The sequence below is a fragment of the Symsagittifera roscoffensis genome, chromosome 10, assembly GCF_963678635.1.
Source record: "Symsagittifera roscoffensis chromosome 10, txSymRosc1.1, whole genome shotgun sequence".
NCBI lineage: Eukaryota > Metazoa > Xenacoelomorpha > Acoela > Convolutidae > Symsagittifera > Symsagittifera roscoffensis.
The window spans coordinates 41,696,871-41,768,959 of record NC_087071.1 but is presented as its reverse complement, the minus strand read 5'-3'; the positions used below and the strand labels follow the sequence as shown (position 1 = coordinate 41,768,959).

Sequence of the window (72,089 nt, the reverse complement as noted above, 5' to 3'; positions counted from 1 at the left end):
TAGCATTTTACCCCCCCCCCCCCCCAACTGAAGGGGTAGGGTAAAATGGGGGGGGGGGCATAACCGGGGGGATGGGTAAATAAATGGGGGGGGGATAAAGTGGTAAACTGGGGGGAGGGTAAATAGTGGGAGTGGCGTAAAATGGGGTGGGGGGGGGGGTAGTAAACTGGTGGGGGTAGTGAACTGGGGGCTTAACTGAGGGTGGGGGTGTTTAAACTGGGGGGGGGGGGGGAGCTTGTGGTAAAAAAAAACAGTAAAATGAAGTGTTAAACTGCGATGAATTTAAAAACAGAGACCAAAAAGTATAGAAATTTTGTTCTGAAATGTAACATTTTATGAAACGTAATACGTAGCAACTGCACTAAGCAGGAAATAGGATAATTTTAAATAAATTGTAATTTTCATGAATAACCCCTCAAAAAAATCCATTATAATGGATTAAAATTGATTATAATGGATTATATTGACAAAAAAATATTAGGATTATAATCCATTTTTAAAGGATTATAATCGATTATTTTGTCATTTTATTGCAAACCATATTATGACAATATAATCGATTATGATCCATGGGCGCTCGGTGCGGGAATCTTTTATAATCTATTATAATTCCAATATAATCGACATAAAATTAAAGTTTTTTTATGAATTTTTTTCTCCATATAATCGATTTTTCTGTTCTGCGACCACAAAATCATCAGATAATTGATTATTAAAAGAACAATTTTTTGTTCGACCACAAAATCGCCAGATAATAGATAATAATCAGAGAAACTTCGGTGCGGGGTGGTTATGATTTGTGTCTGCAACTTTATGATGACTAAATCTGATGACTTTTGAGAGGCAACCACAGAAGACTTTGACAACAGAAAACAAACCAGATCAACAACAACAAATTAGTCAGCAAAATTTTACTTCGTTTTTTTCCTTGAGGTGCCTTATTGCCAGCAAACTCCTGTTCATTTGCCATAACAAGCAAAAAAAAAGTGCCAACACTTCGCAAAGTGACAGACAAATTCAGACAAATTGAGTCAATTCTTTTTGAATTAATTTTGAGAAACAAAATGAGTTATAATTGGAAAAAAGGTAGTTTTTTCAGTAAACATTTTGTTCAGGTGTTCATTTTTTTTTTTTTTTTTTAAGATCATTTATCCACGCGGGATAGGACCAACATACGAGCTGTACAGCTCATCACGGCGAACCGCTGTTGTGCCCCTGCTTAAGAACTACATGCAATTTTTTTGGTTATTTTTCTAACCTACGCTATGAACTACAATATTTACCTCCACGCTACAAAAAAGGCCCTTTAAGAAAACAATTCACATAAACAACAGTTAGAATGACAACAATGAAATTAAATGCAAGGTTTTATTATGCCGGAAAGCGACGAAGCCTTGCAAAAAAAAACAAGAAAAACGGATACAAAAATGTATCAAACTTTGTTCAAGCAGTGCAGTTGGCTTCACTACAAAGTCAGGAGCATTGAGTACCATTTCAGTTCTAATTCATAGCTGTATTTCACAATGAGTGCTGAAAGGTTTCAAAAAATGTAGTCAGCGTTGTATAGAAGAATCTACAAAAAAAAACCTTAAGACATTAGAATCTGCTATCGCATGCGGTTCTGAGCTCAAGAAGAGGTTGACAGAGGTGAAGAATCATGCGTTTATTCCAAAGAAAATTTCGCAGCATCAACCGAGTTCCTGAAAGTGCATAGGGGCAACAGGCGTGATATAATGCTATCACTTGTAGCAGACTCCACTTCAAAGATCCTGCTCGACAAGAAGTGGAGTTGCCAATCGATAATTACATACTGGAACGACCAAGCATAATGGAGCGGAGATACAAAGAGAAGGATGCGCCTACAAAAGCTTGCAAAAGAAAGACCACTATGAGATAATCAAGACAAAATAATGAACAAAAAGTAATTGATTTTGAGCGTTTTAAATTACATGAAACGTTTGCTTAACAAATGAAAACTGAGAAAGATAAAAACAAACAATTCCCTGTACAAAGGAAATGGCCTAGAAACTTTAAATAATTTATAGACTGCAGAGGCAAACAGAAAAAAGTATTGGCGTGGGTCGGTAATTCTTCCCTGAAACCAAATTTGTTGGTTCGGAACTCCGCTTAGAAATCTTTTTTTTTTACCACATTACTCATTATAACTGTGAAACTCCCTGTTCATCTTTTTTTTTCAACTACACTTTGAAGAACCGAAATAATTTCAACTATTTCTCTTATTAAATACAACAAAGAAATTCAGTTTCGATCACAGCAGCCAGCCATATTCAGATATGATCTTCCAGCTTTCTTTCTTTTTTGGCTAACTACCCTGCCTCAAATTTTCAGCGCATTTTGTGTAATTTACATAAATTATTGAAATTCACAAAACCGATAACTACTTTTTTTGAACAAAAAAAAATGATAAGAATTTCCAGAACAACGAAATTTTTTATAAGGATCTTCATCTCTATTAATTTTCAACAATAACCACTACTCGAATAGAAAATTACATTCTCGCAGTCTAATTAAAATGTCCATTTTTTTGCCTTCGAAGGTTTCGTCTCCTTCGAGTACTTTCTTTTCAATATGTCAATCAGACTTTCCACTAACACATAGCGAGGTTAATGAAGCTAAAACTGCTAAAAATGCAGTGATGTTAATTAAAATGCTAAAATAAACTTTAAGTTTCATTGTGTTCCATTCAATAAAGTGGAAGTTATAAAATCCAATCAAGATCGTTGATAATATTTTCCCACTTCAGTCAATATCTTAAGAGTTTCATGTGACTATTAATTAGAAGACAACATTCGCTCCTCTTTTTTTCTGAAGGGTTGTTTTTTATCCAAGCGTCCGTGGCGGATTTTTGTAATAATCTTATAAGATTACGTATTTAGAAGACGTGTCAGAAGTTCGAAACCCAAATAGTTTTTACATATTTTGCTGGCCTTTTTAGCTTTTGACCCCGAAAAGGACAATCTTGCAAAGCTAACGCTATTTTTGCTCGCGTGTTTTCATTGTGATTTGCTTCCCAAGCTAGGAAAAATACAAAACTGGAAGTTTATTTTCCGTTCACTTCCCTGGGAGTTTTCCACTTTTTTTAAGGAGAACCAGGATTCAAAAGAAAAATTATTTGCTTTTTGAAAAGTTGCAACGTTTGCACTTACCTTTACCATTACCGAGTGTATATGTGTGGGTCCCATGTGCCGGTTGACTACGTTCAAATCCCAATCGTGCTTATTATCTAGAAGTGGAATATTTCATAAAGTGTTCTTTTCCTCTAATCAGTTAGCCAATTCGTCGAGTGTAGCGGACACGAACTCTTTATCTGCGTAAGCATGTTCAAAAATCTATCCGAAAAAAGAAAATTTTGATTTTTAACTACTTCTAAACAACAAATATATCGTTAAATTTGACGTTTTTATGTCTCCTAAATTTAAAAATTTAAAGACAGTTAACTCATCTGTGTTTTTTTGAATAAAACAAAGTCAAGGCTGCTTAAATTTTTTTTGCAAAAATAAAACTTTCTTCATTTGTTCATTTCATCAGTTGAAGGATTATGTATCGTAACAGTTTCACTTTCTCATTGTTTTATGTGGTGTGCTGTTGAGTGAGTCTGTACCCGAATGCTTAGTGAAATAATGAAGTTTTCAACGAAGTTACTGAATACATTCAAACAAAAGTGTCTGCAAAGTTTTTCAGACAACTGAATAAGCACACATATTTCAGACTGCTTTGCGTCCACTCAAGGGCTACCCGCACCGGAGTTCCATGGATAATAATCGATTATATTGGAAAAATGTTGTCTGAAATGTTGTCATTATAATCCATTATAATCCATTATAATCCATTATTGTGGCAAATTTAGACCACGTAATCGATTATGTGGTCATTATAATCGATTTTTTTGAAAAATAAAAATCCATTATAATCCATTATAATCCATTATAATCCATTTTTTTCTTCAATATAATCGATTATTTTGTCAAGAAAATCCATTATAATCCATTTTAATTCGTTAATTAAGGCTATTCTATTTTTAGTTCTTTCTATGTCTGGAAGAAAAAGCAAGTTTAAAAATGTAAAATTCCAAAATTTTTCTAAAATCATGCAGTTAAAGCAAAGAATCATTTAAGACATAGAATCATACATTTAAAACGAATCAGAAAAACAGGTTAAATGTGTTCATCTTAATGTTCTCCCATTTGTTCATATTCATGTTCTCCTAAACTTCTCCAGAACCAGTGACCTCTGCGGGCATCGGGTAGGAGGCCCAGTGACCTCTGCAGGCATCGGGTACGAGGCCCAGTGACCTCTGCGGGCATCGGGTAGGAGGCCCAGTGACCTCTGCGGGCATCGGGTAGGAGGCCCAGTGACCTCTGCGGGCATCGGGTAGGAGATCCAGTGAGGGCAACTCTGTTCCAACCTGCGAATCTTCGACGGAATCATTGCTGAAATAACTATGAAAAATCGCAGCTTTATCTATGCAACAAACTCTGAATTATACATGAATCAGAGTCTTACTATGATAGAGTGGTCCCTCGAAAAAGCAACGATGATAGGCAGGTCCCGCATGCATTTCGCATGTTTTAATTATAAAACTAGTTTGTGTATAAAATATTCATTTCAAAAATTGCGCGAAAAATAATGATTCAGAAACTTCATAAAAAGTGTAATCACTACAGTATTTATATTGGCTCTTTTTCCTTTTTCCCCCACTTGCAGATTTTTATATTTGAAATTACTGTTCTTTTTGTCCGATTTTCGTAAAAATTGACATGCAGACTAAGTAGGCCATAATAAGCATATTTGGTCTTATATGTAACCTTGTAAAACACTCATTAGACACTCAAAAAATCTATGTTTGAGTGAGGTGGGGGGGGGGGGCTTTTTAATTAAGAAATATGCACGCTTCAACTAATTGTACGGTTGAAAAACCATATTTGTTTTAACTTATTTGTCTTATTTCCTCAGCGGGCATGGGGTAGGAGAACCAGTGACCTCAGCGGGCATCGGGTAGGAGAACCAGTGACCTCAGCGGTCATGGGGTAGGAGAACCAGTGACCTCAGCGGGCATCAGGTAGGAGAACCAGTGACCTCAGCGGGCATGGGGTAGGAGAACCAGTGACCTCAGCGGGCATCAGGTAGGAGGCCCAGTTACCTCAGCGGGCATCGGGTAGGAGAACCAGTGACCTCAGCGGGCATCGGATAGGAGAGCCAGTGACCTCAGCGGGCAGGAGAACCAGTGACCTCAGCGTGCATCGGGTAGGAGTACCAGTGTCCTCAGCGGGCATCGGATAGAAGAACCAGTGACCTCAGCGGGCATCGGGAAGGAGAACCAGTGACCTCAGCGGGCATCGGGTAGGAGATCCAGTGAGGGCAACTCTGTTCCAACCTGCGAATGATTAAACAATCAGGGAAAAAGAAAAAACTGACACATAGGGGCAGACATACAGACGCACGCAGGGGCACACATACAGACACACGTAGGGGCGCACAAACAGACACACACAGGGGCACACAAACAGACACACATAGGGGCAGACATACAGACGCACGCAGGGGCACACATACAGACACACATGGTGTCCATATACAGACACACATAGGGGCACACATACACAGACACACAGGGGCACACAAACAGACACACACAGGGGCAGACATACAGACACACGCAGGGGCACACATACAGACACACGTAGGGGCGCACAAACAGACACACACAGGGGCACACAAACAGACACACATAGGGGCAGACATACAGACGCACGCAGGGGCACACATACAGACACACATGGTGTCCATATACAGACACACATAGGGGCACACATACAGACACACACAGGGGCACACAAACAGACACACACAGGGGCAGACATACAGACGCACGCAGGGGCACACATACAGACACACATGGTGTCCATATACAGACACACATAGGGGCACACATACAGACACACATACGGGCACATGTAGAGACACGATGTGGGGCACACATACAGACACAAACAGGGGCATATGTACCGACACACATAGGGGCACACATTCAGACATCCATAGGGGCATACATACAGCCACATTGAGGGGTACAAATCAGACACATGTAGTGCCACACATACAGACAGACACCTATGGGGTCTACATACAGACAAACATAGGGCACACATACAGACACACGTAGAGGAACATATACAGATACAAGTAGGGGCACCCATACAGACATCCATAGGGGCACACATAGAGACACATTGAGGCGTACAAATCAGACACATGTAGTGCCACACATACAGACACACATGGGGGCCACATACAGACACACGTGGGGACTACATACAGACACACATAGGGCACACATACAGACACACGTAACGTAGAGGAACATAAGCAGATAAACATAGGGGCACATGTACTGACACTCATGGGGGCCACATGCATTCACATCTAGGGGCAGACACACAAACACTCGTAGGGGCACACATGTTGGCCTCATACAGACACACTGAGGGGCACACATACAGACACACACAGGGGCACAAGTACCGACACACATACGGGCACATGTAGAGACACACATGGGGGCACACATACAGACACACATAAGAGGCAGACATACAGACACAGACAGCGGCACACGAACAAACACACATAGGGGCACACATTCAGACATCCATAGGGACACACATACAGACACAGGTAGGGCCACACATACAGACACACATGGGGGCCACATACAGACACACATGGGGGCCACATACAGACACACGTAGAGGCACATATACAGATACACAGCGGCACATGTACAGACCCACAGTGAGGCACCGGTACTGACACACGTGGGGGCCATATACATACACACATAGAGGCACAGGTACAGACACACGTAGGGGCACATATACAGACACACGTAGGGTACACATACAGACACGTAGAGCAGACGTAAACACACGTAGGGGCACACATACAGACACACGTAGAGGCACATATACAGATACACGTAGGGGCACCCATACAGACCAACAGCGGAACATGTACAGACACACATAGGGGCACATGTACCGACACACATGGGGGCCACATACATACACACATGGGGGCACAGATACACACACACGTAGGGGCACATATACAGACAGACGCAGGGGCACACATTCATACATCCATAGGGGCACACAAATAGACACATATAGGGGCACACATTCAGACATCCATAGGGGCACAACTACACACACGCAAGTGCACATATACAGATAAACGTAGGGACTCACATTCAGACATCCATAGGGGCACACAAACAGACACATAGGGGCACATATTCAGTTATCTTTAGGGGCACAAGTAGTGACACACAAAGAGGCACACATACAGACACAGATATGGGCGCATACAGACACACTTAGGGGTACACATATAGACACAGGTAGAGGCACAGATACAGATACACGTAGGGGCACCCATACAGACACACACAGGGGCATATGTACAAACACACATAGGGGCACATGTACTGACATATATGATGGCCAAATACATACACACATAGGGTCAAAGAGACAGACACACGTAGGGGCACATGGACAGACACATGTAGGGGCACACAATCAGGCATCGATAGGGGTACACATACAGACACACATAAGGGCACATGTACAGACACACGTAGGGGCACACAAAAAGACACACATAGGGGTACAAATACAGACGTACGTAGGGGCACATATACAGACAGGCATAGGGGCACACATTCAGACATCCATAGGGGCACACAAACAGACACGCATATGGGCACATCTACAGACAAACATAGGGGCACTTATACAGACACAGGTAGGGGTTCACATATAGACACACGTAGGGGCACACATACAGACACACATAGGGGCACACATACTGACACACGAAGAGGCACATATACAGATACACGTAGGGGCACCCATACAGACACACACAGGGGCATATGTACAAACACACATAGGGGCACATGTACTGACATATATGATGGCCAAATACATACACACATAGGGTCAAAGAGACAGACACACGTAGGGGCACATGGACAGACACATGTAGGGGCACACAATCAGGCATCGATAGGGGTACACAAACAGACACACATAGAGGCACACATTCTGACATCCTTAGGGGCACAAGCAGACACACGTAGGGGCACACATACAAACATCCTTAGGGGCACACATAAAAACAAATATAGGGAAACACATACAGACACACGTAGGGGCATATATACAGGCACACATAGAGGCACACATTCAGACATCCATAGGGGCACACAAACAGACATGCATATGGGCACACATACAGACACACATAAGGGCACGTGTACAGACACACATGGGGACACATATACAGACACGCATAGGGGCACACATTCAGACATCCAGGGGCTTACAAACAGACACGCATATGGGCACAAGTACAGACACACATATGGGCACACCTACAGACACAGGTAGGGGTACACATACAGACACATAGGCGCACACATACAGACACACGTAGAGGTACACATACAGACTTACATATGGGCACACGTAGAGGCACATATACAGATACACAGGGGCACACATGCAGTCACACACAGGGGTACATGTACAGACACACAATGGGGCACATGTACTGACACATATGGTGGCCAAATAGAAACACACATAGGTTTACAGATACAGACACATGTAGGGGCACATAAACAGACACACGTAGGGTCACACATTCAGGCATCCATAGGGACACACAAATAGACACACATAGGGGCACTTATTCAGACATCCATGGGAGCACAAGTAGAGACACACGTATGGGCACACATGCAGACACACGTACGGGGCACACAGAGATACACATAGGGGTACACAAACAGACATACATAGGGGCACACAATCAGACATCCCAAGGGGCAAAAGTAGAGACACACGTAGGGGCACACATGCACACACACACAGAGGTAAATGTACAGACACACATAGGGGTACACATTCAGACATCCAGGGGCTTACAAACAGACACACACATGGGCACAAGTACAGACAAACATATGGGCACACCTACAGACACAGGTAGGGGTACACATACAGACACACATAGGCGCACACATACAGACACACGTAGAGGCACACATACAGACTTACATATGGGCACACGTTGAGGCACATATACAGATACACGGGGGCACACATGCAGTCACACACAGGGGTACATGTACAGACACACATAGGGGCACATGTACTGACACGTATGGGGGCCACTTACATACACACATAGGTTCACAGATACAGACACACGTAGGGGCATATAAACAGACACGTAGTAGCACACATTCAGACATCCATAGGTGCACACAAACAGACACACGTAGGGACACACAATCAGACATCCATAGGGGCACACAAACACACACATAGGGGCACACATCCCGCCATCCATAGAGGCACAAGTAGTAACACACAAAGGGGCACACAGAGACATCCTTAGGGCACACAAAGACACACATAGGGGTACACATACAGACACACGTAGGGGCATATATAAAGACACGCATAGTAACACACAAACAGACACGCATATGGGCACATGTACAGACACACATAGGGGCACACATACAGACACAGGTAGGGGTACACATACAGACACACGTAGGGGCACACATACAGACACACGTAGGGGCACACATACAGACGCATAGGGGCACACATACGGACAAACGTAGAGGCACATATACAGATACACATAGGGGCACCGATAGACACACAGGGGCACATGCAGACGCACATAGGGGTATAGACAAACATAGGGGCACATGCATTGACACATATGGTGGTCAAATACATACACACATAGGGTCACAGATATAGACACACGTAGCGGCACATATACAGACACACGTACATTCAGGCATCAATAGGGGCACACAAACAAACACACATAGGAGCACACATTCAGACATCCATAGGAGCACAAGTAGAGACACACATGCAGACACACGTAGGGGCACACATACAGACACACACACGGGCACACATACAGACAAAGGTAGAGGCACATATACAGATACACGTAGGGGCACCCATACAGACACACAGGGGCACCCATGCAGACACACACAGGGGCACACATGCAGACACACACAGGGGCACATGTACAGACACACACATTGGGGCACATGTACTGACACATACAGGGTCACAGATACAGACACACGTGGAGGCACAAATACAGACACACGTAGGGTCACAAATTCAGATATCCATAGGGGCACACAAACAGACATACGTAGAGAAACACATTCAGACATTCATAGGGGCACACAAACACACATAGGGGCACACATACAGACACACTTAGGGGTACACATACAGATACAGGTAGGGCACACAAACAGACACGTAGAGACATACATTTAGACATCCATAGGGGCACACAAACGCACACAAAGGGCACACATACAGACACACTTAGGAGTACACATACAGACACAGGTAGTGGCAGACATACACACATGGGGCCACAAACAGACATTCATAGGGGCACACATTCAGACACACATAAGGGCACATGTACAGACACACGTAGGGGCACACATAAAGACACACTTAGGGGTACACAACCAGACAGAGGTAGGGGCACAATAAGAAACACATGGGGCCACATACAGACATCCATAGGGGCACAAATTCAGACACACATAAGGGCACATGTACAGAAACACGTAGGGGCACACATGAAGACACACATAGGGGTACACATTCAGACTTCATAGGGGCACACAAACAGACACATATGGGCACATGAACAGACACACATTGGGGCACACATACAGACGAAGGTAGGGGTGCACATGCAGACACATATAGGGGTAGACATAACGACACACACGAGGCCACATACAGACACACATGGGGACCGCATACATACACATAGGGGAACACACACAGACACACATAGGGGCACACGTACAGACACACGTAGGGGCACATACAGATACAGGTAGGGGCACCCACACAGACACACGTAGTAGCACACATTCAGAAACACCTGTGGGCAACATACAGACACACATACAGACACGCGTAGGAACACATATATAGATACACATAGGGGCACCCAGACAGACACACGTAGGGGCACACATACAGAAACACCTGTGGGCAACATACAGACACACATACAGACACGCGTAGGAACACATATATAGATACACGTAGGGGCACCCAGACAGACACACGTAGGGGCACATTTTCAGACATCCATAGGGACACACATACAGACACACATAGGAGCACATGTACAGACACACATAGGGGCACATTTTACACACATTTAGATGCACATAAACAGACACAGGTAGGGGCACACATACAGACACACATGGGGGCCACATACAGACATCCATAGAGGCACACATACAGACGCACATAATGGCACATGTACAGACACACGTAAGGGCGGACAAAGACACGTGGGGGTACACATGCCGACACACGTAGGGGCACACATGCCGACACACATAGGGGCACATGTACAGACAAACATAGGGGCACACACACAGACACACATGGGGGCACAGAGAGACACACAGCGGCACACATACAGACACACACAGGGGCACCTTTACAGACACACATAGGGAAACATAGGGATACAGGGGCTTATAAAGAGACACATTGGGGAACACAAACACAAATAATGACAAACACAGACAAACTAAATTACTTAGGCTAGTGCAATGGGTTCCAGATTGCAAATACAGCTAACACGAGATGTCCAGAGCCAACAGACCAACGGAGAGTACTTGATCGCAAAATTAAGGTATCTGTCGTCTCGAAACACCAGTTTCTAACTTCAACATTTAGTTTGATTAGGAGTTAGATAGTTATAACTAAAACTTCAAGCAGCAGGCAAATTACACAAATCACGTCAAAGACGAACAGAAAGATTTCAATAGAAGTACAAAACAAAATATATCAGCAAAATATAGCATTGCAACTACTTTATTGGCAACTCTTTCATTTAGGTCACTTGCAAAGAAATTTGATCTTGGAAAAAAGACTTTTGTTATTTGGACTATGATAAATTGTATTAACATTATATTAAACTAGCGTGTATCGCACCTCCGGTGCTTCGGATTTGTGAGAACTAATAAAAACTGCAAATATTGGAAACGATATTTACATACTTTGATTGTACTCCGATAGCGCCCAAAATCAGGGTTAGGAATTCCAAATTTTGCAAAAGTTTAAGCAAGAAAAACTTTGAAAGGAAAACTCGCAACTCTTAGAAGTGCCCTGACAGAGCATCACTAAAGAGAAAGAAACTTCTATTATTCAGAAAGTTTTTATATATAGGTTTTCTGAACATTTGAAAAAAAGACATCACAAACATCCCATCTCGGAAAGTGAAAGCATTCGAGAACGCAAAGTTCGAAAATGAAACTTTGAGAGTACCTTAAAAAACATCAGAATTTACAAACCATTTAAAAATTACAGAGTTTCAAATCTTTTGAACTCTAAATTTTAAGTTTTCTGAAAAACTAAAAAGAACTCATAAAACACGTCATATTTCGAAAACTACAAGGCTTTGGGCAGTCACATTTAGAGGAAAGATTTCCAGATACTAAGAGTACCCTCACAGCTTACAAGTACATAATTGAGATTTCAAAACTTTCAGTTTTTTAAATCTAAGTTTTGTGAAGTTTCTCGAAAAAATTATCAGAAACGTCATATCTCAAAAATTACAAGGATTTGAGAGTGAGGTTTCGAGTCAAAATTCGCAACCCTTAAGAGTGACCCCGGCAGCATAGAACTACAGGGTTGAGAAACTCATTTTTTGTGAAGTTATTCAAATTTAAGTTTTTTAATTGTTTTAAAAACCTGGTTATTCATAATGAAGGCCAAAATCGCAAAACCTGGGGAAGACCTGAGAACATCCCAAATTTCTGTTGACTGGTTTAAATGAACACTAAAATCAAACTGAAAAATTGTTGAAAACTTAACCATTGCAAATTATGATATAGCTTATACTTGGAAAACTCTTTTGTTAAACATGCAAAACTGATACCTTGAAAAATACTATGCTTAAACAATGCGAGATAGTGAATCCCGCATTTGAATTCATAATAGATTAAATCACATTATTCTAACTGTTGTCTTCTGAATGGCTTGTACCAAACAATTGAAGAGAAAAATAGCCTTCTGAATGTTTTCTAGTAAAAAGTTGAAGAAAAAAATGGAGCACAGAATCAATTCCAAAAACGGAAACGAGAACCGATGAATTATGTACAATCAGCGCATTAACAGCTTGCACCACTTATAAACAAAGTGCGCCATGTGCTTTTGGCCCAGATCATTTAGGTGGCATTTATCATCAGTTTTAAAATCTTCAAATTTGAACTTTCCCGGCGATGCATAACTTTTTGGGAAAGCCGAACGTAGTTTGTTGTTGATCCTGGTTACGGGATTTTCCCATAATCTTTTTTCTGCATTATACTCCCATGGGTGATCACGCCTCGGTAGGAAGCCGCAAATTTTAAGTTTAATGTGATGCTTCAACGCCCCTTCAAATTGTTTCAAATTATGAATTATTTGCTGATCAGTTTTGCTGTTCAAATCGTTGTTGCCGACTATAACTACGACACAGTCAAAACTGTTTGCCTTTTCGACCAAGAAGCGCAGCTTCATGGTAGTGCGCCCACCTTCTGCATCAATTTCCCGGCTGTAACAATGATAGAAAAATAATCAGTCAAGAAATCATGCTACATTTTTTTTACAAAAATCGAGCAAAACTGAGGACTGTATACTAACTTGAATTTATTGATAGCAGGGTTATCAATATAGGAGATTGATCTCCTCAAATTAGAATCTCCAATGAATAAGATTTTTTTCATCTAAAAAACTTATCTAATGAAACCAGAATTAAAATCAACTTTCAAAATTTCAGACAACTAGCCTAGCAACTTTTATCGAAACAGTATAAGTCATATCACAATTGAAGATCTTCTGGATCGCGACTGGTGAGATACAAATAGAGGGAAGCTGCTAAAATATTTTACAAATAGTTCTCCAAATTCAAGCATAGCAAATGGGGGGACTCGCAAAAAATAAATATCAACAACTTAATTTTTTTACTTATGATCAATGAACTTTGGCACGAATGCCAGCCATTTCTCAGTTTTATTTTCCAAAAGTGCAAGTTTTTTCAGTTGGTTTACGGGTAGCCACATTGTCTGGTTCGATCGCACGACCTGAACAAAATTTCGAAACTTAAGGTCGATATCATCTGACAAACTAGTTCGGATAGTTTCGTACAGGGTTACGTATGCATACTGATCAACGCTATCTTCGAATGTAATAAAGTACTCGATTTGACCGAAAATTAATGATTCTTTTAATTGACAATACACGTGACTATTCGGGCCCTTTAAATTTCGCTTGTAACAGAGGGAATCAAAAAAGTAACGACCTAAACGACAGCGCGATACAATTTGTGCGTTTGGATGAAGACGACGAGCAGTAGAAACTTGGATAGTTTCATGGAGTTCCTTCTGCAAAATTTTTTCACGTTGAGAAACTTCCTCTTGGTTCGTCCATGCTCGTGCCAATAGAGTTAAGTCATCTCTTTCAACACTAGCTTTTAGCAATTCATGATACTCCAGATATCTCCTACTAATTATTTGACAAAATCCGTGAGAGCCGGTGGCAAAATGAGCTAGAAAAGAATGGGCTGATTCGAATGCCATAGCCGACATAACAAAAAGAGGTCCGAATCGTCTGACTTGGTCAGGGAGGTGCTGTAAGCAGTGAACATTGATGGTTTCACATTTTTTGTCCCCAAAAATTTCAACAGCGTCTTCGGAAAATCTCATTAACAGTTTTTCCGCCCTGGTAATATTTGCTTCTTGCTGGGTTTGGAGTAAAATTCTGATGCCAAAAGACAGACGCAGCAGACTTTCATACTGCAAACAACCAGGCTTCAGAAAACTACGAAAAATTACAGGAGCAAGAAAGAACAAATAGTTGAAAAACTCATTTGCTTTAAATTGAGTGAACTCAGAGCTGGGTCTCGGTTTTCGTCCATGCTGACATAATTCAACAGGAAGCGACAAGTTACGGACAAGGTCATCAAATTCGTCTCTTTCTCTCTGCTTCAATAATTTCAGCTGTCTGGAAAGTAAGCTGGAAAACACGCCCAGCAAAACACAATGCATGTAGTCGACTGGTGCAGACAACGGCAATCCTTTGACCAATGAGCTGAATGGACTTTTACCTTTCACTCCCGCCATATTCACTGCTTTATTTCCTTCACGTAGAAAATTTTCGGCTTTCTCGACCAGATGTAAGTGATCAGAGGGTTCTCGTATTTTACGTTTAACTCTATACACCTCATTGTTAACAACTAAATTCAGCGGATAATAACAGTGAGTAGATCCATATGAGACACCCGGATGGTCACAGTACTGGCAGCCATAGTAGCCGTTATGTTGGTACATATTCAGAAGACTTGGCTTGGCAATCAGGTCTGCTACAATGAGGACCACATTGAATTTTAGAAAGTATAAACTTCCATTCGGCATTTGCACAACTACGCTCCTTTGAATTTCTGTTTTCAGCTGTGGTAGTAATTCAGACCATATTGGTTTACCTCTTCCTACAAACAAAGCCGCAAGCGCGATATTCTTCTTTGACATGCGTAGAATAGGCGGCAGCTGTGCTACCGCAAGCCATACTGGATACATTTGATGATTTCCACTCGAACTGACAAATGAAACTCCATCGGTGGAAAGAATCAAATCTATGCAGAACTCATTCGGCTGTTCAGAAATGCTAATCAGATCGAGTGGCATGTCTGGTGCTTCGCCTCGACAACGTTTGATGTTATATTCTAGAAGGCTAATGATATTTCTTTGAACTATATCCTTCAGAAGCTCAGACACCTTCAGAACACAAGTTTCACTATGAGGAGAGCGCAGCACTTTAGCTGTTAAACTTTCAAAGCGAGCTTTTACTTTCTGTATACAAGTATATGCACTTGGAAGCAAGTTAGGTCCTGGTGTGATTGCTTCAATTAGTTTCAAAAGATCTGTCTGGCAAGCATCGGATATTTTGTAAAAATTGGTAAAGGCTCTTATCAGAAGTTGTGTATTGTGGTAACCGACTCGGCAGTTAGGGTAGAGCGGCTCATAACTTTCACAGACAGAATTCTCTTCGTTTTCTTCACTTCTGAACGAAAGGAACTGATTTGAATCAAAATGCTTCCAACTCATTTGCGAAACTGATTCCCCTACCAAGTTAATATTATCAATGGAGTGCTGAAGAATTTGACAATTTTCTGGTGGAAACGGCTGAAAAGCACTTGGAAGAGGTGAACTAGTTCTTGGGGGATCAACCACAGGTTGAAGTTGCTCTTGATAACTTGAAACGCCTTTCATGTGATTATTTTCGAAAGGAGATGTATTATCATCCAAAAAATCGTTTGAACGAGAAGTCTGATCTTTACTATCAACCTGATGCAAATTAAGCTCTTCGGCAGATAAGTTGTTTAAATCTAGCATTTGCTCGGCTTGCCGTTCAGCTATGTCTTTGATGATATTTTCATACAACCGAGATTTGTAAGGCCGGCGCATGCGCATTTTTTTCTTAACAACCTCTGGCGATCTTTCCGTGTTGGTGAATCTCTCAATGTAACTTGAAGTTACATTATTTTCCGTAACAAGATCCGCCAGAACAACTCTGTCATTGTCCATTGGTTGACCTGGAGTATGAGATTGCACGTAGTTACTTATTTGGTCTTGCGTTAGGAGATTATCTATTTCAACATGCTCAGTGTACTCCGACAGTTCTTTTGCTTCTGCCTGTTCAGTCGTTTGGTATTTTTCGGCTAGTTTTCTGTTGCTGGAGCAAGTTTGGCACTCACATTCCATGTTTTCAAAAAAATCGTCGCCGTATTTGACTAAAATTTCTTCGTTCGGCTTAATTTTTCGTAAGGTCCTCACCCGAACGAGAGTCTTGTCAAGAGACGAGAAATCGTACTCACAATTTGGGTTGCAGTCAGAATTAATAAATCTTATAGGTCCAAGCATTATGAATGATTTTTTCTTTTTATCTGAAAATTTGTAAATAACTGACAGATCAGTCGCGTGATGCGGAATGGGCCTTAGAACGCCCTTAGGACCGTTCAATATAACTGTTCGACTCGGTATTGGGTTTTTACCACAGTATAGGAGTTTATAGCCGCCAAAACTGTCGTGTTTGATACTGAACTCGCCTTCTATAGACCCATACAGGTTACGCATGAATTTGTAGCATTCTTCGAACAGCTTTTCTTCAGCCATTGTTTTTTGAAACACTCGTTCCCTTTGCAATCGATTGGCAACTTGAGCAGGCCTACACCCATACTCAATAGTTTGGCGAACAATTTGCCCATCGCATTGTCCCAAGATTGTCCAATCTATATCAGGGTGAAGAGTCCTAGGCACATTTTGTTTTTTCCGTGAAAGTAATTAGAAGAGTAGTTCTACTTCCCATAAATATTTTTTATATTCTATGTTTTTATCTAGAACCTATGAATTTGTTCACGTTTTCAACAACTTACATTTCTATCAACGCATTTTGGCATACACCTGAGTCTCCAGTTGTGTATCCATTTTTGTTAAAATTATTTCTTCATGTGTTTGCTTAAATCTAATTTTTAATGTATTATCATTCTTATCTACATATTTGATATGTAAATGTTCATATATCTGTTCTTTTATCTAGGAAGGCATCTTCGTTGTACATCTATAAGTAAGTGTTTAGTTTAATCTAATTTTTCATGTTCTATTCCTTTATCCGTAAAATATTGTTTATGTGGGGAACGGTCGTCTTAAAACTCTGTAAATTAAATGAAAATCAAAGATGTATGCTCATCGACTTTTCTACAAACGCATTTTTGTCACAACACAATCAAGAATGTATGTTAACTACATTATTTTGAATATGACGTGTGAGCAATCCGTTCTGGCGAAGTAGTGCAAAAATAATGCGAGACGAAAAAATGTTTATCAAGGCTAATTACTGCTTAGTCATTTCATGCTTTAGACGAAACTATTGCTTTTGTTTGATTTTTAAACTGAGTATTTCAGGTAATACAAAAAAACGACAAAGGTTATCGTTTATTCTCGATTTGACAATACAAATACATGCTGAAAGAAACATACACTTGATGATTAAGATTTTTCAAAAATCAAATCCGCTTATTTAAATTAGAATCAACAAAATGGCATTATAACCAATATTTAATTCTGAACACTTTCATAAAAGAAAAGCGGCCACTAAGCATGTGATCACCATCATTTACATAACAAAATACTTAAATGAGACAAATAATACAAAAGACTTCAATCGAAAGCGTTCCAAGAGTTCAATGAGCAGCGTTATTAACAATTGGATGCAAATCAAACTTCAACACGATTTAGATAAACTAAGAACAGCAAAGACCGGTTAATTATTTGAGGTTTTTTAATTTTCATCAGATTACAATGAAAAGCAAACAGTCAGCAATAATTGAGCAACAATTAGAATGCTGAGTTTTCCTGAATTAAGGATTGGAGCAAACAGCAAATAAACGCAACTAGCCTGTAACACACCTCCAAGGCTTCAAATAAATTCATGACAGAAAAAGCTTAAATAAACCGTACGAAACAACAATAAATTTGAAATAACTAACTGAAAACCGTAATATTTATCCTTTTCATCAATTGCATCTACGAATAATCTTTCATCAATTATACTCTGCAGCCTCAGAGAGTACTCGACAGCAACCAAGTACAGGATATAGCTTCAGAATGAAAAAACTTCCTTGTGCCACGTTGAATACCACGTTGAAAAAGCTTCAACATGTCGAGATAATAAAGTCCGCATTTGAATATGAAACAGATTGGAAAAGATATCCATTGAAGCTATTGGAAACGATATTCAACAAGAAAGTAGGACCTTCGAGATAAAAACATACGCAACAATTAGCTCCAAGTTACATCAAAGCGCCGTCTGCAACAATGATTTCAAATAAAAATAGCTCTAATCAGTGTTTTATCTCAAATATTACAACACGTGAGTTTAATAGTTCTTTTCAGTTTCTAATCTTCAATCTAGCTGTTGAGGCGAAATATTTTCTCTATCGAGATAATTTAACGTTTCTTGAGCTTTTGCCAGTGCCTCAGCTGCCGCTATGCGTTTCTTTGCCACAACTTCGGGGCCGAGCCGGTTGAAGCTTTCTTTAGCTTCTTCGTATGCCTCCATTGGATTGTTTGGGTACTTAGTTTTGATGGCACCTAAATTTTATTATTTCCAAACTCCTTCCATTTCAAATTTAAATTGGACTAGGAATCTACTCTATGTCTTGATCAATCAGGTGTTCTGTAGTTTTCAAAAAACTTACGTTCCCATATTTGTTTCTCACTCTCCGGGAACGGAGGTCTGCAATGCGATCCACGAATCTTCTTTGGTGAAACCATATGAGTCATGATTTCAGCATCAGACCAGATCTTACTTCCAACCTTTCGACCAAACTTCCCTACAGAAGACGCAGATATTTCCACCAGGTTGATACCCTGCCATTCAACTTTTTCAGCTGCACTGGTTGTTGCAACAGGTTTCCCAGACGCTGCCTCGCTTCTTACCACCTCGCAAAAATAACAAAAGCTATGCAACAACAGAAAACCCACAATTGTCTTAAAAGAAATGAAACTTACAAGGGATTTCAAGGATTTCTCTATACGGACTGTTTGATCAACATGCGTCTTGATCATGGCGCCTACTCCCTCAGTGAGCATCGAAGTTCCCCTATCAAACTTTTGAGCAATGCCATCAAACCGATCCAGACTCGAGTTAACAAAGTCCTTAAACTCCTATAATAAATGATCTTTAAGTAATCAGGGTTTTTAGGATAAAAAAACACAAAAAAATACCGATGAAAGTTCAATCGTGACAGTTGTGGGTGAACTGGTATTCACATGCATTGGAGTAGTCAAATGGTGACCACTTTGATGATTTTGATCCGAATCCACGTTTATATCTGTCGGATGGAACAAATTTCTCCTCCTTTTTGAAGCTGGATTGACAGTCCTAGCATTTGTGTCCTCACTAGCCTGATTTATCTCCTGAGGAATGAAACTGTCAAACTGACTTGTGGGATTGAAGTTTGAAGCCTAGGAAATTTGAAAAAATGGAGAAAACAGTTGGTTTATTCATAATCAGAGCCAAAAACTATGATTACCGGTGGTTCCAAAAGAGTTTGTGGTAGTCCTACCATTTGGGTTTGAATATCACTGAAGGTCGGCATGAACGGAGATATTTCAACAGCTGAAGCTTGAACACTCGAGGATCTTTGCAGTTGAGGAGACGGATGTAATTCGGTGTACACATTTGGAGGCGGCTGAGAGAAGGCCAAAGGTGACATGGTCACTGCTGGTGCAGCATTTGGCGGATCAAATTCTATCACAGGATGTTCGTTATCGTCTGCATTGCGGCATATAATGGAACTTTTCTTCAAACATTCGTCAATGTATGGCTTTGGACCGATCGCGTCTATTCTCGCTGAGAACATATCCTTACCATACTGAATACAGATTGTTCTACCCGTCTATAAAAAAAAATGAAAGCAAACCTGAGAAAAAAGAACAAAAATCGAAGCTCTATGAATTGAAACCTGGTAGGTTTGACGAATATCAATATGATCCTGTATTTGGTCAGCAAGGGCATGTATCGGCCCAGGTCTTCTGTCTGCAAAGTAATACACAAGTATCCAAGTATTTTGGAGATGCTGTTTTACAGCCATTTCAAGCTCCCTGATTTGGTTGTTCACTACCCGGTTTCCGTGACGAGTACTTGACATCTATTAAAAAGCAGCAAAATATAAACTGGCAGATTACTTGTAATAGTACTGGTAATTCACTTCTGTTCGTATCAAACTACTGATGACTGTTTAGCTTGTATTGAACTGTATTTACGGGTCAATGCGATGTACTTAACTCAAGATCTCAGTTTCAGTTCGCGCTACCATGCCTTTACTCCTGACCTTCCCTGCACTGCCCTCACCTGCATTGCTTCGCGCTCCCCTGCCTCGGCTAGTCTTTCCCAGGCCTTGCTTTCCTTGCCGTGTCAAGCTTGCCCCTACCTTGCCTTTCCTTGCTCCTTCGTGCCTTCTCTTACTCTTCCTTACTTTGTACTACCCTGTTTTGCCCTCATGCTTTGCCTCACCTTATCCTTTTGCCTTGCCCTACCTTGCTTGCAATGCCTTGCATCGCCCTAGCTAATGCTTGACCTCCGCTGCCTTGTCTTAACCTGTCTCGTTTACCTTGCCCTCCCCTCGCTTGCCTTAGTTTTCCATGCCCTCACCTGGCCTGGTCTTCTCTCAACTGGCGTGATTTTCTCTTAACTGACCTGTTTTTCCCCCAACTGACCTAATTTTCCCCAACTGACCTGAAAATAACGCCTTGCCCTCCTGGGTTTTACCTTCCGTCACTTGCGTAGCCTTTCCTCGCCCTCTCCTGCAAGCTTTACCCTTGCACCCTCCTGCCTTGCACTGCGCTCACCTACCTTGCCATGCTCTACAATGCTTCGCCTTGACTTGCCTTGCCATGCCTGTCCCTGCCCTCAGTGTCTTGACTTCAATTGCTTTGCCTGGCCCTGTCCTGCCTTGCCTTACACCAACTGCCTTGCTTTACGCCAACTGCCTTGCCTTACACCACCCTGCCTTGACTTGCCCTCATGTCTTGCCATAACCTACCTTGCCTTACCTTCTGCCTTGCCTCAACCTAACAAACCTCGCCTAGTTCTCCCCTGCCTTGCTTTCTCTTGCTCTTTCCGGCCTTCCCTTGCTACTGCATTTCCTTACTTTCCCCGGCCTTGCCTGAGTTGCAGACAAAATCAAAAAAATATATGATAATGGATTGTGCAAAATTTCCTAAAGATACCTTTAGTTGAGCAGATTGTAGCAAACATTAAACAAGGACCTATAAATGAATGATTTGTGGTTTAATGGGAATTGACTCTTTATTTAAAAAAAATCACCTATTAAGGTATGGATTGTAGTAAAAACTGGGTCTAATAATTGGATTGTATTTAAAGTCACGCAGCTGCCTTGAAATGGATGATTTGTATCAAACATTGGTTCTATTAGAATAGATTGTACCAAACTTCAAAGTTGTACGTAAAGATAAAAGAACATACCCAAATTTCGAAAACACATCTATTCAGGAATGGATTGTACCAAACTTTGAGACTTCGGTTAGATTGTATCAATCAAAGAGGTAGGTGCCTTGAAATGAATGAATTGTATCAAACATTGGTTCTATCAGAATGGATTGTACCAAACTTCAAAAGTGTACGTATAGATGAATGAACCGACCCAAGTTTCAAAAGCTTATCTATTAAGGAATGGATTGTACCAAACTTGGAGACTTCGGTTAGATTGTATCAATCAAAGAGGTAGCTGCCTTGAAATGAATGAATTGTATCAAACATTGGTTCTATTAGAATGGATTGTACCAAACTTCGAAAGTGTACGCATAGATGAATGAACCAGCCCAAGTTTCAAAAGCTTATCTATTAAGGAATGGATTGTACCAAACTTTGAGACTTCGGTTAGGTTGTATTAATCAAAGAGGTAGGTGCCTTGAAATGAATGAATTGTATCAAACATTAGTTCTATTAGAATGGAATGTACCAAGCTTCGAAAGTGTACACATAGATGAATGAACCGACCCAAGTTTCAAAAGCTTATCTATTAAGGAATGGATTGTACCAAACTTTGAGACTTCGGTTAGATTGTATCAATCAAAGAGGTAGGTGCCTTGAAATGAATGAATTGTATCAAACATTGGTTCTATTAGAATGGATTGTACCAAACTTCAAAGTTGTACGTAAAGATAAATGAACATTCCCAAATTTCAAAAACATATCTATTCAGGAATGGATTGTACCAAACTTTGAGACCTCGGTTAGATTGTATCAATCAAAACGGTAGGTGCCTTGAAATGAATGAATTGTATCAAACATTGGTTCTATCAGAATGGATTGTGGTAAACTTTGAGACTTCGGTTAGATTGTATCAATCAAAGAGGTAGGTGCCTTGAAACTAATGAATTGTATCAAACATTGATTCTATCAGAATGGATTGTACCAAACTTCGAAAGTGTACGAATAGATGAATGAACCGACCCAAGTTTCAAAAGCTTATCTATTAAGGAATGGATTGTACCAAACTTTGAGACTTCGGTTAGATTGTATCAATCAAAGAGGTAGCTGCCTTGAAATGAATGAATTGTATCAAACATTGGTTCTATTAGAATGGATTGTACCAAACTTCGAAAGTGTACGCATAGATGAATGAACCGACCCAAGTTTCAAAAGCTTATCTATTAGGGAATGGATTGTACCAAACTTTGAGACTTCGGTTAGATTGTATCAATCAAAGAGGTAGGTGCCTTGAAATGAATGAATTGTATCAAACATTGGTTCTATTAGAATGGATTTCTAGCCGGTTTTTCTCAACACTTAACAATTTTTTTGGAATTTTTAAAATGTGATTCGAATCATTACTGAAACGGCTTTAATATGAAATATCACTCAACCCAGTCCTATCATTATTTTTGGTACCTGATTTAGCATGGAAAACAAAGCAAAAAAAATGAAACACGCCCGAATACAAAGCTCCTCCCCATTTTTGGCTCTTTTTCCTTCCCCAAACCTCCTCCCCCCCCCACCTCTCTTAAACATGAATTTTAAGGTCTAACGAGTGGTTTTACAAGGTTAACTATGAAGACCAAATATGTTTCTCATAACCTAGTTTGTCATGAAATTTGACATGCAGACTAACTAGGTTATGAGAAACATATTTGGTCTTCATAATTAACCTTGTAAAACCAATCGTTAGACCATAAAATTCATGATTGAGTGAGGTGGGGGGGGGGAAGGAAAAAGAGCCCTGATTTGTACTACAATATATACTGAAATTTGTTTCAATTGAAACATGTCAATTATGATATTCAGCTGATTTATATCGATGACGGGCTTAGGGGGCTATAATTTTTTTGTTACTAGGCGGGGGGCTTTATGGGAAAGACCCGGAATTTGAAAGAGTTAAAAGAAACCACACCAATCATAAACATTAAATAACAAAATTAAACAAAAATGGGGCTAGAAGCGAGATTATTTGCAGTGTATTCGACGTAATTTTTCATCCCTCAACGCAAATGCGGAACACTCTCTACCAAGGTATATTAGTGTCGCCACAGTTCGATGCATTTATCAAAACTATCGCTTCCACTGCCAGATCTGCAACAGCAGACTATCGGACAAAGTGAACAGTAACTTCAAATATAAAATTTTGCTCCACCCAACCCATACCCCCCCCCCCAATGTTATCTACCAAAGAATCTTCACCCCTCTAATCAGCTTGTTATAAGACAGGTTAAGAACAAAAAGGATCTACTTAACCACCACCCCCCCCCCCGCCCCTTTTTTCAAGAAAGGGTGGGGGTAGAGTAGTTAAGCAGAAACCGGACACATTTGAAGCTGGACAAATTTAAAGGAAACTTACATTGACGAAAATTTTATTGGACCTCGTGGACCGTGTTAATATCTAATTCCAACTCGAATTGTTGTTTTCCTGAAGAAAATTTAAATTAGAGACAAAAATAATTTTCCATAATTCTAATTGAAAATTAGCAAACTCACCTTCAAATGTACTTTCAACTCTTTCAACCTTTCAAATGTACTTTCAACTACTTCTTCGGAAACTGTTTGGCTCCTTTTTGTTTTTCTGGATATCAAATTTCAACCAATATCTGAAATTGGAAATACCTGAACTTTGAAAAACACTATACAGAATGACGTAACCGACGCCCACTGAGGTCACTGCCTCTCTTACCCGAGCCCCACTGAGGTCACTGCCTCTCTTACCCGACACCCACTGAGGTCACTGCCTCTCTTACCCGACACCCACTGAGGTCACTGCCTCTCTTACCCGACGCCCACTGAGCTCACGACCTCTCCGACTCGACCTTTTTATAGGTTGACCAAATTGATTTTCTGAGCTCGTTAAAAAAGACCAAAAACAGCGTATAAATATAAACAGCGCATAGTATAAATTGAGGCCAAAGGGTCGGCTGGGGGTCGAATCCCTGAGGGGGGGGGTGTACTGCTTGGCGTCCGTTTAACCCCCCCCCCCTTAAATCCGCTACTGCATTTAATCATATCATAACCGGTCATTGTGAGCCAAGCAAATGATCGCAGGTGGGGTGGCGGAGGGTGAGGGAATGTCATTCTTTGCAATTTCATAGTGAAAAAAAATTTTTAAAAAAAATAATTTGAATCTCCGGAATCTAGCGGAATTTTCCGTTTCAAAAATTTTTTCATATCCCATTAGATTTAGAAAATTCCGCTCTACAATTTGGTATGCAGCTGAAAACATCTTGGTCGGGATGGGCAGAAAAAATGGTAAATGGTTTCAACAAACAAAAAAGACTTTTTAAAAGTTTTACAGGATGCATAATTCAATCCCCCCAGTAAAGTAGAATTCAAATCTTATGATTATAACAAGTCTTCTTTGTTTGCGAACACCATTTACCATAATAGCTGCCAGCCCCGACCAAAAAATTCTAGTAACAATTTTTTGATTAACGTCCCAGGGTAAAGTTCTGGGTTTAATATAACCGTTCCAGGTCTGGGTAATGGGTAATTTAAACGTTCCAGGGCATGTTGAAATAATATAAATATAATAATTAGTCATATTTTGTCATGTTTAGGTCTAATTGCGTTTTAAAGTCAATTTGAGGTCGCACAATTTCAAAACTTTTTTTTCGAAAATTTCAAAAAAAAAATTGTGAAAAAAAAATTAGGAAAATATATATTGAATTTAATTTATTCCATACTAAGCACCTGACATTGGTAACAGTTTCCCTGAAAATTTGAAAGAAGAAATTTGCCATTATAATCAATTATAATGGATTATAATCGATTAAAAATGGATTATTTTGCTTTAAAAACAAATTATATTCTCTTTCAAAAATAATCGATTATAATCCATTATAATCGATTATAATCGATTATATTGGGATTATGTTGCTTAGAAAAATAGTATCATTATAATCCATTTTTAATCGATTATAATCGATTATTATCGAAATTTATTGAGACAGACCACGAAAATTCAATATAATCGATTATTATCCATGGAACTCCGTAAAGTGGAAGTTATAAAATCCAATCAAGATCGTTGATAATATTTTCCCACTTCAGTCAATATCTTAAGAGTTTCATGTGACTATTAATTAGAAGACAACATTCGCTCCTCTTTTTTTCTGAAGGGTTGTTTTTTATCCAAGCGTCCGTGGCGGATTTTTGTAATAATCTTATAAGATTACGTATTTAGAAGACGTGTCAGAAGTTCGAAACCCAAATAGTTTTTACATATTTTGCTGGCCTTTTTAGCTTTTGACCCCGAAAAGGACAATCTTGCAAAGCTAACGCTATTTTTGCTCGCGTGTTTTCATTGTGATTTGCTTCCCAAGCTAGGAAAAATACAAAACTGGAAGTTTATTTTCCGTTCACTTCCCTGGGAGTTTTCCACTTTTTTTAAGGAGAACCAGGATTCAAAAGAAAAATTATTTGCTTTTTGAAAAGTTGCAACGTTTGCACTTACCTTTACCATTACCGAGTGTATATGTGTGGGTCCCATGTGCCGGTTGACTACGTTCAAATCCCAATCGTGCTTATTATCTAGAAGTGGAATATTTCATAAAGTGTTCTTTTCCTCTAATCAGTTAGCCAATTCGTCGAGTGTAGCGGACACGAACTCTTTATCTGCGTAAGCATGTTCAAAAATCTATCCGAAAAAAGAAAATTTTGATTTTTAACTACTTCTAAACAACAAATATATCGTTAAATTTGACGTTTTTATGTCTCCTAAATTTAAAAATTTAAAGACAGTTAACTCATCTGTGTTTTTTTGAATAAAACAAAGTCAAGGCTGCTTAAATTTTTTTTGCAAAAATAAAACTTTCTTCATTTGTTCATTTCATCAGTTGAAGGATTATGTATCGTAACAGTTTCACTTTCTCATTGTTTTATGTGGTGTGCTGTTGAGTGAGTCTGTACCCGAATGCTTAGTGAAATAATGAAGTTTTCAACGAAGTTACTGAATACATTCAAACAAAAGTGTCTGCAAAGTTTTTCAGACAACTGAATAAGCACACATATTTCAGACTGCTTTGCGTCCACTCAAGGGCTAGAGTGTAACAACCTTAGAAAAAACTTTTCACAAGCTAATCTACTTCTCATCAAAAGGTATTCGAGATTTTTTTTGATTAAACATAATGTATAACGTGGGCCGAATTGGTAACACGACAGACTGATGATCACTACATCAGGGTTCGAATCCAGGAGAATCCAGATACAAAAAAAAATACAGTTGAGATCTGAAAGCAAGAGTTACTAATCTAGTGCAAGCAGCAAAGAGTCAAAAAACCTGATGGTGCCTCGCTCCCTGACCCCCCTCGTTATAACAAGTGTTGCTTAGCATCAGATTGTTGAAGCTATTAGAAAGTAACAGGCCATGTAACATACCGGTTACCACAAACATCTATGCAAGGGAAGGTCGGAGGTTCGAGATCCACTAGGAGACTTTTTTTCCAGATAGAAAGAACCTAGATTCAGCTAATTTCTGATCAGAAATAAGATGAGAACTGAAGACTTTTCAAAAAATACATGCTTTCTTTGAGCATTTCAAAATGAAAATCTGACCAGAAATACAGATTAGATCTAAAATTTCTCCAGTCGGAAATAAAAAACTTTATCGGTACGGGTATACAGAAAAGATTTGGTCTGAAGAGCACAACAAAAGAATTGATTTCGCTTTTAATCAAATTTTTTTGATGAAAAAATATTTAACATGAAAAAACAGTCATGCATCAGCCGAATAATGGCCATATTGAAAATTTCGTCTAGACTATTCCTCAAGAAAGGTAACAAAAAGCTTTGGAGAAAACTTAAATTGGCAAGCAAAATTTTGTGCTATTTTAATAATATGCTATTTTATACAGCCCCCACAATTTGGCCTCCTTTTGCTTCATCTTTAAAAAATTTCTATTCATGCAGTGGTTTGTAAAAAAAAACAAACTGTTAAAATATCACACACCCAAGTCAAAAATGAAGCCTGGCGCAGACAGACCGATTTTGCCCATTGTACCTGTTTTCAAACAGACATACCTTTTCTCCCTTTGTAAACAACAGTTATAACCAATGCTAATAAAAATCTCATTACTAGGATTATTGAGATTTCAAGTTAAGTTAAATTAAACATTCGGCACTCAAAATCAGAATATCACAAACCTGTAGCGACGGAAATAGAAGGAAAGGCTTGCCTATATTTGTCTATTGAAGAAGTTTATAATATAGAGTAAGTTTTCCGCTCTACCTAAGTTGCGATTGTATCAACTCTTACGCAAACCCAGCATATGGAATGTAGTTTGCACAAATCTAGTTAAAAATGACGATTTCAGATTCACTCGATTTCAGTTAAATCGAAATATGACTGAAATATGACGATTTCAGTTAAATATGACGATTTCAGATTTCAGATGACAAATATGACGATTTCAGATTCACTCTTGTCTGTTTTTACTCTTTTTAATTTTTATCCTTCTTTTCATTTGCTTGGTTGATTTGTTATTACGGCAAAAAAAAAAACTAAACAACCAGTTTCTTACGTGCGTTAGTGTACTTTACGCCAATAAAACGCCAATTACGCCATTTGGTTATCAATTCATTTGTTTTATGCCCTAGTGTTCTTGGTTATTTGTTGATTTTCAAATTCGCTCTTCTTAATCTTCTTTCGGCTCGCTTGTGTAAGTAGTTTATTGGAAACTGGGGTATAGTTTTCTGCTGTGTTTCAGATTTTTTTCTGATTTCGAAAACTTAGAATCAAATTATAAAATACAGAGCTGTTTTAAGCTTTTCAACGAATGATCAATTCAATTGAACTTATCATGCACGTGATCTGGAAAGCACGTGCAGTTATGGCAGAAAAAGAAAAAAACATGAACGGATATCATGTTTATCGGAAATTCATCTACACACACCGATATGGCTCAAAAAATTCCAAATACCATTATCAAAAATTTAACAGAAAAACGTTGTGTGCTTTTTTTTTATTTTAGTTTCATTTTGAAATTCAAATAAATTTTTCATAAATTGAACACGAAAAGTCTGGTCAGGCCGAGTAGTATTTGTTGCTAACGATTTTTGCAGTTTACCCAAATTGAGTCTGTTTTTTAATTATTCTTATTTTTTATTACATGCTCATACCGATCATCGAAGCTTACATATATCATGTTTGCTGTTTTATTATGTTTTTTAAACACTTGATGCTATAACAATCATCGTAGTTTATCTAACTCGATTTAGCTTTTTAAAAAAAGTCGTGAAAATTGCAAAAAAATGTAGTGTTTTTCAATGCAAACATCAACCAACAAAAAACTCGAATCATCAAAAATTTTTGAATTTTAATTGAATTATAATTTATATCATTCAAATAGACTTTTTCAAGATTTTTATAAGAAATATTTTCTCCAATATTTTTGAACTCGTTTTAAAAAAATGCAATTTTTATTTGACAGTGGAAATCAAACGGTGGGAGATCTGCGTAAGTTACTAATTGATCGCGGATAAATTGAAAAAAAAACTTATTTACTACCAGCGATTCATTTGTATATTCAATTGAGGTGTAAGTGACATATGCATTATAGAGTAATTTTTATTCAAACGTTTAATTTCTAATTTTACTTCCTTGAAGACAATAGCTTCCTAATTTTCTCTTTAATTCGACTTGGAGCTTCACAAACGTAAGTCAACCTATTTTCAAACCTAATTGAGCCTTTCTCCTGTAAAAATTTTTATAGAGTTTTTGCTATAAGATGACCAGTGTTTCTATAAAAATCGTATTTATTAGAACGAGGAGGGGCAGTTTAAGAGGAGTTTGTTCCTTATTAAAAAAAGCGAAAAATATATTCATAAGCTTTGAAACTCGTATATGCTTAACCGTTTAATTTACCCGACAAGGCTTGGATTTTTTTAGAATTTACTTTAAAATTGAAAAGAAAATTAGTATCTGAAAAAATATGTGACCCTAACACCACCCTTCAAAAACTTTGTTAGCCGAAAAGACTCTAAGAAAAAGCTGAATGAAGAATAGTTATCAAACGAACCCGTTGCAATTTGATGAGTCTCTAAGGCCGCACCATTCTTTTTAGTTTCGAAACTACTATCTTTCAATACTAATCTTAAGTGTTTTTATATCTTCAAGGTTTTAAATCTTCAGAGTTTAGTGAGTTTTATATTTCCACCTTACGGCCTTGCCAAAAAGCAACTGTCAAGATTCATAAGCAGTTGGTCATCTTTCATAACCTTGAAATACTGCTGATTGCGCCACAAAGTTAATTCTACTGATTGAATTTGGAGCTGCGGGGAAGTTCGGTTAAAAAGCCAAGCACATTTTATTGGTAGGTTTCAAAACTTTTCAGCTGGTTTTTATTGCAAAATGGATCACTCGATCTGGAAATCACGTGCAGTTGTGGCAGACAAAGATCAAAAAGAACAGGAAGAAGAAGAAGAAGAAGAAGAAGAAGGAGAAGAAGAAGAAGAAGAAGACGATGACGAAGAAGAAGAAAACGATGAAGAGGAAAATGCTGACAAAAATGAAGAAAAATCAAAAAAACCAAAAGAAGAAGAAAAAGAAGATGAAGAAGAAAAAAAGCATGAGAAGAGTCGAAGCCAATGTGAAATAGATCCAAATGCGCGAAAAACTTCAACTAAAATCGAACATGCCTTCAATATTTGCCCACTTCAGACAAATTTTAAAGACAGAGAGAAAGAGTCGATTGATGATGAGCCTGCGTTTTCCCCATTTGAAAAAGACATCAGTGACTCGGAAGCTGGCCCTAAAACACCCGATAATAAAAGTGTTAAGCATCCAGGTTCCAGTTCAGCTGATAAGCCTCTTCTACCCGAACTCTCTGATCAGGAGAAATTGGACTCGTTGACTCTAGAACTGGAAAAAATAGAGATCCAGTGGCCCGGAGACCGAATAGTTCATTTTAACGATAATGACGCTTTGAAGCGATTTGTGGAGTTCCAATATCCGGACTGGAAAAAACCAGGGAAGACAACTTCAGTACCCTGTGTTAGAATCCCCCGTATGATGGTTAGGAATGAACAGCTGAGCAGAAAACTGCAAAAACAATATAGGTCACTGCAGAAAGGGGAGGAAGGAGAGAACAAAATTTACAGATTGTTTGTAAACAATGTTTCTACAGATGATTGCGGAATCATGGTTTTCCCAAATATTGATGGAAGTCATATTTTTGAAAAAGGAGAACCAGGCAGCGTTGAAATAGACATGATAGTGGCACACCCGTTGAAAGGATTTTTCGTCTTTAATATTAAAAACGCTCAAAAAGTTAGCCTTAAAGATCTCCAATCGAATTTGCGAAAGCATTCTGATTTTGTCCGGTATGTATTGTGCTACAATGGCCTTTCTAAAGATTCTTTGGGTCAGGAAACTAATGTAAATGTAGTCAATGAAATACCAATTCACTCTGTTATTTGTCTTGTATCTGGTTGTAACGCATCAGCTGGTAAACTTGCAGATGTCACCAATTTTTATAAATGTCAACAAAAACAGATGGGTCGGGTGGCCGATCGAGTGATTGTATTTAAAAAAGAAGAGCTCAACAGTTTCGCTTTGCATTGGAAGCACACAGTTTTCGATCTTGACACCATGATACGAGAAAAAACAGACGACATTTTCGACACTTTAGTTGCACGGCTTGTGGCCTTGAACTCGATGGAAGGAAACAGTTCACTTGTCCACCAAAAGTTCTCTTCTAATGATATCCAGTCTATTCAAGTGAAAAATTTGGAGCCGTGGCTTAAAAGTCAACATGATGGAATTTTGACTGAAGCAACTTTGAAGGAAGGAGTTTTGACTGCTGCGAGCACTCAATGGCAACAAGATCTGATACGCGCCTCGAAAACAGTATACAGCAAGTCGAACGTGTCTAATAGAGATAAAACTACTGTCATTCTCTGGACAAAAGAGCAGTTGGAAATCATAGGAACAGTCTTCAAACGACTCACAGATCCTTTCAATGAACACAACCCTCTACGCATAGATGTGCGAGGAGCAAAAGGATCTGGCAAGACAATGTTGATGGTCCACTTAGCACAATTAGCCAGTTGTATCTATCAAAAGCAGCAGAAACAACGTCAAATAGTCATTTGTGACGGATCTGGCAGAGCTAAAGTCCTTTTTTCGAAACTTCCGCAAACATTGCAGGGACCGGGATTTGAGTTTTGGAATACACGGTCTTTCTGTGGGAAATCTCGAAGTATAGCGAAAGGAATAATTTTCATCGACGAGGATCCGCTGTTACACGAACAAGGTGATGACCTAGTATCACGTTGCATTGAAACTGGAGCTCATCTTTGTATTTTCTCATCTAGAGAAGCGCTGTTGTCAGATAGATTACAAAACGAATTCACCACTCTCTTTCTTTCCTGTGCAATGAGGTCCACAAAACGGCTTCAAAATTTTTCCGATCACATTTATAGAACCCTGACATTAAGACATACATTCACTGAACTTAACGGGTTGCCATCTCACAGTCTAGATGGGACCAACCTACCAGACATTTGTTTTATTAATTATATGGATCATGCATCTGGAAATCAACCGCTTGTGGATGAATGTGTTGATACAATAATGAGACATGCTCTATCGTCACATGGCAAGTCAAACAGTGTGGCCATACTCAGTTTTTTATCGCCAAAAATTCAAAACGGAATCCTCTCAACTTTGAAAACAAAACCAATTGCTTTGCGTTCAATTTCTTATGACTTGAACTCTAATGACGAAAGCGAACTAAGCTTACCAATCGTTCAATTGGAGTCAATCGATGCTATAAATGGAAGTGAATTTCAAACTGTTGTTATTATGCTCGAGAAAATGGTTTTATGTGACGTCTTGAAATTCGCTGAAACAATTAGAATGGCAGTTACACGTGCCACGACCAATTTGGCTATTGTTGCATCACCGGACGTTTCTTTTTTCAGCTCTCCACTCGCAGAAAATGAGATATTTACTTCATTAAGTGTTTTGTGAGGCTCTCCATTATTTCAACTTTAAGATTCTAAAAGGAATTGACATAAGACTAATACCGGAACAGAAAAGTCAAAGACAGGTGATGTTAACAGGAAGTAAAACCTTAAAAACTCTATTTTTATGAATCATACTCAAGCGTCCATAAACTCGACATGCCATTTTCGACAAAAATAGATCGAATAGGAGTAAAAAAGAGTGCTCACACACAAAGACGCTTTGCTTTCTGACATGAAACACTTACTTTCAAAACTGAAAACCTGGTCAGAAATTCATTGCAACATGTTTTAGCATTTGGACAAGGTTTTTCTAAAAGTCTATATTAATTGTTTTAATATAGTTTTTGTTTTTTGGATCATGCATCTGGAAATCAACCGCTTGTGGATGAATGTGTTGAGACAATAATGAGATATGCTCTATCGTCACATGGCAAGTTAAACAGTGTGGCCATACCCAGTTTCTTATCGCCAAAAATTCAAAACAAAATCCTCTCAACTTTGAAAACAAAACCAATTGCTTTGCGTTAAATTTTTTATGACTTGAACTCTAATGATGAAAGCGAACTGTTTTTTTTTCTGGTCAAAAAATTCCTTAATCTAGACTTTTCCCGACAGGAAAAATTTAATTTCTTCCTAAATTCTGGTTCAATATTTTTTCAATCGTTTCTTAACTCAAACTGTTTACAAAACCATCACCAAAATTAACAAAAACCATTACCAAATTATATAAACCAGCTTATTTGTTGAGATCAGCACTGCGAATAAATTTTTGACGTCATTTTTGTTGAATCATGCATTTGAATAAATGTAATCAGAGAAATGAACTTTTTTGAAAAAAAAAGAGATTTTTTGTTAAAACATCCCCCACACGCCATAATAAGAACAAAGTGATGAAATTTGCTCCTATTAACAAATTACTAATGGCATATAAGCTTCCTTGAACCCATTTGAAACGGTTTCTAAGACAATTAAAATTCAGCTTACGCGTTATTAGCGCGATATATATCGCGCTTAATCGTCCTAATTTGACCAAAATGGCAATTTTTACTTCCCATAGCTTTACCAATAAAGATAGGTTCGATATAAAAAATTCCTTCAAAAATGACTTAAAGAAAATTTCGAAATTTGTCTAAAGAAAAAAAACCAACCCCGAGCTCAAATACTCCGTTACTTTCGTTACAAAATTCGGAACAAAAAGATCAGGTTACTTTCAAAACTCCTGGCTCAAATGTCCGAAAATGTGTGAAAAATTGTATCAACAGGTATATTTTCTTCCCACTGATTATTTTCCTATTTTCGGGCTAGAAATTCTCAACTAAAAAATTAATTTCTGACCAGGATTTTTTGAAATGTTTGAATGAAGCAAGGATTTTCCTAAAATTTTTTTGCCCTATCTAAATTCCGGTCAGAGTATGATAGTTTCAGGATGTTTCTAGCTAGAAAAAATCTCTTGATTGAGCTTGAACCCGATCTCCCGGTACTCAAAGATGTTAGCATTGACTGCTAGGTATCATGACCTGATAACTACTAATGGACTTTTTCACTGAATTTTTTGGTGAAAATCATCCCCCACACGCGATATAAAGTACAAAGTGATAAATTTTGCTCCTAATAACAAATCAATTATGGCAAATAAGCTTCCTTCAAGCAATTTGAAACGATTTCGAAGACGGATTAAATCTCTGCATTTACGCATTAATAGCGCTAAAAAAATTGCGCTCTATTTGTCCCAAATTGGTCAAAATGGCAATCATTAAACCGCAATATTTTTACAAAAAGAGATCACAAGTGAAACATTTTTTCAAATTTAAGCTCAGGACAACAAAACTTTTTTAATGATACAAATTCTCCCTCAAAAATGGCTAATTTAAAAGTCGAAATTTTTTGAAGAAAAAAAACCACCCGGAGCACAAACATTACGTTACTTTCCTTACAAAACTCGGAACAAAAAAGCATTGATTGGCCGCTATTCTGGCTTATGAACAATAGGTTGAACAATAGAGTCTGAACGAACCTTTTTTTTTAAAAAAAAAGAGCTCGTCTTTTATTTTTGATTTTTCGCACCAATTAATTGCAATTGTGTTTGCAATTTTTCAATGTTTCGGTTTTGCAATTTTTCAATGTTTTGGTTTTGCAATTACAGTGAGAGTTTGATTGTTGTTCCAAATTTAGTAACGAAAGTAACCGAACATTTGTTCTCGGTGCGTTTTTTTTCTTCAGACAAACTTCGACTTTTTAACTAGCCATTTTTGACGAAATTTTTCCATCTGATTCGAAAGCTATTATTGTCTTGAGCTTTTTTTATAAAGTTATGGGTGTTTGGGATTCCCATTTTGGCCAATTTGGGACAATAAGGCGCGATATAAATCGCGCTATTAACGCGTAAGCGGAGATTTAATCCGTCTTAGAAGTAGCTTCGAGGTGGCTCAACTTATATGCCATAATTGATTTGATAATAGGAGCAAAATCTGTCACTTTGTTCTTAATATGCCGAGTGGGGGTTGTCTTAACCACAAATTTCAGTTTTTCAACATAAAATTTTTAACTTCTTTCTGTATTACACTTGAGTTTTTCATGTTATTACTGCTCCATAGACCTTAAAAGGCAGTCGGAACATTCAGGGCATCGCGCAGTCTTGTTTTCTAGAAAATTGATTGTTAGATGTTCCTGAAAAGTAGGTCCGATTCAACATCTGCCTAAGGCCCTTAACTTTTTTTTGGTTCGAATGGAAAGTCTCATGGTTTTAACAGAAAAATCGAGAAATTTCAAGTGCCACAAAACAAGATTTCGGATTACATCACGTCTTTGTTGAAAATCGGTTGCGAAAACAAGCGTATCGCAGTTGTTATTGGAAATTATCCGAAAACAGATGATTTCAAAGAAACCAAATTGACGGTAGATGAAATAAATTACAATTGCGCGAAAGATTTGAAAAAGTACACGTTCAACGGAGATGCAAATACCGTCGTCTGTTTTTCAAGTCTAGCAAAGTGTTGTTCAGAAGCGGCGATAGAGTGGTACCACCAACAAGATATTTCTTCTATCCTAGTTGTTATTAGAAATACCACCGACAAACTGGCATTTGCTTTATTTCAACCATTATTGTATGGACGTGGTCGGATAAACTCTCCGCGTGTTATACAACTACATTGCAGTACTGTCTCATTGCTTGACATTAGCGAGTTCCCCGAAGGCCTGAAAGAGCAACATGAAACGTGTTGCATCATACGGTAGAGTCATATTTGATTGGGGGACCGAATCTTGGAAAAGAATTTTTATCGAATAAGAATGCATTTTTTTATAGTAGAAGTTAAAATTTATGCTAAAATTAGGTTCGTTGGGCGGGTTATTTTGATCCTATGACCATGATGATGCACATGGACGTAAAAGGGTCCCGTGTTGAGGTGTTCGACTTATGTTTCGACCGAATTCGGTCGAACAAACGGATATTGTTCCACCCAAAACCCAAAGTTGAAAACAGCCTTTTAGGTCGAACACAATTTTTAAAGATTACCAAATTCGATGAGTCGGTCGAAACAAACATTTTTTTTTCGGTCGTGATGATCAAAAAACATCAGTTTGGGTCGAGTCCGTCAAATTATAGCACGATTGGGCCGAACACAGTCGAGCGCAATTTTTTTCGTCGAGTCGGTGGAAGCAAAGCTAGTTTCGTTCGAGTCGATCAAAACATAGCTCACTTGGGACCAGCAGTCAAAAGATGGTTGTTCAATTGAGTTGGCGACAACATAGCAAGCTTGGGTTAAACAAATTTGAACACATTTTTCTTTGGTCGAGTCAGTCGAAAATTAACTCGAAAACCTCAATCCGGCTTTATATAATCGTGTCTAACAAAAAACCGTATGGAATTCCTCTCTAGTTGGATTAAGGCATTTCTCGATGAGAAATATCAAATATGAGAGTAGATCAGCTTTAATTTAACAAAAATTTAGGCCACATTTGACCGTTTACAGTTACTTTGTCCAAAATGTTTTTTTATTGAAAATCTACTTAAATGCATCACTATGATTTTGAAGGTCAAGAAACATTAAAATTATCATTAAACTTGAAATTGTTTTTTTTTCTTTTCTCCCAAACCCCCCCCCCCCCCTCCACAATTGAAACTCAGTTTTAAAAAACTAATTCTTTTTAATCAAAATATAATGAAAATTTTTATATTGAATTTAGAAACTATCGTGAACACATTTTCATTTTCATACCTCACATCATAATAACACACATTCAGCCATAATGACACTTAAGACAACTGGAAAACGAAATTTGAAAAATGGGGGGAGTGGAAAAAGTGTTCTTACATGTTATTTATTGATTCTTTGGGGATGTCAATCTAGCTAATTAAAAACTCCAAATGGCAAAACTTTTATCATTTTTTGTCTTAGTTTGCCCTTCCTGGTCATTTTTTCCTCAACTCAATTGAGTTTGATTGGTGTTTTTTCTGCACTTCATTTTTCAACATCATCATCGAATTGATGTTCTGGAATAGGTCCCTGCTGTGGGAAACTGCTATGGTTTTGGTGCTTATGATATTGGTATAAGCGACATTCACTTTATACTCAGGTCATAAGTTGTCACAAGCCGCAGCCAGCATGCTTTGCAAACCAAGAGAAGCTAACAGATGTGAGTATTCCAGTATATTACGCTTCGGCGTCAGCAGACCAACCAGGATTGATTAAATCGTGATTGAACCAGTTTATGATGGCAGTGACAGTAACGATCATGCTGCGATTGTCACTTTCATTCGATGTTATTTTGCAGGCTCGGAATAAAACCCCAACTCGTAAGTTTTGAATTCAGTATTACGGACATTCAATTTTTATTCAGATCAGAGGATTTCACACTCCATTTGCTCGACAAATACAACTCCTATAGTCGCCCCTTTCTTGTCAAAGTGTCCAAAAATCAAATTGGTCAAAATTGTTTTCTGTTCGTTTTCCGTTTTCTTTCTTTTCTGGATCGCTGATGATGTCTGTGACCTCTGGTGATTGCTATGCTCGTATCCTCAGTGCTGACGAGCCGCCGTAAAACTGTTTGTTTGCTGAGAGTGTTTGATAAGGTATTCTTTTTCATCGGTTTTGCTCAATGTTTATCAGCGCGGCAAGTTGTCGTCTCAGAGCATGTGCGTTTCGAAAGGTGTGACTTTCGCCCTCGTGAAAGGCCCCGAGTTGACCATAAGTCGCCATCTTATAATCTTTTTTTTTCATGAGAATCTCACAACTTCTTACGAAAGAATGTTACAAGATAAGAACTATTTCCTGAAAGAAAATTGTAAAAAAGAAAATTAAAACTTTTTTACCGTTGTTATTTTGATAAACTCGCTTATAACCAGTTTAAAAGTTATTATTTGTCGCAGAACACAAAAAAAACTAAAAAGCCAAGACCCGAACTATTCACAATTTTTGTAGGGAAAGTTTTTTTGTTGATTATGCGAAAAATGTGGATATATACCTGAACGCCACAAATAACACAACCCAAACTATATATGACATGGCTCGTCAAAATTGAGTTTTTATTGTCTCCAAAAACTTTTTGAACCACTAGAAACGTTTAGCTAAGAAAATTATCAAAAAAAAACGTTCATATTTTTTTCGACATTTTTTGTTCAAACTGCATACATTTTAATCAAGATCTGAAAAATTTAAAAGCTTAATTTAAAAAAAAACAAAGTGTTTTCTAAAATTGATTTCTATCTCTTTTTAAAGTATAGAAGCACTTGTAAGGTGTTTTTGACTATTATTTGAATCTTGGGAAAAATTTTGATAGTTTACTGAGTCAATCTGCAATTATATGTAGTTGTCATTGCATTAAGTGTGAACTTTTTTCCCATAAAGTCTTGCACTTAGCCCCTTTTTTTTAGTTTATCCAATTTTGTCAGCATTCCGGTTTAATCAAGCCAAACTAGAGTTTTTTTCACAACAGTTTTTGCCGTTTTCTGCACTATCATATGTTTTAATCCAATACAGGTCAACAGTAGGATAATTGCTTTCTTTGATTCAATTGATTCTCAAAGTGTGTCCACCCTTTTCTACCCATTTTTCTTCCCACGGTTTGACCAAAGCTTCTTTTCATACAATTTCCATATACAAAAATTTCCTAACAACCAATTCCATTCGAAGAGAAAACTGTATGAAATCTCTATGATAAGCATTTTTCCATATATGAAAATTGTATGACAAGTTTATGTCCTTAAACCAAAAGAAAACAATTTTTTAAACTTTATTTTCTGACTAAGTTTGGGTTGTGTTTGTAACCAAATGCAAGTGACAAGGACCTTGGTTTTCTCAAAGTACCAAAAGTTGGACAGTCATGCAGTAACAATGTATCAAAAACGACCTGAATTGTCTAAGAGCTGTCTTTCGCAAATGGTGTAACGAAAGTAAAAAAAACTTGGCAAAATCTTTCAAGACGATTATTTTTCTAAAATTTGAATTTTTCAAATGATGAGACATTGATCAAGGCTTACATAAAATATGCCATACCAAAAAAAGGAGTTTTAATCATTTTTGAGAAAATTTTTGAGCAAAAAGCTAAAAATAAACAACATGCAAAAATAAATCGATAAGCATTAAATAAACGACATTAGCGTAACCAGGGCTACGTTATGCACACAAAAAATTATTTTTTTGCTTACATATTTTTTTTTGGAAAACTTGAGTTTGTGCACAAAATTCGATTAGTGGTTAAAAAAAAAAAAAAAAAAGTTTTTGGGATAATTTGTAATGATGGGAATTGTATGATAAGTATTTTTCAAAAAAAAGACAAAAACCTTGGTTTCTTCATCACCAGACTGTGCTATTAGAATCAAACAGCCGCAGAAATTAATTTATCTTTTTTTTTTTCAACTATTTTTCGAAATTGTACGAAAATTGCGTGCAAAGCATTTTTCCATACACTTGTTGGATGGAATTGTATGATAAGTATTTTTGATGTATGGAAGTCAACCCGGGCTTCTACTGATTTAGTTAGATTGACTAACCTTAAACTATCTGTTAAGTAAATTGATGCATTTAAGGCTGCTTTCAGGCTGATTGTCTGATTTGACCTTTTCATTGGTGGTTTTTATCAGTGTTTATGACACAAAATGGCGATAAGTTGAGAGGGCGCTGTCAATCTGATGATCGCGTCATAACATGAAACAAAAAATTAAAGTACGGAGCAGAGTAGGAAAAACACGTTGTTTGAAAAGGCACGTGGCGTGTCCTTAGGGTTAGAGTAACAAAATAATCGACATAATCGTTCTGTAAATTAGAACTTGTTAGGGTTTTCTACACTTGTATTAATTGGGAACTTTTTCGGTCCCTCAATAATGAGAATAGACATCGTACTGTACATCCATCAATGTCACAGTTAAACATATCGAACAAGGAACCAGATGAGTGTATGGATTATAATACCAGTAGCAGGGAGGAAATAAGAGAATTGGTATCAGCATTTGAGAGCCACAGAAGCAATCAGCTTTATGCCAATATCAATGTGGATCTTTTTCATTTTTACTCAGAAGCTTACGAAGTAGTTTTTCGAGAGTATTGTCAGCATGTGACATCGGAACAATCTAATTCAGTTACAAGTCGTGAACAAGCGATGGTTTGTAGAAAAGATGCTTCTGAACTTCTTCTAAAATGTTCTCAGTCACTGGTCAAAAGGTCTGCTCTTTTCACGACGAAAGATGACAATCGCTTTCAAATCCTATATTGCTATATTCTATCTTCGCAATACGCAAAATATTCAGTTTGGTTTAATCCGAAACATGTTATGGCTTGTGAAACAGTCATCGAAATCTGTACGGCTGCAATTGAGAAACTGGATGTCGCAAACATTAGCTCCGACAGCCATGGCACGAGTTCGACGAGTAACCGCAACAACGATATGAATAAATTGATTCTTGAAGATCGTAACGACGTTAGAAGAGCTTTCCTGTTTTGGTCAAAAACTAAATATTATCAGAAAATCGACGTGCTTCGGAAAATTGAGCTGGATCTCGAAACACAGGTACACTGAAAATCAAAAATCAGGTTATTATAAATGCATCCTGATAATCGTCCAAAAAATGATTTTTTTTGCTTTCATTTCAGTCGCCAACGATCTAATATTTTCCTATTAATATTTTTTCTGCATGCAAATTTCATAAGTTTGCCTTTAACATGATTTAGGAATAATGCTTTTACCCAGAAAAAAAAACAAAGTCAGCGTGAAGGTTTTCTGAGATGTCAGAATTGTTATTTTTCAACGTTAGATGAAAAAAATTAAATCTGAAGCTGAATAAGAAAAAATAGGCCACCTTTTTTCAAATCAATTTCTATCTTAAATGTTTAAGAAACAGAAGCCTCATAGCCACATAAGAAAACAACCTTTTTTCTAATTATGATACTGTGAGTTTCAGAGTTGTACGTTACTTGGCGTAGCTCAAAAGTTAGTTTTTATCGAGGAGTTAATTGCTCATTAACCTTTTGTAATTCTCATCCCTCATCCATTGCTGGTCATGCTATTTTCAAAAGTTTTTTTTCTTCTATGGAATGGTTAAAAAGTTAAAAAAGCCCCAAAAAGAATTTTATCGTATCTTCTGGTTGTATTAATTAGTTGAAATTTTGACAATTTTTGATATCGATAAAGGGCAAAAAATGGTCTCAGTTTTTTTGCTCTCAAAATCAGTTCTGTGCAAAAAAAAAAGAAATTTGCGAACAAATGTGCAAAAAAATATGTTTTTTTTTCTATAATAATGAGGCCAGTTGCTCACAAAACTGCCATTGATTCATGTTTACTTTCAGTTCATCAGCGGAATTCTTGTCTTTTGAATTTATTATGATTGGTATCAAGCAATTAGGATAGTTAAGAATTATTTCCAAATAATATGGGGGCAAAAAAATTAGCTGAAGTTTGCTGCACCTGGTTGTAAAAAAACTTCCCAGGCTATTTTTTCGGGTAAAAATTTACCTTTAAAAAATAAATTCTTTCTAGGGGTGTCTTTCGGTTATCATTTAAATCTGAACTATCTTTAGAATTTAAAAAAATATATAAAAAAATTCTTCTATGAGATTTTAAATGGTGTTCTGACATATGGGTAGCAATGCACCCAGGCAATTGTGTTTGTAATTAAACACAATCATACATAAACATAATAAGAAATCCAAACAAAGAAAAAAGAAGATCTAAAAATTAAGGAAGACAGAATGCTAGTCATACAATTCTTACAATGGCACAATAACTGCAGGCAAGGTACACATTTTCTGTAAAAGTATTATTGTTTGTTCATTTAACCTCTGATCTTTACTGATCGTTGACCTTTAAGTTGTTAATTTATACACCTGCCAAAAGCGCAACGGCTTTTGGTAGACTCAGAATTGGCCACTATCTTTTATGATACGTAACAAACAAAACCGAAACCAATTCAATCTTTTAAACCTCTCTTACTTTAGTTAGCATCACCGTCTTTTATTTAGTACTAAATAAAAGCCTACTGTTTTAGTAGGAATCATAATCATCCGTATTCTTAATCTATTCTTAGCTTAAGTACACTCCTATACAACTACGAGTGGTATCCTAATTTTTTAACATGGCGCAGTCTAACGAATCGAATCTACGTGGATTAGAGTTTTTTTGGAACAACTCATCAAACGAAAATCAACATGACTGGGAACGGTGGGCGGAAAAGTTTCAATTGACAATTATTGCGAAAGACTCCGTAGACATCGAAGATGTAATTAACCCACCGATAAGAAACGAACTAATTTACCCTACGGCAGAACCACCGGACCCATCCGAGGATCAGGCCCGTCGGGCCGAAAAAGAGGAACATCACAGAGTAGCAGTACAAAATTATAACGAAGAATTAAGAAGGAGAAGGGCGGAAGATAACGCCAAATTTAACGGACTTCAAATCGGAGACATTGACAAGAAGCTAAAATCACAGTTATACCTAGCATTCGGAAAAAAAGGACAGAAATGCTTCTCTCATAAAAATCCTGGCAAAAGAATTCTGGATATCAATTTCGCAGAATTTTGGGAACTATTAAAAACTACTTTCACGATCACTACAAACCTACCATACGAAAGGTTTAAATTTTTTGGCTGAAGACAGAAAGAACATGAGCCCTTAGAAAAATTCCATGAAATTCTTTCAGAACTAGCAAAAAATTGTAAACTGGGGGAACTCGAGTCAGAACTAGTAAGAGACATTTTCATCACAAACATGAGAAATGTCGAGATCCAAAAGAAACTATGTATAGAATATTTGACCCCAGAAAACGTACTATCTTACGTACTAGTTCATGAAAAAGGTACTAAAATCCATCAACAGTATCTAAAATTCCCAACTTACAACCCAGGACCAAGACCACAATACGTGAAGAACGAACCAACCCTAAATATCGCCGAAAATAACAAATGCCGCAATTGCGGTCAACAATTCAAAAAAGGACACCTATCCACATGCCCGGCTAGAGATAGAAACTGCAATACGTGCGGACGGAAATGACATTTTGCCAAACACTGTAGGAGTTCAGCAAAAACACAAACTAACATCGTTGATCAGAATCGTGTACCCCAAGAAAACGAAAATATCCGGACCAACCCGCAGGAAAATCCCGAATTTGAGGTTAACTTAGATGACTTCCTAGTTCTAGCCGTTGACACAGATAATCAAATAAATGCCGTAGAAGACAAAATAGAGCGTGGAGTGAGAACAGTATTTAACCACGAAGGATTAGAATTGAAAAAGACACTAAAAGTATCTCTGGGAAATTTCAACCCTTACTACACCGAGATTCAAATTGACTCCGCAAGTCCAGTTTCCTTCATGAAAAAAGACCTACTACATGAATTGAAGATACGAGATAGATTTTTAAAGCTAGAACCTGTGGACGAAATAACAAAGAAAGCATACCAGGGCTTCGGGAGTACGATCAATATCATTGGAAGAGTTCGAGTGAAAATCCAATCGAAAGGATGGGAGGCTAATGACCAAAAACTTTTTATCACTGAAGGGGCTGAAAGAAATCTACTAGGAAACGACATCTTACCGAATTTGGGCATTGTAGTATTTCAGAAACAACCTCCACCCAACGGGTTAAAGTCACGGGAAGATCAGAAAGTATCACCCATTGGGATAAACGTCAATCAAATAAAATTCGCATCGGACAACCAACAGGATCAAAACCAAGAGACACCATCTCAAAGTGAGTTTAAATTATACATATCAAAGCACTTTTCAGACCTCATAAAAAGAACTGGTAGATCAAAAAACTACGTAGTTAATACTTATTTTAACGAACCGATAAAACCGATACAGGTAAAAGGGAAACGTATCCCGATCCATCTTCTCCCCAAAGTCAAACTATGTATCGACCAATTATTAAGAGACGGACACATCGAAAAACTATCTAGATGCTCTGAAGATTGTTTTATTTCCCCCATCGTGATTACAGCAAAAAGGGACGGATCAATCAAACTAGCATTGAACTCAAAACTACTAAACAAACAGATATTTCGCAATAGATATCAAATGCCGAATCTATTTGAACTAATTGACAACGTAGCAGTTACTATTAGCGGCCACGATCAAAGAAACATCTGGTTTTCATCGCTAGATTTAAAATACGCCTACAGCCAAATACCGCTTTCTAAAAAGGCAAGCAATAAGTGTAATTTTAACATTGTGGGGGGAGAAGTAACGGGTTCATACCGTTTCAAAACCGGATTCTACGGACTAGGCGATATGCCTAATGAATTTCAACGAATAATGGACCGTTTGACGGAAAAACTACCAAATACTCATTGTTATCTTGACGACATCCTAATCGCCACCGTGGGTAGCGAGGAAGAACATAAAAAGCTAGTCATTAATGTGTTAAAAACGCTAGATGACGAGGGACTAGCCATAAAATGGTAAAAATGCACATTTTTAACCCACAACATAGAATGGTTGGGATTCAGAATCGACGCAAAAGGGACAACACCATTAATACATAAATCTGACGCAATTAGAAATCTAAAAGAACCAAATTGCATCAAAGATATCAGATCATTAATGGGATCGATTAACCAATTTAATAAGTTTATACCAAACCTAGCGTCCCTATCAACACCGTTCAGAGAACTTATGCAAAAAAATAAACCATTTAAGTGGTCCTCAGTACATACGGAAGCGTTTGAAAAAATCAAGAACGAAATTTGTAATACGGTGACGAACCACCATTTCGATGTAAAACTGAACACTCGGGTGAAATGCGATGCCTCACATTTAGGACTGGGCGCGTCCATCGAACAAGACCATCGGGGGAATTGGAAGACAGTAGCGTTTGCTAGCAGATTTTTGAATATTGCCGAATTAAAATACAGCACTAATGAACTCGAACTACTGGGATTAGTGTGGGCACTAGATCATTTTAAAAATTATCTACTGGGTAAACAATTCTCAATTTTAACAGACCACAAAGCTCTAATAGGAGCACTGAAAGACAATAAATACACCAAAACGGCCCAATCACGTCTCACCCGTTGGGCAGATAAACTTTTACCGTTCGACTTTACTGTAGAACATCTACCCGGTAAAGATATGGGATTTGTTGATTATAAATCCCGACACCCATCGGGTGAACCCGTACCAGTTTCTCTGGATGACGAAAAGTTTGTTATTGCTTCAGTAAATCAGATTAGTACGCTCCTAGGTTTTGATCATCTAATGCCAAAAAATCCGTGGGCGCAAATAAGAAATAAATTCTCTCAACATTTCTTAGCACATGACGTCACTTCCTGTAATACGATTGGCCAGTCAACAGATCATATGACCAGTCAAGAAATAGAACGTGAGAATCGAATTGCTAATGCCGCTGAAACTTTCCAAGCGATAGCTAACTATTCAAATATTTCAGTGTGTCAAAATTCTCACTCGCGAACAGAACAGTGTGACTCATCTTGCAAATTAAACGATTTTTTTACGAATTTTAACATCTTGAAAGAAATGGCAGAACAAATTGAATTTAACCAACAAAAAGAACTTACTACTAAAGAAAACACGGACGTTTTAACACCAACTACTAGTAACCCGTCGGATAATCCCGAGAAAAGATCACCTAGTAAAAAGAAAACAGTTAACATATTCCCTTTCTCTTGGCCGGAAATATTTGATTCAAAATTTATGTCCCTCTTATCAAAACAAGATCTAGTTCTGAAAAAGATAATCAAAGCAATCGAGGAAGACCGAAAACAGGATATTCTACAACTGGGAAACTACTACAAATCATATTTAAATAATTTACATGTCAGTGGAGGATGTCTTTATCTTGACAACCGATTAGTAATCCCAGCATGCCTAAGATCGACTATGCTCAACAGACTTCACGAAGCTCACCCCGGCAGTTCGCAATGAAAAGTCTGGCAACTCAATACATCTGGTGGCCGAAAATTTACCGTGAAATCCAAGTCCACGGCGAGAACTGTATTGAGTGCGTGAAAGCAGGTAAAAAATTGAAACCTCTTATAAAACACAATACCCTAGGGGAACTCCCAATGGTCGTAGAGCCAAACCAAGAAATGGAATTAGACTTCGCCGGTCCGTTACCTTTAGTATGGGGAACAAAAAAATACATATTGGTGTGTGTTGACAGATTTTCAAAATTCCCATCAGCTCAAATAACATCCAGCACATCGGCCAAATCTATAATAAACTTCCTTAGTAAATACATTGCTTTACACGGGATACCTAGAACCATTAGAACAGATCAAGGATCTGGTTTTATCTCCAAGGAAGTTAGAGAATTCTGCCACGATCACAACATAAAGGTGATATTTAGCCCAGTGGGTGATCATAGAGCTACCGGACTAGTGGAACGTCTAATCAGGACCATTAAGGAAAGACTCCTGGTTATGGCACAAGAACGTCCAAAACCTTCACTAGAATCTGCACTCCTGAAAATAATAAATTGCTTAAGAACAGTAACCCAGCAGTCGCTTAACTGCTCTCCTTTCGAAGCACATTTTGGTAGATCCCCTAACACCATCTGGCATAATTTGGTCAAATTACCCTCTTCGAATAACCTTGATTGGAATAAAACTTTGTTATGTCTAGATAAGGGCAAAAAACTAATGAGCCGAGAGCGAAGACACGACTGGGACGCCCCCGACGATATAGAAGATGGAGATGTTGATGAAAACTCATCATCCTCGGAGGATATCTCAAATGCTGTGAGATATGTACCAACCAGTGCTGGATCCCCAGTAAAAGTGCTCTCTCGGTCAGAAAAAAGAGATGCCTTGGGCATAAAGGACTCAATTCTGAACAACCCGTCGGGTAAGACCATTGTTTATCGAAAAATCAAGGATAGAACAAAAAATGAACCATACTATAGAGTACTCAAGGACGAAATCGTAAGGGAATCAGATCACACTGTGACTTTAAAAAATGGTAAAATAATACGTAAATCTGATTTAGCCATTAAAAGACAGTGCACTCAGAAGAAACCAAGTCCAAGAAAACGAAACCAACTGGTTAGATTTTATGCGACTAAAGGATTGAGGAAAACTGCAAAACCACCAAGAAATGTCGGATTTAAAAGCTCAACAACAACCCAAAAGAAAAGAAATCTTCAGTGGAAATTTGAAGAGCTGGATATTGCGAGACGAAACGCGGCCATGAACAGCTCGAGGGAAACTCTTCTTAGAGAGGAAGAAGACCAGAGAAAGAGACTGAGAACCCCGATATGCCTCGAAAGTGACCAAGAATCTAGCCCGTCGGGCAAAGCCGACCTTCATAAAAGTCGTTTAAATGAACCCGGAGTGATGATCGAACCACATGAAGAGATTTCAGACGACAACGATAGCGACTTAATTTCACTAAAAGACCTCAAGAATAAAACATTACTCGAAGCTACAAAATCAGACGAACACATAATCTCCGAACGAACAGATCCTAAGCTTGAAATATCAGACCACGTTGATCAGAAGGTCGATTTAGATCCGATTCCTTTGATCGACTTAGATTCTGGCGATAATGAAAGAGACTCACAAGCGATCCCACAGTTGATTCACTTGGACACTATGGAGGAGGCCAATAAAGCGTGTATAGAAATGCCGTTTCTCCCAGAGAATCCCGGAGGAGAGTTTTCCAAGTCTGCTGAAGAACCAATCGCCATGGCGGGGACGGAATCCAAACAAATACACCCTGAACGTACCACGAAAACACAGAAATTGTCCGGTACCGCTAAAAGAAAGGCGTCATCACCAATGAAATCACCACCCGCGAAAAAATTGCCAGAAATTTATACACGTCAGAACACCAGACCTATGCGAACTAGGCAGCCTCCCAAGATGCTAGGTGGGAGAGTGTTCACCAGTGTAAGTGATTTAACTGATGAAGATCGTGATGCTCCAGAATTTGGTTCACCTAATTTAGTCCCAGCATGTTCAACGTTAGAAGCAACTACCGTAGAAATGGAAAGCCATCATGTCGACCTAGTAGACCTGACAACATTAACACCGCCTTCATCATCGCGTCCTACTATAGTTCACTTGCGGGAAGAAAACTATGCGTACCCAAGTGACCCGAAGCCCTCGAAAACAGATGACCAAAAGACTCCCGAAAAGAAATCAAATTTAGTCCTGATGTCTGTTCCACGAAATTCAACCCATCGGGCCTATCTTATGAAACCCCAACTTCTACATTTGTCCCCATTGTACCTGACCCAGACTGGCTGAACACCTCTTCTATCATTTCGGCGATAGAAATCCTTGGACGGCCAATGACGCTGGAGGAGTTAAGGAGATGGACAATAAACAAGGCAGCAAATCGGGAAACTAATTAGATGTATGAGCTCCAATCCAGATGTTATCATAAACATTCTTGAACTCTCAAAAACTTCTTTACAAAACTTTTAGTATCTTTAGTATCTTGTGTATTGCCGAATGCTATTAACATTCCATTGCTATAGAGTCATACAAACTTCCAGTGCTGTCATATTAAGCCAATAAGTTGATTGGTCACACTTGTAACCCTGCTTTAGCCATATAATTTCGCCAAAATGTCGGTAAAATTCTTTTCACCCATTGGGCGCTACCACCGGATAACCATTAGATTTATCCATCCTAGTATTACCCACTTATTTTGACTATTCTAAGGATAACTCGCTGCCTACCTTACTGCTCAATTTACCCTGGTGCTATTCCAGTTTCTTGCTCGCCCATAGTAACCAGTCTATATTTATTTCACCCGACGAGAACATACTATTCGATCTAAGGTGGTTTGTTTTCGAATTTTTGTTATTGCGGATGAACATGCTTTCCGGCCCACCGGGTCCGTTCATCGGTCTTTCCCGGACCGTACACCCGCTCTTTCGACCTGATAACCGTGTAAATTTACTTAGTATCAATACACTTTCTTGGTCCTCGGTGCTTTACCAAGTCTGTGTTCCTACTGTTCTAGATCCACTATCGGGGGTCCTAGACAATGCGCCTACTTAGTCATTCATTCTAGCGCTTATTTACTTTTGTTTTGTTCTCCTCTTGTGAGGCGAAAGGGATAGATTATAGATAAATTTTGCGGGGAATGTAAAAGTATTATTGTTTGTTCATTTAACCTCTGATCTTTACTGATCGTTGACCTTTAAGTTGTTAATTTATACACCTGCCAAAAGCGCAACGGCTTTTGGTAGACTCATAATTGGCCACTATCTTTTATGATACGTAACAAACAAAACCGAAACCAATTCAATCTTTTAAACCTCTCTTACTTTAGTTAGCATCACCGTCTTTTATTTAGTATTAAATAAAAGCCTACTGTTTTAGTAGGAATCATAATCAACCGTATTCTTAATCTATTCTTAGCTTAAGTACACTCCTATACAACTACGAGTGGTATCCTAATTTTTTAACATTTTCCAAGCAGTGTTTTCAAGGTATCAAATGTATTGGCCATTTGGCAATTAATGGGAATTATTTGAATTTGAAATGAGTTTTTAGTCACCTTGTCTGATATCAAAAAAACTGCTCCTGTTAAAGACTGCTCGCAATTGTTCTGAATGGCTTTTATTGTCAATGAAATTGATTTTGCTCGAAAAAAAACTTTAAAAATGTGCAAAAAATGACAAAAATATGAAACTTTAGTTCAAGTTCATAATTTTTATGGCTACATACTAAGGTGAAAATTTTTTGAGCCTTTCAACCTATCATTGAGATCAAATTGTTTGTGTCAGAGCCAAAAATTGAGTTTAGACAGAAAATATTTACAGAAAAATCAGACTTCGATTTGTATAAAAAATTTGGGAAATGGGACGACAAAGTTAGATGGAGCAATAAGTTCGGTGTGATTGATCAAGGTTTCTGTACCTAATTAGTTAAAACATATTTTGAGTTTCACTTTTTTGATTTTTTGACACAATATTCGACAATCATCAATTCAATTTTAATTGAATAATTTTTTACAGTTTGAGCTTCAAAAAAATTTGGGTTTTAACTACTTCATTAAAATTCTATTGGTAAAAGTCCCAAAAACAAGACATCATAACTACAGAAGAATGGTCTTAAGTATAACTTTTTTGAGCTTGAACTTGAATATCTCTTAGATGTTAAAGTAATTTCAACAAAAACGGCTAGTTGAAATTTCATCTGCAGAAAAGAAAACACGAACACCTACAAATAATCGATCATTTTTTTTTCGAATTTTTGGAATAATAAACTGCAAATGAAAACTCTTTGATAGTTAATACAATTATGTGTCGGACTGATTAACTTCTTTTTTTAGTTTTACCAAACTAACTGCCCTGGAGTAGCAAATATAGAAGTGACAACTGAAATGTCCAACGGGGTTGCAACAATCGGCCGATTAAAAGCTGAAATAGTTAATCTTCTGGAGGATTACAGCAACAAGATTCATATCGAGTCAATATCTGATTTGATATCCAAGCGAACAGAGATAGCCCACAAATGTGCTGAAGCGGCGCGTTATTGTATAGAACAGTCAGCTGCAATTCGATCCAAGTTCTTTCATTTTGAAGCGGCAAATTTTGCAAGCAACGGTAGGTTTATGGATCCCTACAATTTTGATTGTCAAGATATTCTAATCGAAGTGTTTAAGATCGAAAAGGACAACGTTGAGCGGTATTATAACACTGAAGAAGAAATAGTTCTAATGCAACTAGTTAAGAGAGATATTGACGGGGGTTGGGCAAAAAATCTGGTTTATCAGTAACGTAACAGACAAAACTTCATTCGACAAAACCCTTCTTTCACCAATTGCGAACTTCAAATTTTCTGTTATTGCTTTTCTTTCCAAGAAATTGTTGCGCATATTTAGTTTAAAATTTATGGTCATTTTACAAAAACTATTCACGAAGAAATTATTGATATTTTTGTAGAGATTTAAATTCAAATCTTATTACTAAATGTGTTCTGGGAGAACAAAGTCGCAAAAAATAAATGTATCTTTGATTAATTGAGAACAATTCGCTGTGCTGAAGGTATGAACGGAACGACGAAGTTGTTACTTACACTAAACCGCACCGTCTCTTTCTCACTTGTGTTCTGTCAAGTGTTGTAAATAAAATTTAAAAAAGTCGGAACAACAAGACTACTCGTATCATGGCGAAGCCCTGAATGTTCCGACTGCCTTTTTAGGTCTATGAAGCAGTTTAATTCGAAAAAATTGAATGTAATAAGAACAATTTAGTTTTTTTAGTTTGAGAATCTTTTTGTGAGAATTATCCTTCCACACACCATATAAAATACAAGTGACTCAATTCACTCCTAGTATCAAATCAATTTTGGCAAATAAGCTTACTTCAACCAATTTGGAACGACTTCTATGACGGATTAAATCTTCGCTTACGCGTTATTAGCGCTAAATATATCGCGCGTTAATTCCCTCACCGAGCGCCCATGGATTCAAATTGTTTATAATGGATTCCAGAGACAAAAATAATCCATTATATACTATAACAGATTTAAAATTCAGGCAACGAAGTAGATTATTTTGCCATTATAAGCGAATGTTTGTGAAAAAATACTCCATTAAAGGATGCGGATTCCGCAATTAGAGTAGAATTATAAAAAATAAACGGATTACGCGATTTTTTTTTTACTGCTTCAAATCAGCTCTGGAGTATGACTAAAAAAAAGCTGAAGCTGCAATTATCATCTGGTGCTAATGGAATTTACTAGCAACGACTTAACATTGTCAGCCGAAAGTTTCTCAACAAGCATTTTGGAACAAATTGACCATGATAAATGCTTTAGATAAGTATGTCCTTAGTGAGATAATTATTTTGTTGAGAGGTTCAAATTTAACCCCCAGTTAGCATTGATGAATTCCATCCCTTCGTTAGAGATGTTTTTGAGGAAAATTTGGATTATGTAGCTTTATTAAGATCATCAGAATGATTCAAAGTGTTCTGAATTGTTCTTATCTATTATCTCTTCTAATTGAAGTTATTGCGATGATTGCTAGTTTTTAACGATATTCTCGTAATTAACTTGAACTGAAACTGAATAGAATTGATGGAATAGTTTGCCTCAGTTTGTTCGCTTGGCACAAACTGAGATCGAATTTTTTAGGTTGATTGGCAGGATTGGATATCGATTCGAATGTTTGAATTCGTCAGAATTGAGATCGAACGTTGTAGTTGGCAGAAATTGAGTGTTGGCAGGAATTGATTTGAGAGAGTTTAATTAGGCAGGAATTGAGATTGAACGGCTGGGGACGAAACTGAAGCAGTATTTGAGATTTGATTCGCTGGTGACAATCGGGTAAAAAAATGTTTAAACAAAATTGCTTCTGTAAATGTTTCTGGAAGCTGCAAGCAAAACAGTCTGCGGATTCCGCTTACGATAGGATTCCGCAACAGCTCAATTTTACTGTGCACATATTTAAAATTTGTTGGTGGTTTTCAAAACCTGTTCCAGATTCCTCAAAAAAAAATGCCGATTCCACAACTCCGGCAGTTTTCAGAGCGAGTAGGAGCAATTCAGTGTTTTAGCTATTTATTTGTGGAATCCAAAACAGCGAAGGATATTTAATAAAGCACTTTTGCCATTTTAGCAACAAATTTTATTTGGGCCTGTTGCTGAATCAGTTTACAAAACACAAAAAACACATTTCGCCCTCGTTATGCTACCAAAATAGCCTAAGAAAAAATAACAATTTGAGAAGTTGAAAAAAAAAGAAGTGTCCCTGACCTTACAGAAAAAAATTATTTTTTTTTGCTAAATTTTGCAAAAAAATAAGCGGTACAGATTTTGTGACAGATTTTGTAATTGTAAATGATACAGATTTTGAAATCCACATTCATCTTTCTTATGCTGTATTTGTGTCTGGTCTGGGAACTTCTGTCCATTGTATTCAATTGCTTTTTTTTGTATTGCTTATACGAGTAACACGGCAAAAAAACACACCATTGGTGATAGTTTACAATAGTTTTCATGGTTTCTCATTCTCAAAAAAAAACACTCTACGCCATAGTTAGTTTCCAGTCTCTGTTCCGCTGCTTCAGCACAAGTAAGAATGCAAAAAGAAACACATATGGATCTAATTTATATGTAAAACTTTCTGATATCTGTTGACTCCTACGGAAATTTACATGTTTAGGCATCTAAAATGAGCAGAGTTTTTCATCACTTAGCAAATTTGACATGTTTTGACCCAATTTTTCAACTATCAATCAAAAAGATTTATCCACGAAGGTACATATAATCAACCGAGCCGTTCCGCTCTTCACTAGGAACCACTTTTGTGCCCCTGGTTAGAATAATCATTCAAACTTAATCATAAATTTTTCCTCTATGAATTTTGTTTGATAAGAGCTTCTTTCTTCAGCCACAAAAATTTTTTGGTAGTTCTAACTAAACAAATACAATTAAGAGTTATAATGATAAATTAAAGAAAATCAGGGCTTCAACTTACTGATAATTGTATTTATCAGAAGGCTGGAGACAGCTATAAAAGTTTAATTTTATATCTATTGGAAGTTTAAAAATAACTAGTTTTCTAAGTCATTCCAATTTGCATCTTTTTGTGCAAAAATAATTGGCCCGGTCTGACAGAGCCGACAGATATTTTCATTTTAAATTGCAAACAAATCATAAAATTTTCTCTGAAAAACAAACAAGATCAATCATGATGTTTTCTAATTTGAATTGCAACGAAATCATAGAAACTTTCACTGAAAAACACTTCCCGATCTGACCTCCATAGACAAAAAATGCTAATCATACAATTCAATAAACTAAGTCTATGAAAAATTACTTGTCATACAAATTTCATACATTTTATGGTGTCTTCGAATTTTCGAAAATTTTTTCTCTTGTTTTGGCATAAAATTCGGTGTATCATACTAAATAAAAAAGAAAAACTTTTTGTCAAGAAAGATGCTAATCATACAATTTCCATATATAAAAAATGCATGACTAGCATTTTTTTGATGGCGACGACAAAATATTTTCAAAATAATTTTAAAATTGCCCTTAAAATTTTTTTTTGGTTTTGTTTGAACCGCAAATTGATTTTCGTACTCAAGAAAAATTGCAGGCAAAACTTACATTTTTGTGTGTATAAAGTAGTCCTGGATATACTAATAATGGACTTTTTTCCCTTTTCTCTTCATAACTTTTTTCAAAAACGCTTAAAACTCTTGTTTCTTTTGTATGGCATGTTTTTGTATGCCTTGATCAATGTCTGGTAATTTAAAAATTCAAATTTTAGAAATAATAAACTTTGAAATTTTTTGCCAAAAATTAAAAAATCGTTACTTTCGTTATATTATTTGTATGAGGCAGATTTAAAACATTTCAGGCTGTTTTCAATAAATTTTTAATGCGAGACGGCCAAAACTTTGGTCAGTGCGTTTGAGTAAACAAGGCTTATGTCATTTGTGTTCGGTGACGAACCCAACCAAAACATTTTGAGAAATTAAAATGTAACAAATCAATGTTTTTGGTTTGTGGAAAAATGCTAGAATACTAAGAGGCCCGAAATCAGTTTTTTGTCATCTTTCTTGAACTGATTGGCAATTTATACACCCAAGTTCAAATAACATGGTCCTGCATTTCAATTGAAATTTCAAGCAGATAAAATTGTTGGCCGACATGATCAAAACTATCAAATTTTTAATTTGCTGAAGCCATTTTTTGATTTTTTCTTGTCTGAAAAAACTTGCCATGTGACTTAAAAACATTTTTATTACTAGCAAAGTTTAACATTTTGGTATTTAGACTAATAATTTTGTAATTTTCGGCTAATTGTTTTAATCTTCTGGAAGTTTTGATTGAATTGCCTGACCATGTTGGTTGAATGTGATTGGCTAATATTAGCCAATCGGATTCGACTGCATAACTTTTAGCTCAAGATGCATGAGTATTGATTTTGGACCGTTTTGTGCATTTTTGGTTAACCCAAAACTACTGATTTTGGGACGTTTGACTAGTATTTTTGGTCAACCCGGGTTATGACAATCCTGAGATGTTTTTTCAATTTGAATTGTAAATAAATCATTCAAATTAAAAAAAAAACAATTAAACGAGAACTATCTTGACAATCCAAAAAACCTTCTTTAATAAGAAGCTGTTTTCGCATTAAAAAAAAACAATTGTTTTTCACTGAACTTTTTCTGTGATTGAACTTTTGCATATCCTTGATCACAAAAACTCTGTCGACCAGGAGTAAAAAGAACTTTAAAGAAACCGCATCTCGATTTCAGAAAAGGCTTGCGACTGTTTCCTTGCCTCCTTTGTTCGCAAGGGTTGTTGAAGGGAGTAAGGTGGGGGACGGGGACGAGTAGAAGGCGGCGTGTGGAAAGTTGGGCGGATGGCTTCTACACTGGGGGTGAACATGGTCATTCGGGATCTAGTTTTGCAGAACGCTGCAAAACTTCCAATAAGCGTTACATATTTGCAAAAATTAATCGAATTTCAAGGATTTTATGAGCTAAAAGAAACGGTTATATTGAAACTAAAACGGGTTATGATTGATTATTATGAAATAAAGTGAGTTTTCGAAAATTGGAAATAATCGATTAAAGCACCCTAACAATCTATTCCCATGGTTAAATTGGTCATGAAAATCGAGTTTTATGTTTTATTTTTTTTTTGCAAATATATCGATGTTTCCCACGAAACTCTTGATGATGCAATAGTTATGGAGCAGTCAAAAGAACCAAACTTGCGGGTAATTCCTTCATTCGGGTGATGCAATAAAAAGGAAGCCAAAAGCGATATCGGTTTTGTATTAACGGGAGTTTAACAAATCCCTTTCTTCACTAGCACTTGTTGCACTGCTCCTTGTCTGGCTAATCAGTGGCAAACAACTTGTTGCAGCTGGACTTCAGAAACAAAGGATGCAATTCTCTTCTTATGGGTTCTCTTGGGACAGAGCGTTCGTTTCCATGCTTTTGTATAGCTTTTTCGGTCCAAACAAATAACACACATACAAAGAAGATGTTATGGTGATAAAGCTTACATATTTTTCTAGAAATGATGTCAAGCATCGATTCAAGATCTGAGTATGAGCGGGTTTTGAACTGTTTTCTTTTTGTTCCGATTTTTGAAGTACGGTACTGAGTTATGACCGAGGTGGTTAACTCATAGAGTTATTTCGGATAGGGTACACCGTCTGCTCGTCACGCTATCTTATTTTCGGCCGGATAGATTCGTGCAACTTCTTAGTCTAATACCGATCCTAATCTTACTCTTATACTATCTAGTCTCAGGTTGTTTAACTAGTCTCTGCTAGGCTCAATAGATCTAGGGTATACTGGTTAATTGCGGCTGCTGAAGTTCTCTTGGAGAGTCAACTAATTTCTAAGTTAAATTCAAATCTCTCTGGTGCTGAAATTACAAGTAATTTCAGCACTTACAAATAAGTGGGTTGTTAGTTAGATGGATCATGATTGGTTAATATTAAATACTTTACAGTGGTAAAATATCTAATTTATCCAATCATAAAATGTACTTTAGATCAGGTTCCACCCATCCGGGTTTTACAGAGTTTTTTAGAATAGTCTTTCTGTAATTCAAAGGATGGATGATGGACGTTGGTTTTTGACGAACATCATAATTCTTCTGGGTTTTCTTGTCAGAGAAGTTCCAGGTTCAATCGCAGTGTCTTCTCATGACAACGACTGGGTTTTCGCAACAAACTCAAATCTGATTTCAGAATGGTTGGCTATGTCAGGTTTTTCTGTTCCATGTAGAGAACTTCTTTTGGGTTGACCTTGTCTGGGAATGGCGTGGAGATTGTGCGTGGAGGGGATGCCTGGTTATTCGGATCTGTACGTATACTTGAACATCGAGGTGGTCATTGGTCTAGTTCAATGAAGTCCTTTTCTGCGAAGTCAAGTCGTACTCTAAATCCTTTGAGTTGTGATTGTGGGCGGCATATTGATTGTGGTTGGCCATTCTTTTTCGAGTGTAGTGGAGTCATTTTGTCTTTGGATGTTCGTCTTTGGTGTTGTATGCTGATCTATATACTGCAAGGTATAATTTGCATTTTATAAAGTTTTATTAGTTTGGTGTTTTAATTATGATTTTGGTTAGTTGTTTTCACAAAAGCTTTTTGTTTTAGTTCAGTTATTTTGAAGAGTTACTCACCCTTGAGTACCTCTTATTAAAAATAGAAGTGTGGTCACAAAGCGTGGATGTAGCGCGGTGGGTTAGGCCGGCTATAGAGCATGCTCAGGACGTCCTCTCTGGTGGGTTAGGCCAGGAGTGGGAGTATGATTTCGTGCGGTTTCTGTGAGAGGTCCTGTTATGTGATAACTTTTTATGTTGGGTTTATAGTGGTTTTTCTTATGTTTCGTTGGTTGTGTCCTTTTTTCAAAAATCAAATTGTTTTTGGTATGGGTTTGTCTTTTGACTTTTTTGTGTTTTATTATTTCTTTCTTAGACTTTATAATTGTCTTCAAAAGAATAAATTATCCAGTTTTAAACTGGGTTAATCCGGTTTGGGTACCGTTGGTTTCCTTTTCTTAGTCATGCTGTTATTCTATGTGTTGTGGTGTTTAGTAAACTGCGTTGGTTAGTTTTGTTTAGTATATAATTCCTTTCCAACCGGGTTAAAGGAAAGTTTGAAACTTGTTATCGTGTGTTAGAGTTGTTGAGTGTGAAAGCTTGAAACTGAAATTCATTATTTAAACAATTCTTCGTGGGCGAGCTGTGCGAGTTTGGATAGAATTTTTGTGCGAGTGAATGGAAATATCAAAAGGTTAGTACTGCATTTTCCTTTTATCAATTTACTACATAGAATTTCAATTTTACTGCTAGTTTTGGGGAAAAATTAAGTTACAAATTTTCATCAATATTAGAATTACTGCTTTTAGGGAAATAATTTATAAATTAAATTACTACATTGGTGTGAACTTTATTTAATTTAGCTGGTGCAAAAGATTATCAGAGTTTTGGAAAATTTGGAGAAGTTTTCTATTTTTTATTTTTCTTTTGTGTATTTTGCAGATGATCGTGAGATGAAGACTAAAAATCTAAATAAAACATGGATAAAGAATGGTTAGTATTTTATTTTAATTTATTAGTTAAGAATATGAGAATTTATACTTACCTGTTAGTCGTCGGGGAAAAAACCGTGGGGGAAGACGTCGTGAATTATGTCGGAATTTGTTAGTAACTTTGCTAGTATGCGAATGATGTTTTTAGTTTGAAGCAGTGGCCAAAGCAATTGAAGTGCTTTAATGGTTTTTAGTTCTTCAGTGCCAACTGCAAAATCATAAGGTGTGTTTTGGATGAGATTATATAATTTGTGGTTATATTTAGTGTTGTGGATGAATTCTAATATGGGGATTTCTATAGGTTGAACAAATTCATGTGGGATAAGGAAGGGTCTGGATTCTTCTGCGTTGAAGGTCTTTGTGATTGGACAAAAAATATACATTTGGGTTATGGGATCTAATTGCGAAGAATACCGTGAAGGTTAGTATCTTTGATGCAATATGTGAAGTTAAGAAAAAATGGTGAAGTGTACTTAGAGTTAATAAATTGAAAACGGTGGTGTGGTTGTCTTGATGGAGTGTGTAGATCAAAGTGATTTTGTATGAAGCGATAATATGTATATGTGTGGGTTTGTTTAGTGCGTAACATAATGTCGTGTGAGCAGTGCAAATCTCTTTCATGTGGTGCAAGGAAATGAAAGGTAAGTGAAAATAATTGAAATTTTTCTTTAAAACTTTCGTAAGCTTGTGTGTCGGTTAGTGCTCCAGAAATGATGTGATCGAATTTGCGATCAAATATATTGAGTGTAAATACATATGGTGTTTTGATGAAAAATTTTTCTGTGATTTGTGGGGTAGCGAAACGGTCATCATCTAAAAATTGGTCTTGGTTAGTTCGGATGATGTTGTGATCGTAATATTCTAGCGTGTATTCGTTAGCTCGGGGTGCAGTGTATGTTTTTAGTGACTTTTTATATCCTATATAAGTAAATTGTCTATGTGATAATGGTGTGGTGAGTCGATATAGCATATCTTTATTTCTTTCTATATCGATGTGAGTATTAGATAAAGGTAGGCAAAGGGGGTTAGTAAAATGATAATATGATGTCCATTGAAGTGTAGGCATTAAAACGTATTCATCTACAAAACTGCGTGTGTTGTTAGTGTCGTTAGGGGTGTTTAAAGTATACTGTGGAAATGAAGGTAGGGTGATGGCTAAAAAATCTTTCGTGTTAGTGTGATTTGGATGATTAATATATTCACGGGCTGTTCCTGGTTTTGTTGGAAATGGATGGTTCGGGAATTTTCTTTTAAAAGTGCGATAAGCTCTATTAGTGCTATTTGATGATTCGGTGGATGTGGAGGATGGTGCTAATGATGCGGTATAAGCTGAAGAGGGTGTAGGGGTAGGTGGGTTTGATGATTCTATTGTGGATGAAATCTGATTTATAGTGGAATGTTCAAGGTGGAAGGGTTGTTGTTGTAGGGTGATAAAATTATCTAGTTCCTGGGAGATTTGGGGAGTATCTGGAGAATTGGATGATCGGTCTGAATGAAATGAAGAGTAGGTTGGGGTGACTTGTGAAGCATAAGAGGGTGTAGAAATCGATGGGAGTGGGTTATTTGGCGGGATTGGTTGAAAAGGGGGTTTTGAAAAAACTGAGGAGTTGGTTTGAAAATTATTGGATGGAGATGGTTCAGAGTCTGCAAATTCGTTATTGAGTTGTGAGATGGAGTATAAAACTGAGATATGTGAATTAGTGTCTGAATTCATGCCTGATGTTACATTATTGGTTGGGAAATCGGGTGGCGGGAAAGCAAAAAGTGGAATTATTGTAATTGGAGTGTTGAGGTTGGTCGGGTGGGAATTTGAGCGGTGTAGGGATCCAAGTTGTCGGCTCATCGTGGGCTAAAAAAATTATTATTTTGAGACTGAAAAGCGGTGGTATGGGGTTGTTCTATAAATTGTTCATATGTATTTTCATCTAGTGGATGGTGTGTCATTATATGTTGAATGGGACTTTGAGATATGGTTGGTCTAAAATTTGGATTATGTGTTATTGCTAAATTTCGAAAATTTCGTGGGACTAGTGATAGTGGATGGTTATGTGGTAGGGGTGGTAACTGTGGTGCTGTAGGCGTTATGTCTACATTGTTATGTTCTTCGTCGTATGTGTTCTGTCTTGTTGCTATTTTTGTGTTATATTCTTTTATTTGTGCGTCTAAAAGAATTTTGTTTATTGATGATGAAAAAATTCCAAAAAATCCTGCAAATAGTATGCGTGCTACACTTGCTTGTCTATTGACTTGTGTGTGTATAGCGCATGTATTATAGATTCCTTTTAAAAGCGAAAAAAGAAATCCTATAAAGTTAAACATTGCTTATAAAATAGTTAATTTTTCTAAGATGTAGTAGGGCCATCCTAGAAAATCGAGAATTTCATTTTTTAGTGTAACAAAGCTAAAAATATTTATAGGTGAAATATCTTGTGGTCTATATTTTTCACCGTTTAGATATATATAGTCTTTAATGTCTTAAAAATATCCGCTATAGTCTTGTGTATAAATATCTGCAAATCCTGCGGTTTCGGCAAGTTTGCGTAAGTTTTGGTCAATTGACTGTCTTTGTATAGTGTCCATTTGTGTTAGTAATTCTTGGAATTGTTGTGTTCTAATGTGATGTTGGATATCGGATTTTGAATATATTCCAATTGATTGTAGGTCAATATTTGGGTTTCGAGCAATAGCTCTGATGCTTTCAGGTGAAAATTTTTTGAGTGATTGCATTAATGTGGGATATGGGATAAGAAGGTAATATTTATCTTCATCAGGGTTCAGTTGAACTACATTGTGGCTATTTTCTGATCCACATGGGACTGCGGTATCCCAAAAATAGGTTCGTCTTGAAAGCGTGTCAACGAAATGTACTTTATTCTTATAAAAGATAGGGATTCTTTTATAGCATCGTTTATCTTCAAAAACATAAAGTGGTGATACTTTTTTGGTACAGGTATAAAACCATAAAATGTTTCCTTCATAGTCTAAAAAATTTGATCTATTTCCTGATAGTAAATATCCTGCGTAGGGTATTTTTAATACTGCTAGTGCAAGTGATTGTAGGATTTGTGTCCTTTCTAATTCGCATAGCTGGTGAAGTGTTTCTAATTCAGATAGTGACATTTCTTGAAAAATTCGGCTAATTGTTTAGTCTAATTTCATATCTAGGTGAATATCATAGTGGATGTTACCGAAATATGTACTATTCATTAGTGATAGTTCTTGTAAACGTGTGCTTCTAGTGTTATGGGGCTTTAGATGTCCACCAGGTTGACTAATACTTTTTTGAAAGTCAACTGGTATATATGATGTTCCTTCGTTTATGGGATGACTTGAAGCGTATGGGTCGATTTTTACTTTTCCAGTGGTCATGTCGAATCCTTTTTCGTATTCGACTAACATCTCGGAGTATTGTGTTTTGTGGAGTGGATTTCTGTATTTACATGCAAGTTCTGTTTCTTGATATATTTGAAAACGTGTCAATTTATTTTCTATATTGTGTATGTTTCTAAAATTTGAACTTTGTCGTCGTGATGGATGGACTTGTTCATATGGAATTGATTGTATAAAACATTTTTCGTGAAATTTTATCATACGAGCATGTATTTTTGCTACTTGAAATGTTGTACATGTGTCTTCGGGGAACCAAACAATTGTTGCTTGTGTTCGTGTTGTAGGGTCACAATAGCCTTGATCGTTTTTACAGGGTAATCTAATTCCTTGATAGATCATTGTGTTGTCAGATAAATCGCGTGTGAGTTGTATTTTTTCGAGTTGTATTTTCCAATCGAAAAACATGATTTCTTGATATCCTTCATTTTTTGTGTCTGCTTTGCAGTTTGATGGGTCATTTATACCAATGTGTGGTATCCAGTGTTTATCGTGTATGTCATAAGTTAATCTTCCGTGCGCGCCATTATATGGGTATTTTTCATCTAATTTTATATGTCCTTGATATCTTTCAAGTTCTGCTTGATGTACAGAATCTGAAAAAACTTGGAAATATACTAATTTTCTATCTGTGTTTTTATTTCTTGTGATATTGAGTCTTAGTAAGTCGTTTTTACAATCTTCGGGATTGAGATGTAAAAGTCGTTCGATATTACTCTGGTAGAATGATTCGTGGTCAAGTCGGTTTTTATTTTCATTTGAGACTTGTGAACAATGTACTTTCTTTTCAGAAAATGTTGCTGTGAATTTATATCCTATAACTGTTGTTGCTCGGGTTTTTGAATAAAGTGTCGCTATTTCATTTGTTGTTTCTATGGCTTGTGGTTCTGTTTCGCATTGTGATACTTGATTTATTGCATATTTGTGTAATTTTTTTTGTTCGTTTTCTTCACAATCGTAATGTGTTACTAATAAATCTTGGGGTCCTGTGCGGGGGGAAGGGTTTATGTTTTCATTAGAGGTTATTGGAAAAAGAAGTTGGAGAAAAATTAAAATTTTCAGAATATACATGTGTATGACAATCCTGAGTATGGGTTATAAAATGTGATGTAACCAATTGTCTTTTTAGTATATCTGTCGTATTTGTATATTACTTCAGTTGTTATAAACGGTGGTGGTAGGGATTGAGCTGTTATATTTGGTGGGTTTAATGGATAGGGATGTTGAGTAATGTTGTTTAATTTAACCGTGATTTCGAATTTTTTTTAATTGTAGACTATTTTGTTGGAGTATTTGGATGTTATGATCACGAATGTCTTCGTGAATGTCTTGTCTATATTGTAGTCTATTTAGTGCCCAGTTGTGGAGTCGGTTACTTTCAGGGTGTTGTCCAAATAATGGTGGAGGTGCTGTGAATGTATTCCAGTCTAGTCTTAAAGGAATATTTATTGATGATTGTTCTCGATATCTAGCGTCGAGGTTATTTGGGAAATTTAAGTTAAAAGGCGGTGGTGAAATCTGACTGATTGATGGTGTTGATGGTAGTGATAATGTTTCTGGTAGTGATGAGGATGTTGTCGTGTCCGTAGAAATATCTATTGGATCATTGATTAAATTTGGTTCACCTTGTGTGAATGAATGTGTTGTCCAATATGGTAGTCGTGATGTTTGGTTTGTAGGGTTAAAGGGATTTTCACGTATTTGTTCAGATGTTGGTGTTGAACCTAAGTAATCTGAGGGTAGGCTTGAGGTGCTACGTTGTGAAAGAAGCGTAGGGGTTTCCGGTAATATACCGATGGGGTTTTCTGGAGTACTTTGTGATGGGGATTGAGGTATATCAAAATGAACTTGAAAATTGAAAATGAGTTTGAAAATTTCTGTTTCGTCGAGGATGTATAATTTGTCTATTTATTTCGACTGTATTTTGGTTTTGACTAGGATTTCGTGTTCTACTTAATTCTTGTGGTAGTGTTGGGTATAAGTTATATGTTGGTTCGCTTAAAGGTGCTTGTCGTTGAACTGGTTCTAGCGGTTCAGATAAGCGAGCGTGTCGTTCTTCAAAGGTATATGGGTTATCTTGAAAAGAAATTCGTGTGGATGTTTGGGGGTTTTGGGTATTTGAAGATGGTGTTGGGTTATCTTGGGATGATGTCGGTGAAGACTGACTGAGTGATTGTTGGTTAGCAATTTTTGATGGCTTTTTATTTATTCTTTTAGTGGAAAAATTTATGTTTATTATAGTATTCTTCTAGAAAAAGAATTAGGAGGATTGTTGCTAGGGCGAATGTGATGATTGCTTTCTTTATACATTTGCATATTGTCAGGATGAGGGATGATAGAAATGTTATAAAAATTACAAACAGTAAGAAAATATCTGTTCTACTAAAAATGGTTCGTATCATTTAGATAAGTTTTGTGAATCGTACCTGTGGATATAGTCAATAGCTTTTGAAAGCTGGAGGTATAGTTCAAATATGGAATAGAAAATTAAAAAAATATTGCAAAAAATGATTAAGATTATTACAAAAGATTCAAAGGGGTCAAAAAGAAATATGATGAAAAGTTTAAATATCGTTAAAAAGTTTATGAAAATGTTGAATATTAAGTTGACTGGTCGAGAGAAGAGCATTTAAGAAATGGCTTCTCGATCGAATATTTTTTGTTGTTTGAGGCAATTTTCAATTGTGGTCGGATTATTTATTGGTTTTTTGACAAGTGGGTTGAGTTTTGTGAAAAATTGTTGGGGGCGAATTTTATGGTGATCGGGAGGTCTTTTTTGTCTTTATTTTTATTTGTCAAGTGATCTGGGGTATTTTTGAGATTTTTATACTTTAGGCTAATTAAATTGGTCGTTCTTTTTCTTTAGGCTAATTTAACATATTTGTTTGGGGGGTATTTGAGATCGGAGTTGGGGAAATATTGTTGATCTTTGGGTTATTAGATAAGGGAGGGTTATGAAATTATGGTGGTATTTATTTTAATTGTCAAGTTGGAGTGGTTTTCCTATTTTTTGACCTGGAGGTCGCAAAGTTATAGTTATAGATATGCCTGGAGTTTAATATCGTTCGTCTAGTTGGAAGGTGACGGATTGGATGAATCCTATTGGCTAATTTTGAACTAGAATCGTTGCTTGTTTGTCAGCATGCTATTTTGAAAAATGAAAGTTCAAAATATTTCAGAGGTGCAAAGATTATGAAATAATTAAAATTAAAGCTGTTTTTGGAATTCGACTTTCTTTAATATTTTAGACTGTGGAATGAATGTTTTATAGTTTTTACGTGGTTGATTTCTAAGTCGTGATGACTCTCTATGTTCTGATTTGTCAATTAGTTCTTGGGGTATTATTTTTTCTGTCAATTTTCTATTTTCTCTTTCTTTTTGAGGTATATTTTGATCTAGCTTTTTTGTGTTGTTTTTCGTTATAGTTGATTTTTTATTTTGGTTTTCGAGACGAATGTCATGTTGTTCTTTTGTTTTATTCTCCGTATGTGGTGGGGTATTATGAATAATTTTTAAACCTGTGAAAGAATATAATTGAGTTAGTTCGCGTAGTGCGTATTCTTTTGGGTAATAAGGTAATAGGTTGTTTCGGTGTTGAACAATTTCTTTTTTGTTTGAGTCGGTAATTTTATATGTGACATCAGTGGGTTTGGCAATTATTTGGTATGGTCCTTTTCGAAGGGGTTGTAATTTTTTAGAGATTCCTTTTCAGTGTTAAAATTGGGTATTAAAACAAATGTTCCAATTTTTAAATCGGAGGCTGGTGTAAAGCGTGAATTTATTTGTTCATTAATGTTCTGTCTTTGTAACAACTTTTTTGTTACTTTTTGGTAAATTTCATTGTCTTTTTTATCTCTGTTTAAAATCCATTCGGTGTGTGTACCGGAGGCTAATTTAAGAATTTGTGGGTGATGAAAATGATCTTCATCGTGTGTATGTAAAGGTAAGTTGTAACAAATTGATTCTTTATTCGGTTGACAATAACTTTGTGCATTTTTATGAGAGTTTGCTGTAAACATAATTGGTTTGCGTGGCTTTTGATTAAAAACCATTTTTTATGGTGACATTCCTAGAGTTGTCGTGATTTGTGAATTATATGCTAAGGGAAATAGTTTTACATCTGCTGACCATTCAGTGTATTTTGTGTCATTTCCATTGATGATACATGTAAGATATTCTTGTAGTGAACGGTTCATACCTTCGACTAAGCCGTTTGTCCAAGGTGCATGAGATGTACGTGGTTTGTGTTAGATGTTATATAAATGACATAATGTGATGATTTCGTTATTTATGAATTCTGTACCGTTGTCTGTAACTAAAATTTCTGGTAGTCCGAATTTAGCTATCCAGTGTTTCTAGAGTGTTGTGTAAGCGTAATAAGCGTTACAATGTGGTACTGGGTTAAGTGCTACATAATGTGTAAATGCGTCAACAATTACCATAATGTAGGAGTTTCCTTCGGATGAGGGTGAAATTGGTCCTTTTGTATCAAATGAGATACGGTGGTTAAAGTACAAACTTTGTCCTTTAAAATCTTGTTTTTGTGCTGTTTGTTTTTGATTTGGATAAAGTTTATTTAGCTGACATACTATACAATCATTGCATAGTACTTTTATCCAAATTGGTGCATTTGGGAAATAAAAATTCTGTATGAAATTTGAATATGTTTTCTCTGATCCAGAGTATCCTTTAATGTTTTGTGTATGCGAGATGTTAAAAGCTATGAGAATCATACTTAAAGGGAGACAGGGAACTGTTGATTCATTTAATTGGTATTCTAGAAGGTCTGTGTTTTCATTAATTGTTGTATTGTTGAATTTTCGAAAATATCGGAGAAGTGTTTTATTTCCTAAAATCGTGGTATCTGCTTTTACGGGTTTAGTTTTATACTTGTGCCATGATTTTAGTTGTCTATTTACTGGGTCAAGATTTTGATATTGTTTCAAGGTTGTAATTGTAATTTTTTCTGCTGGAGGGAGAAAAATGTTTTCAATTTCTAATTTAGATAAAGGAATTGTATCAAGTGGGTCATGGAGGTCAAAAACTTGATTTATTGTGTATTTTGAATCGTTTGTTTGTGGTCTGATAAATTTATTTTATCAGTTAGATTTTCTTTTTCAATCAATGGAAAAAGGTCTTTTTTATGCGAGTGTTGTTTTACTCTTTTTTGTTGGGTGTTATTTTTTATCCATTGTGAGTATGGAATTGGTTTGAAAGTTGATGTTCCAAGTAGATCAACTTCGTAGTGGTTATTTTGGCAATCTAAATAAAGTGGGAAGTGTTGTAGATTGTTTATCTGTGATTGTTCAACGTCAGTTTTTACTGCATATTTGCATTCTAGTCGGGGTGATGTTTCGTTTTCTGCAAGGTAAAATTTTATATTTTTGGGTATTTCAACTGTAGTTTTACGTGTAAGTAATTCAGGTGGTGTATTTCGACTTAAAGTGTCTGGTAATGCAAGATTCTTTCCTGCTGTCCAAACTATATGTAAGTTTGGGAATTTCATTAGAATTAGGATTAGATTTGGATTAGATTTTTGTGTAAAGAGAAAAATGATTGGTTTGTGATCTGTGAATAAAACTGTTGGATGTTTTGATCCAAGTATTAGAAATTCATATTCTGTTAGTGTATATATTATGGCTGTACATTCTCTCATTAGAGTTGAGAGTCGAAGCTCTGCTTGAGTGAATAATCGAGAATTTGCTGATATAAGGTTCATTTTGTTTGTACCATTGTGTGATTGTAATAATGCTGCGCCGATGCCAAAATTCGAAGCATCGCACATTGCATAGAATGGTTGATTTGGATCTGGAATTGTATTCGAAATTTGTTCAGTTAAGAGTTTTTTAATTTCTTCAAATCGTGCTTGATGTTCTGTGTTCCATTCAAAATTATTTTGTTGTCTAAGTATATTATAGAAAGGTCTTAGGTATAATTGCATTTTATAGACATATTTGCTTAAAAAATTTAACATTCCAAGGAATTCTTGGACTTTCTTTTTGTTTGTTGGTGGTTGGAGCTTTTGTATAGCAGCAATGCGTGATTTTAATGGAGTGATTGTTTTTCTTTCTATATTATGTCCTAAGAATTTAACTCTTGTTAAAAAGAAATGTGACTTGTCGGGAGCGGCCTTCAGATTTTCGTTCTGAAGTATTTTGTGATAGTGTTCTAAAACATTAAACATTTCTTCTTTTGTCTGTGATTGCATAAAAACATCGTCTAAGTAGGTGATTGCGTTTTTCTTAAGTATTACTGGTCGAAAAATTTTGCTCATAAAAGCTGAAAATGCTGCTGGTCCTATGGATATTCCATAGAATAGGCGGTTGAATTCATATTGCTGATTTCCAATAACAAATTGTGTTAAGCGTCGCGATTGTTCATCTAGTGGCATTTGATTATATGCACTATTCATATCTGCGGTTGTAAAGTATTTTCCGTTTATTTTTGTTAAAATAACTTGTATTGGTTCAATAGGCCAATTGCATTTTGATTCGTCTATTAGTGAATTAAGATATCTAGCGTCTAGTACTATTTTTAATGATTCTCCTTTTGCTAGGATGATAACAGGGTTGATAAATGTGTTACCTTTTGGTTGTTCTTCTTTGTTTACCGGTGAGATTATATTGTATTGTTCTAAAATATCAAGTAATCTGTTCACTTTATCGTGTAAATGAATTGGTACTTTACTTGCTCTTTGTTTTTTGAAAACTGCGTCAGGTTTTAATGGGAGATGTAGTGATGAACTGATTTTGCCAACATCAAATTTAGATGTTGCATAGACTGATGAATATTTTATTAGCTGTTTGGCTAATTTATCAAATTCGTCTTGTGTTATTTGTGAATGTTGAAAGTTAAACATTGTTAAAAACTTCTGTTGAGTCTCTGTGTAGTTACTTATGTTGAATGTAGGTTTGAAATATGGAGTTTTTGTGAAATAATCTGTATTTCTTTTTTCATTACTTATTATATTATTTATGGATAATTCTTCATTAAGAATTGTGGATTGACAAATATCTAATAATTGGAGTATATTATTTACGCGGTATGCTTTTTCGTGTACTGGTGATATCGTAGCGTTGGTTTCGCAATAGCCTAAAAGTCCTAAAGGTAATGTTACTTGATAGGGTGTATTGTTGTATACATGTAGAGAAATATTATCTGAATTCGAGTTTTTCAAATATTTTATGGATGAGATTGTGATTTTGAAAAACTTATGGATAGGTTTGAATTCAAAATCTGACATATAGAGTTGTTGTCTGTTTTGTTTTTTATCATATTGGTGAACTTGTTTTATTGAAAAATTATATATGTTTCCTGATAGTGGTATCAGGTGTTTTCTTTGTTGATTATATATCGGAAAAAATTTTGAAAGGAATGGTGGTTGTTTATTTAATCTTTGAAAAAATGTTAGGGATGTGTCTTTTGTTTTTGTGTATTTATCTTTGATTAGTATTTTACTATTCAAAATGTTTATTGTTGGTGTATATTTAGAGATAAATGGTATTCCAATGATTTTGTGTTTAATATCGGTGATATGAAATATTTGTTTAAATGGTTTATTTAAAATTTTATTTTGCTCTATTGTTCTTGTGGGGAGAAGAAATAATTGAATTTTTCCATAGTTTACCAATGTTGATCCTTGTGCTGTTGCTAGTTTACTGGAGGTTTCAAGAGGCGTTAGTTTTGGGTGTAATGATTTTATCTCATTCCATGTGGGAATGTTTATTATGTTTGATTCTGCTCCTGAATCAATTAAAAAATCAATTTCAAGATCTGGTGGTTGAAATTCTTTGTTTCTTGGACTTTCTAAAACAAATGGTATTGTCCAAATTTTTTCTTTGGGTTGTTCTTTTTGTATATTTTGATATATGTGATTTGTATTCAAGCATTTTGTTTTGTAATTTTCATTGGATTGACTTGTAGTGTTGATTTCGTTGGTTTCTTGTGCCGTTTGTGTAGAATGGATGGGTTCAATATAATAATCGTGAAGGAGTTCTAATTGATTTTCATATATATGTGATGAAAAAGGTTGTTCATATATAATAGGTTCGTAGTCATTTTCGACTGCTATCATATTGATGGAAATAGTGTTTCCTGTATCACTTTCTGAATCTGATGATTCACAGTTTATTTGATTTAGTTGTAGTTCGTTATTTCCTGTGTCATCAATACCTGGGGGGTCTGATGTTGTTTCTGGGTTTGATTGTACTTGATTAATATTTCTTTGATGTTTAGGTGTACTACTTCTGTGGCGATTGTTAGAATTATTATAATGGTTATTATTCCTGTGTGGTGATTGGGAATAATTTCTATAACGGTTATTATAACTTGAATGTCGATTTTGTGAATTATTTCGTGATCTGTTTTGGTAATTATTGTTTGGTCCGTTATAGTTTGATCTATTATATGAGTTATTCCTTGATCGATTGTTCGGGTAATTCTGGTTTCGGTTGTTTGAATAACTTCTATTTCGATTATTGGAGTAGTTTCTATTTCTATTGTATGATGAGTTTCGTGATTGATTGTTTGGATAGTAATTATTCCTTGATTGGGAATTAGATCTAGAAACAAATTGTGTTGTATTTGAATTTGATCTGGAGTAGTTATTTCGACTATTTGGTCTATTGTAATGATTTTGTGACAAATTTTGTGTATTTCTTCGTTCTGGTGATCTTCCTCTATAACTTGAGTTATATGGTGATTGAGTTCTCGTGTAATTGGTATTGTTCGGAAGTGGTTTTCCTGAACTGTTATTGCTATATACATTTTTGTTCGGTAGATTTTGATCTTTTTTCATGTATTGATAGAATGACTTATTCGGTTCTTTATATTTTTGAGGTTTGTTTTGATTATCTTGTTGTTTTTGTCTACATTCAGAAATGCTATGTCCGTATCGTCGGCAGTAATTACACCATTTTTTGAAAGATGGTTTGCCTTTAAAGTTTGGGTGTTTTTCATAAGTATTGAGTATTTCAGTGATTTTTTCAACGAGGTCTGTATCTGATTCCTGTATATTGTTGATATTTGTGGTATTTGTTTCAATACGGTTAACATATTGTAGTTTCAGATTTTCTGTTTCTTCAAGTTTTATTGTGATTTCCGCTTGCTCTAGTTTGTCTACTAGTTTTCGAAAATCTAAATCGGGCTCTCGAATTGAGGAGGGATGGGATGCTCTCTTTTTTATTGCTATTTTCCTTAATTGAGGTGTTAAGGTCATCATTAAGATTTCTGTCATTTTTGTGTTTTTGTAGTCGTGTGTATTTAGTGAGTATGCTTTTCGAACTAGTGTTTCGATACGTACTGCTAATTGTTTGATTGTTTCATTTGGTAATCTGCGAATTTCATTACATAAAACTCTTTGTTGTTGTTTGTTTCTTTCGTAGTCAAACATTTTTGAAAATTCTTGTGTAAATCTTTTCCAATTTGATTTTTTTTCTATAGGCAATACTGAAAACCATTTTTGGGCTGCGCCGTCTAGGGTTGTCTGTATCAACGCTGTGCGTCGATTTCTCCAATTTTGATGTAGTGGCGTATTAATTGGTTCAGGTCCTATATTTAAAATTAAATTTGCTGTTACTGCATTTAAATAATCTTCTACAGAATACTCAGGGTCTGTTCCTGTGAATACCATTAATGGTTTGTTTGATGTTATTGATGATCTACCCATAAGGTATGGATTCATTGTCATTTGTAATGATTCTGCTGCATTTGGCATTTGTGAAAAATTCGAAAAATGATTTTTTGTTATTTCGTGTTGTTGAAGGTAATATGGAAGTGGTATTTCATTTTGCATTTGTGTTGGTTGATACGAATGTGTAATCATTTGGTTTTGTGGCTGAATTGGTTGAAAAGATTGTGCATTAATTGGGTTTTGCATTTGCATTGGTTGTTGATTTTGTGTATCTGTTGGGTGTGGAGAAAAAATTCTATGATATGTATACGGTTTTTGTACTCCTTGTCCACGATATTCTTGAGTGTATGGTGCAAATATATCTGGTTGTAAATAATCATC

The 72,089-nt window shown here is 36.7% G+C and overlaps 1 protein-coding gene across 1 annotated transcript; it reads left to right on the top strand.

The window, feature by feature from the left end:
- The first annotated feature begins 30,585 nt into the window (after positions 1-30,585).
- LOC134855068 (uncharacterized) lies at positions 30,586-51,504 on the top strand. Its single transcript, XM_063871448.1, has 4 exons — positions 30,586-33,203; positions 35,954-36,433; positions 40,535-41,207; positions 50,947-51,504. The coding sequence occupies exons 1-4, from the start codon at positions 30,586-30,588 to the stop codon at positions 51,391-51,393; spliced, it is 4,218 nt and encodes a 1,405-aa protein (XP_063727518.1). The 3' UTR covers positions 51,394-51,504.
- Positions 51,505-72,089: the final 20,585 nt, after the last annotated feature.

What these genes read in the sequence shown, in the direction of transcription:
- LOC134855068 (XM_063871448.1), top strand. Translation starts at nt 30,586, where the DNA reads ATGGATCACTCGATCTGGAAATCACGTGCAGTTGTGGCAGACAAAGAT. An exon ending in TTTACTTCATTAAGTGTTTT is followed by an intron (nt 33,204 to 35,953) that starts GTGAGGCTCTCC and finishes TGGTTTTAACAG; the next exon opens with AAAAATCGAGAAATTTCAAG. An exon ending in GAAACGTGTTGCATCATACG is followed by an intron (nt 36,434 to 40,534) that starts GTAGAGTCATAT and finishes TAATGAGAATAG; the next exon opens with ACATCGTACTGTACATCCAT.